The sequence below is a fragment of the Oryzias latipes genome, chromosome 8 (genome assembly GCF_002234675.1).
Source record: "Oryzias latipes chromosome 8, ASM223467v1".
Lineage (NCBI taxonomy): Eukaryota > Metazoa > Chordata > Actinopteri > Beloniformes > Adrianichthyidae > Oryzias > Oryzias latipes.
The window spans coordinates 26,019,346-26,080,411 of record NC_019866.2 but is presented as its reverse complement, the minus strand read 5'-3'; the positions used below and the strand labels follow the sequence as shown (position 1 = coordinate 26,080,411).

General features: G+C 42.6%; 3 protein-coding genes across 5 annotated transcripts in view; 1 reads left to right on the top strand and 2 right to left on the bottom strand.

The window, feature by feature from the left end:
* Positions 1-1,294: 1,294 nt before the first annotated feature.
* On the bottom strand, positions 1,295-28,602 carry fbxl16 (F-box and leucine rich repeat protein 16). 2 transcript variants are annotated; one of them, XM_023957924.1, is made up of 7 exons: positions 28,237-28,602; positions 21,085-21,811; positions 18,466-18,708; positions 18,089-18,354; positions 13,992-14,076; positions 9,944-10,007; positions 1,295-5,457 (listed from the first exon to the last, which is right to left on the bottom strand). In XM_023957924.1, the coding sequence occupies exons 2-7, from the start codon at positions 21,802-21,804 to the stop codon at positions 5,309-5,311; spliced, it is 1,527 nt and encodes a 508-aa protein (XP_023813692.1). In that variant the 5' UTR covers positions 21,805-21,811; positions 28,237-28,602; the 3' UTR covers positions 1,295-5,308. The 2 variants fall into 2 exon arrangements, with proteins under 2 accessions (XP_023813692.1, XP_023813693.1); XM_023957925.1 differs by lacking the exon at positions 28,237-28,602 and adding an exon at positions 27,892-28,131.
* On the bottom strand, positions 10,253-13,984 carry LOC111947796 (zinc finger BED domain-containing protein 4-like). Its single transcript, XM_023957923.1, has 5 exons — positions 13,376-13,984; positions 12,990-13,113; positions 12,624-12,763; positions 11,470-12,535; positions 10,253-11,366 (listed from the first exon to the last, which is right to left on the bottom strand). The coding sequence occupies exons 1-5, from the start codon at positions 13,640-13,642 to the stop codon at positions 11,065-11,067; spliced, it is 1,899 nt and encodes a 632-aa protein (XP_023813691.1). The 5' UTR covers positions 13,643-13,984; the 3' UTR covers positions 10,253-11,064.
* A 21,506-nt stretch (positions 28,603-50,108) lies between the features above and the next one.
* The window catches only part of smg1 (SMG1, nonsense mediated mRNA decay associated PI3K related kinase), an 84,340-nt gene continuing 73,382 nt past the window's right edge, over positions 50,109-61,066 (top strand). Inside the window, exons 1-5 of one of the 2 annotated variants that reach the window (XM_023957921.1) lie at positions 50,109-50,376; positions 53,152-53,300; positions 53,411-53,563; positions 59,618-59,754; positions 60,065-60,123. In XM_023957921.1, coding sequence (XP_023813689.1) covers positions 50,300-50,376; positions 53,152-53,300; positions 53,411-53,563; positions 59,618-59,754; positions 60,065-60,123 — 575 coding nt within the window. In that variant the 5' untranslated portion in view covers positions 50,109-50,299. The remainder of the gene's footprint in view (positions 50,377-53,151; positions 53,301-53,410; positions 53,564-59,617; positions 59,755-60,064; positions 60,124-61,066) is intronic. The other variant, XM_023957922.1, reaches the window with a different exon arrangement.

Here is a 61,066-nt window from a genome sequence, read left to right as displayed (position 1 = left end):
GCTTTCTCCGGGCACTCCGGCTTCCTCCCACAGTCCAAAAACATGATTCATTGGTGATTCTTAAGTGTCCCCAGGTATGGGTGAGTGATTATGACCCTGCGACAGACTGGCAACCCGTTCAGGGAGAACCCCGCCTTCGCCCCACATTAGCGAGGTTAGACAGTCCCGTGACACCATAAGGTCTACAGCGGGTTAAGATGGCCGAACTTCCTCTGCCATAAGGACAATCCTGATCCGATTGTCTGGACACTCGTGCAAGAAAGTATTCACGGTGCAAAGAAAATTAAAGGGCAAGATCATTCAACATTGGAAATGAGCTCCGAGCACACGATCTTAGTCAGAATCCAGGTGCAGAAACTTTTAACAACTCTACTTCCAAACAGCAATATGCTGGAAACTGTGGTTCAAAAGTAATCAATTTTCTTAAAATATTACTGTCAAAATTGTAATGGATTACGTAAATCCTGCATTACTTTAACCCTTGTGCTATCCCAGGCACTTTGACATTGGGAGGTGGGTCATCTAGACCCACTAGACAGTGCTCTGAACCTTTTTTCTTCAATGATTTGTGATCTTCACTGGTGTCCATGGATTACACGAAATCTTTCCACCTTTATCCACCTTTGTCATGGTAGGGAGAACACGTCAATGGAAGGGGGGGTCATCTAAGATAGCACAAGGGATAATGGGACTTTATAATACTAGCAGAAGTCAAAACAACATCTGTGGCAAATGTTCCAATATGGTCTAATCACTAAGATTGTAAAGAAAAAGCACTGGAATTCCACTTGTGTTTTAGTCATTTTTTTCCATATTATTAAGACATTGTCTTTCTGCTTTGGAAGAAAGGAAGAAGGGACTATGAACAAGGAACTTAAGGCCTGTGTGGCTCAGAAAAACTACAATGGAATGCCTAAAACAGAAGGCTGATGACTGCACCCCTCCCACAACAAGAAACATCTGTGGATAAAAGTAGTAAACACAGTTTCAAATGAACAAATGTTGTGTTCTGTGAAGACTGATTGGAAATCTGGCTCTTTAAACACCTCAGGTCTCTTAACGCAGCACCGTAGTACATCGTCAAATGTCCACCAGGGCAGAACCTGAGCATCCGTGTGCAGCAACAGACAAAGCATTCAAGGGAGAAGAGTCCCACGGACTCCAGCGTTTTAACACTCAGTAAACTGTCAGGATTTATGTCACTGCTGTCTGGAAACTGTACTGCACAAGGGTTAAAAGAAATTTGTGCTGGATGTCGAGCTGCTGGTTTGAGTAAAAATGAGAAGGGATAAAAAAGAATCTCCAGTGAGTTTTTATTGTTGAGAATGAGTCTGCATGATGTAAACATGTGTCCTGGAAGCTGATCCAGCGCAAAAACACTAAACCGGGACGAGAACAGAGGCCAGAAAGCCTCTTTAGTTTTTGATCAACTAGCAGGACAGGGAGACGTATCGACCGCTGCTTTCAGTTTAACAGTAAGCTCTTGCATCAGGAAAAACAAACATCTCTGAACCAACAATATAAACCATCAAATAAAAGGAAAATGTTTCAATTTTAATCATTTCTAATTTTAATTCTGAGATTTCTTCTTTTATTTCTAAAATGACAGTTAACCAGATTTTGCCCAAATTTTTCATGTAAACCCAGAAAACACATAAACATAGTAAACTACCCGAATGTGGGAGCAACTCAACAAATTCTGGCAGTGGCATCTGTTTACTCCATTCCATTAACTTTACATACTTTTTGTAAAAATGGTTTTCCTCAGAGGAGTTTTACTGCCTCAAACTTGCTAGACTTGAATAAATTTAGTTTGAGAACGTGCTCTTACTCAGCTGCACTTGACTGTTTTCAGCATATAACTATCACTTCTTTGCAAAATATTTATTTTTGAAGTTTGCACAATAATATCTATACAACATTTGTAAAATAAAATAAATTTCCTGTCTGCCAGAACAAAGAAACTTCTACTGGCCTGCCGATAGTATTCAGCTTTGAGCATACAGATAATAATATAATTTGAATCAACACAAAGTTTGTCGTCAAACACATGGGACTTAGTGTTTTGTTTCACAAAAAAAGATTTTGGAAATATCAGGTATTGTATCAACCAAACAAAATCTGCATTACATCTATCTGCAAACAAATCAAATATTGTGCATCCCTAATTCAATCCACACATGACGTCTTCCCTCAGATCAAATGTTCTGTCATAAATATATGAAATACCACAGAGTTAAGTTTAGTCGTTCATTTGGTTTTGTTTGCCTTATTGGATACATCATTCATCATCGTTTGTTCTGGTAAGTCGTACTTCAGTAGATTCTTCACCAGTTTTACTTGATAGATGATGTGGATGACTACTCTTTACTTATTTGAGTAATATCAGTTAACCCTTGTTCTATCCTAGGCACTTTAACGTTGGGAGGTGGGTCATCTAGACCCACTAGACAGTGCTCTGAACCTTTTTTCTTCAATGATTTGTGATCTTCACTGGTGTCCATGGATTACATGAAATCTTTCCACCTTTATCCACCTTTGTCATGGTAGGGGGAACACCTCACTGGAAGGGGGGGTCATCTAAGATAGCACAAGGGTTGAAATGAATTTTACTCGAGTGGAGTATTTGGATAAAACAGACTGACAGGAGTTTAGCTGCAGCCAACAACCTTCATGTTAACACTTTTGTTTTTAATAAGCTTTCACATAATCCTCAGAGATCATGCCCTTTTCAAATGAGAACATTTTAGCCATCGTGTCCAGACTTCCTTGAGTTTGTAAATATCAAACTCTGTATATTCTGCTGATTTCAGGACAACAAAACCTCACAATGAGTCTTTCCTCACCATGAAGCAGCTGAACAGCAACACAACGCTGACACAGACTGGCACAGAGCAAAGATACTGTTGTGTTTTAAGAAAGATTAAAGAAATATACATAGTCAGTGATATCCAAAGGTTTGTGTTCTTCTTTCTTTACAGCAGCTAAACTGCTACAACAGAAACAAGAAAATCCAACAGTGAGAAAGTTCAATGAACCCCATAATTTAAGATAATCCAGAACTGAAACAAAATAGCTAACAAATGTTTCTTTAATAAATAAATGACTAAATAAATATTTTTCTGTACACCAAAGAGAGCTGAACAAATAGGGGAAAAAAACAGACCACGTAAAAACATGCAAGCTATGCTGGGTAATGTGCCATCAAACAGTTTCTCTAGGGCACAACCCCACCTTCCAGGCTGGAGGTCAATGGGAAATGTAAGCTTTCCCCAAAGCAAACACTTTATGAACACAAAAGCATGAACACAGATGTTTAAGATGTCAGACAGCCAGGGACCCCTGCAGCCCAGCCCATTTGTTCTTTTACTCTTCCATCATTGAGGGGTTGTCATGGCAACATGGAGGCTTTAGTAGGTTTTTTTACAGCTTACTTTTTATGTTTGAAGTACCACCTTGTTTGTATGCTAACTTGTTTACATGTTAGAACATAATTGCTAACATGTCAATATGATAAGATTGCTTTGAAAAAAATGTCATTAAATTCCTGTCGTGCATATTCTGATCAATCAGCAATTTCACATTAGGGTCACATGTCGATTTGTGGGGCCGGTTCAAACCAGAATCTGCTCCATCCCAGTTTGAGGGGCAGATCTGCAGCCCTGATCATTAACTTACTCCCCTGTTCTGACAGCTGAACTCGTTCACAGAACAGTCAAAACAAAAGAATCTATAAAACCCTTTTTTCATGTTTGTAAGGACAGAAATGTTTCTGCTGCTCTGCTGAGAGTTGCTTCAGATTATGAACGGTTGTACCATGGTCAGGGTGAATCCTCGATTCTGAAAGACAGCTGGGTGTGCATTAAAAAGTGATAATGTACACCTAGAAAAAATTTCAGTCACATATTTTAAATGTTCTGTATCACTGGGCTGCCTTCTTCTAAACAAACTTTATCTTCATCATCTGGACAAAAACAGGCAGTAAGAGGAGAACTTTCTCTCTGAACTGATGCTTTATTTAACACATTGTGATCATCAACATAGATATCACTTTCCTTTGCCGCTGCAGTTGAGGTCAGAGGTCAAAGGGTGGGAACAAATAGTTCCCTTTTGGTGAAAAAAAGCGATCAAAACCGAAAAAATAACAACAATAAAGTACTAAAAACTGGTTGAATATTTATTTCTTTTGTAAGTGACCTTGGTATAAGCTGGTAAATGGCCTTGGAAGAGTGCATTATCACCATTAACGCACTTCGCACAAGCAACCACCCTCTGCTTTGCGTCGGATGGTTCAGGCTTCCACGTCGTGCGTTAATTTCTGATAATTCACACTTCGTCGCCCATTAACCCTTACTTATCAACCACTACAGCTACTTGACATGACTCCAAAGTGTATTAGAATTGTATGTGTATTATTGCCCTCCCCCCCAGCATCAAGAAGTGGGGGAAAAAAACTCTTCGCTGCCTAATTACTCGTACTTTAGAGGAATAAACTCCTGATAGTTCTCTGATAATTCCGCTCACATTCCACAGTCTGAACAGGTTTGAAGGCGGTAACTAGATCAAGAGTTGATCATCAATCGAAGAAGAAACTGTCAGTCCTTCTGTGAACGCACCTGTATGTTCTCCTGTGTTTGACCTCATTCTTCTACTCACACCAGCATAATCAATGTAAACAAAACTGACAACTTGCAAAAAGAAGCTAAATCACACAATATCAGTCAAGCGTGCACCCCCACCCCCAAAACAAAGAAAATGTCACTGTAAACAGATGTTTTCAAAACGTTCTTTTTCCTTGTTAGTTGTTCCGAGTCCTGATGACAGAAATCAGAAAAGCTGATGGAGTCCTGAAGAAAAGCTGAGAACTTCTACCTTCATATGACGGAGAAAAGACAGAAACTGTTTTTTTGAGTCATTTGACGCCTGAACTGCTTCTTCATGACCCCCAGTCTCAACCTGACCTCTTCCTGTAACCTCCTGAGTAGCAGTTCTGAAGTGAGTCCTTGTGGTCCAGAGGGCCTTCACTCACAGAAAGGTTGTGTCTGCTCAGGTCTGAACAAGGGTTCTTCTGTCAAACAAGACGTCGCATCACGCTCCTTCTCAGCATCCCTGTCCCTTTTTCCTGCAGGGCCAGCATGCCCGTTATCAGCCCCTCTGCTGCCTTCTGCCTGAGGATGAGTCTGCTTGGTGGGCCAGGAAGGAAGACAACGGCTCCAGGAGGGTGGGGTTACTTTGGTGGGAGCAGGGAGGATTTCAGAAAAGAAAGGGCGAAGAGAAGGAGGAATAACATCAGTGCAGGGGGGTGCTCTTATTCAATGACCATGCAGTGGGGCAGGTGCTGGGAGTAATATTTGAAGAGCTCTGCTGTTGCTCCAGGACAGTTGGTGAGCTCCAGCTCCTCCAGGTCGTGCAGCTGGATGAGCCCTGACAGGCCAGTGGTGGTCAGGAGGGGGCAGCCTGCCAGACCCAGAAAGGAAACAGTTAGACCACAAAAAGGGGGGGGGGGACAAACTCTTTGATTTACCAGCTGAACCATAAAAGTTTTATTTGAAAAAAAATCAAGCGTTGGTTGCACAGAATAAAAACACAATCTTTTCCAAGTGTTTTTTTATATTATATTTGCTATTTTTGATCTAAAGGGTCTATATCATGCAGAATCTATTTTTTAGCTTTTGAGTGTAAAAATGTTCATTTCTCTCTATAATCAACCACAAAGTGGTATTTTGAATCGTTCACGCATTTTGAGTATTACTATAAAAACCTGCTCTCTGAGCACCAGCCCCTCCCAACCCATGAAAATGATGGGTCCTCACATTGTGATGTCACAACAAGAGGAACCGCCCCTTCCAGAAAGAGACTCTGCTATTTCTTTGATATAGCCTTTCCATGGGAGGATGAGGGGTGCGATTCCCCAGGAGTTGGAACACACCCCTGGTCCCCCTTCTTAAAAACAGGAAACAGTGTCCCAATCCAGTGGTACTGTCCCCTACTGCTACACCATACGGTATAGACGTGTCAGCCAAGACAGCCCCACAGCATCCAGAGTCTTCAGGTACTTGGGGAGAGTTTATTCATCCCTGGAACCTTTGTACCATGGAGCTCCTCGAGTACCCCAGTGACTTCATCTAGGGTGAATGACAGCACTACCCTGATGCCCCCCCCTGAGATTTCCTTTATTCAAGAATAGTCAGCAGGGTTGAGGAGATTCTCAAGGTATTCCTTTCAATGCCCAACACTATTCCCAGCAGACAGCTCCCCACCCGCACCAACAGTGGTGCTGACAGAAAAATGCCTCCTGAGGCCCTAGATAGTTTTTGAGAACTTCCCATCTGATAGTTCTTCTTCGTGGCCTCAGGAATCCCACATGCCAGCCGGGCTCAGTTAAATTTCTTTTTCAGATTGATAGCATTTCTTTCTTCCGCCATCCATCGCTGGGTTCAGAGATCGCCTTCAAGACATGGCAACAGAGACCCTATTGTGACAGCTCCGAGTAGTTGCAGAGACAACAGAAGTGGAGAGCATTGTCCAGCCTCCCTTGTTACCGGCTCTGACAGAGAACTCCACCAGAACATGGTGTTTGTTCTGGGCAAACTGTGGCGAGTGCTGATTTCCAACAACAGAGCACGATTTCAGATCAGCGAGGTAATCACGGCCTTTCACAGGTTTTAAGGTTCTTCTTAGTTAATTTACAGTGAAAGATCAAAAAGTCAGTAATTTTTCCTGTAAATAAACACTAATCAAATCTAATAGTATTTTATTTTTATTGTCATTATGTAAATTCATGTCCAAATGTAACACTTTTGTGTGCTACAATCAAAGGCTGTATTCAGACTGTAAAAGTCTGTTGGTCTGGACCGAGTCCGCTTAATTTGGACCATGTGACTGAAGATCCCTTCAGTCATTGGTTAGGAATTATGAAGGCGGGGCAAAGCAAACAGAGGCAGGAATTATGGAAGTCCTGCTCTTTGCAGTCCTTGTCAAGATAGTTCACTGATTCAACCTTTATATTTTGCTGATCAATCTAGACGTCTGTATGAATGACAGATGGACCTGGTGGAGACGTGCTGCACGGTGGTTACCGAAGAGACGGCGGCTAAGAAGCTACGCCCATGAGTGTTTATGACAGATTGTGAGAAGCAATGTGCATCACGTTAAGAGTTGTTTCAGGGAGCCTGTATTGATCTCGTTGTTACTCCACTACTCTGTTTACATCCCATAATGCCCGGCTAGGGTGGCCATTTTGGTTCAGTTTTTCCGCTCTGACGACAGATTGTATTCAGACTAAAGAAACTCAGAGTGAACCGCAGCTCAGTCCAACTGAAAAAGAATAGAGTCCACCTCAAAAGATGGGCTGAAGAGCGGTTTCTGGTCCCGGACAACTCTGGTTCACTTAAAAAGAACCAAATGTGTCCAGTCTGAATACAGCCTAAGTTTCAAAATTCTTTTCTTGAAAATAAACAGTTTTGACATTTGATTCCTTTTCTGTTAATTCATATTTCTTCTTAAAACAACACAACTTGTGAGGGTTCTGCTGCTTCGTTTTTTTTCTTTTTGCTGTTTTGGTCATGTTCTGATATGGCCTGTCTGTCACTCCAGATCAGGTTGTTCATCCACAGCTGGTCTTTATTTAGTTCATTATCCTCAGTGTGTATATGAGTCTGGTGTTCAGTTCCTCATAGTCAGGTCATTTACTCTTTTCTGCTTATCCCATGGTTTTGTCATGTTTCATTTTGTTTATTACATGTTTTATTTTCTGTCACCAAGCCTAGTCTCCTGCACTTTGGCTCCTCCGCCACCAGGGGGGTATTCCAGGAAGCATGTTTAAACTACCCTGACTTTAAGCCTGAACTCTGGCTGAAATCCGCCTGAACTTGTTTACTCTGGGAATGTCGGTTCCAAAAGACCGGATATGAGTTAGCGTAATTACGCTCCACTTGGTAACCCTGGGTTAACGCACGTGCACAGCAGGTACATAAAGACATTCTCAATGGATCGCAGATTTACGGAGTCACCATGGAAACGCATGGTGAAAAAAAGAGAGGCTACACTTCAGTGAGACGGAGTCTGAGATTTTAATCACGGCGTATGAAGATTATACGTCCATCAAAAAGTAATACGGCTGCATCATCAGCAAAAGAAAGAGTTTCTGCTTGGAGAAAAGAACAGACAAAGTAAACGCACAAGTTTCTGATCTTATTTTCATTGTGACGCATATATATATATATATATATATATATATATATATATATATATATATATATATATAACATATCCAACTTAAATTCATTCAATTGGTAACAAGTATTGGAGTTAAAATTTTTCAACCCTGATTTCTTACGTCTATCCAACTCAATATTTCTTTTTACAACTCAAATTTACATATTTAAATAACTAAATGTCATATTACTCCAATTCAATTAAATGTTTTTCCATCTTCATTTATTGTAATTCTTGAACTCTCATATGTCTAAATTTGAGACTGCAGATATACTCATTTGTATAACAATAAAATAAATAAAACAAGACAGCATTGTATCATGTAACTATATACAATTTCTCTGAATATATCATTACTCCATTATCCAGTAGTATAAACTCATCAGCCTCTTCCTCCCTCTCACTCATGGTGCAGAAAGAATAAAATATAACAGTACAAATAATTCGACAAAACACAATAAAACAGCTAAACAACTAAACACATTTGGTCAAAAACCCACACTTAAACCCAAATCCGTCCAGACAGGCAAAGGGGATGGTATCCCACAATCCCTTGCGGTGCTGATCTAACAGCAGCACCAAAGTTACATCTACTTAATTGAATTAATTTGAATGAAAGGAAAATAACTGTCTGAAAACTACATGTTATTTTTAAGATGACTGAACTAAAAAGAATTGATTTATCTTAACTAAAGCAAATAATTAAAATAGATCAAAGTAAAAAGCTTATCTTTCCAACATCCATATGTGGTCTTATCACCCTCTCACGGTGGAAAAAGTATTATCTGAGCTTCTTCATCCACTAAATCATCTTCAAATGGACACGCCATGCTGCTTCACCTCTCTGAAAACAAACTAACCTTCAACATAACCTGCTCCAGACCAGGTTATGTTCAGAGCATGAGTTGCTATGGCAACTTGACATACCCTGAAACATACCTCTGTTTTTGGAACCGAAAGCGGTGGTTGTACACTTCTTTAGCCTCAAACTTACCGCGGGAGCTAGCATAACCTGCTTTCTGGAATACCCCCCAGTTCCTGACACAAACTTTAAGGAATGTCAAGAAAATTGAGCAAAAGTGACAACTGCAGGCACATCAAATTTGGTTTTATGCTTAAAAGTGATCAACTTAGAATGCCACAAACCGCAACAGATTCACTTGGTGAAAGAATTAAATTTTAACAATCATATCTTTTTTCCTGAGAAATACAAGTTAAACAAGAAGATAATGATTCAAATTAATGCTCCTATTTTATGAAATCCTTTTCAAATCTGATGTGTCCTGATTTTATTTAGCAGCCTTAGCCAAAAATACACTTACACAATTCACATATTGTGCATCCTGATTGGCTGGAGACCTTGTCAATCAATGTCCTCTGTGCTGAGTCTGCAGTACAGAATGTATTCATTTTGCCACAGTTACATAAATCTTCAAATGTGATCAGATCTTTGTTTTCATTCCATAAAACTGGACTTATTTTTCTCTGAAGGTTTGAACTTTAAGAGTTTAAACAAGAAAAATGTAAAAATGTTAATGTCTGTCTGAGAAACGTGGATAAAAAGTGCAGTGAGGAGTTTTATCTGTAATTTTACTTTGTAGATTTTTTATTTTTAGAACGTAACTCGCACAATTAACGAGGGAACACTGTACATGACCGGCCCATTTAAACTTGCAGCTCAGCACTGACTCTTTGTTGAAGCCTAACAAATGAACAGATTTCATACCTGCAAGAGACAGTAGGCGAAGGCTTCTCATTCCAAACAAATGCTGCAGTCCAAAATCCTGAACCTGCAAAACAACAATCAGAGTCATTTCTGTGCTCAGTTGTAAGAAAACATAGCTGTGTTTCATGTTCATGCTTTAAGGTTAGGTTTTGTTGTTTGACTTGGTAGTTGTGTTATGTTGTTAGGCTCATAGTTTTGTTTTTTAGTAGTTTTTTTGGGTATCTTAGATGTTTGAGTTATATGGTAGTTTATTTTTGAATTAGTTTTTGCTAGTATGTTTTGTTTTTTTGGTTATGCTTCATTATTGTGTTTTGTATTTGTATTTTCTACAGTTGTGTTTTGTGTTAAAGTCATGTTTCAGGGGTTGTAGTATGTGGTTGGGTTTCTGGACTTTTTTTTGGTATATAGCTGTATTTTTAATTGCTTGTGCTTTGTTGCTGTGTCAAATGGTTTGCTATTGGTTATGTGCCATTGTTCTGTTAAGGATAGGTTAGCCTGAAGTCTGTTGTGCCTGTCAGTCTCCTCCCCCTCCCCCTCCTGCTCTGCTCCTGACTCCACCAGCTCAGACCAATTCACCTCATCACCTGCTGCAGCTCAAAAGGAGACCCAGCTCCAGTATTCAACGCCAGTTCGTTGCCCCTTATGGTGACTATAACTGGTCTCAGTCTAGCTCATGTAAAGCCAAGTCTTGCCTCGACTCTAACTTTGTTCTCCCTGCCTCAGGATTCCTGCCTCCAGGTGTCACCTGTGTGGAAGTCAGATCGAGCCCTTCTGCATTCTGGTGGAAACACCACGCTCTGCCTAGCCGCGCTACTACCTCCAGCCCCGCCTCAAGCCACTAGTGATGGGACGATGATACCTCAAGGAGTGTATTGACACACTAAGCAAACTGTGTCGGCACTGTATTGATACTGTGTTGGTCACCCAATAGTGACCCCTGCAGTAGTTATAAAATCATTGCAGGTAAATACATTCCTAGTTCGTGTAAATGCTAAAACTGAGTTGGTATGTAAAATATAGCAAATTAGAGTGAAAATTTAGTTACAATTTTTTAATTTATGTGCACATTTGTCAACTTAACTGTTAAATCATATGAAATAAAAGACAAAAAAGTGATTAGTTCATGAATTTTTATTGAGAAACAAAAGTTTTTGGAGTGTCTTTGCTCCAAGGCGATTTCTCCTCTTACACACCAGCTCCCCAGCCTTGGAAAATACTCTTTCGCATGGTACAGACGATGATGGTGAGCAGAGAGTTTTAAGTGCAAGTTGATGAAGATGTGGGTATATTTTCTGGTTCCTTTTCCAATATTGCAAAGGATCTTGGTTTCTGGGTGTGTTTGTTTCTGCCAGGTAGCGTTGGACTTCAATAATGGAGTCAGCTGTTGCGTTTCTCGTCTTCTGGGTTTCTGCAACCTCCATATCTAACGTTTTCCAGAGATTGTGACGTAAAAAAATAGTTAATCATTACGTTATTATCACATGATATATCATTTCACAAAGTGCCACAGAAATGTATTTTCATACCTGAACTGGGTTCTGACCCATGTGAAGAGCTAGGCTCTTCTTCTCTTGGGTCAGGCTCTTGGCTCCTCATTTCCTCTGCACATTCTGACTGCCGTCTCTTCACCGCTTCACTTGCCTTTTGCTGGCTAACAAATCCATTTTTTTTAAATCTGGGATCTAACAGAGTTGCCAGAGTCATCACACTGAGAGATTCCATGCCGCAAATAGCATCAGTTAGCCGCGTCCTCAGGTTTTCAGCCAGTTGCTGAGCAGCTGTTTTTGTCACTGTTGTGGCCTGACGTTGAAGCTCAATGTGGAGCATTCTCATCATGGGAATGACCTTCGACCCAGAGACCCTTTTTTCCTCAGACAGTTCTCTTGTAGCTTGGTCAAAAGGAGCAAGAACCCTGAGCATCTCTTCAATGATCTGACATTCTTCTGGAGTCAGTGGAGTGATGTCAGGTTTTAATGAGGCCAGTGACACCCAGACTGCCTCCTTCTGCTCAGTCATTCTCTCAAACATTTGGTAGGTACTGTTCCATCGTGTTGGCACCTCATTGATTAATTTATGGCCCGGTGTTCCCAGCTGTTGCTGTATTTGAGTGAGCTTCTCTTTAGCAGTCACGCTCGATCGAAAGTATGTCACCATGTGCCGTGTTTTGTTGCGTATTTCAGTTATTGCTGGGATTTGATCACATGATCTTCTCACAGTTAAATTCAGGGAATGGGCTATACAAATAGTGTGCCGTATTTGCAGCATTCGAGCACATGCAGCCATGTTTGCTGCTGCATCAGTGACAAGACACCTGACCTTTCCTGCTATGCCCCACTCCTCCATGAGGCTCCTTTTAACCGTGGCGATGTTTTCTGCTGTGTGTTTTTGAGGAAAATGCTGCACTGCCAAGACTGATGAATGGAGTTCATGGCTTTCTTTGTCCACATAGTGGCCAGTAACGGCTAGATATGCCTCCATATTCATAGACGTCCACATATCAGCTGTTAAAGTAACAGCAACGGCACTCTGGAGATCCTTTTTGGTTTTCTCCTTTTCCTCCTCATATCTCTGGCTCACCAAGTCCTTGATGGTCTGAAAATAACCATACAAATAATGTTACACCAATAAAATATAGTTATATATTTATTACAAACATATAATAAAAATTTCTTAAACATACCTTTCTGCTTGGTAGAGCATACAAGGGTAAAATAAGCTTCAGGAGCTCCCTGAATCCCTCATTTTCAACAAAGCTGAGTGGCTGACAGTCTTTGATGATCATATTGACGACTGCCTCATCCACTGCTTGCTTGTTAGGAACTGCAAGCCAAAAGGAACTATTTTGTCAAAAGCTTAATAAAAGGACTGTCATTTTACAAACAATTTCAAATAGACATAAGACGACATGGTGGTGTAGTGGTTAGCACTGTCGCATCACAGCAGCGGTGTAGGTTCAGAGGGTTGGAGGTTCGATACCAGGCCTTGAGCCTGTCTGTTTGCATGCATGTTTTTTTTAGCACAATTTTTAGAGAGAATTTCAACATACCTGGGGTATTCTCACGAGTATCTGCCAATTCTTCATTGCCATGCCGAGCTCTATAATGCCTCAGCATTGATGAAGTGCTCTTATTGATGTAAGATAGCTCTGTGGAGCAGAGCCGACACTTCACCTACAATAACAGAAAAAGTTAATTTATCTGAAAACAATTCAAACCTCTTACCAGAACATTGCATTCACTTGTTAAAAAAATAGACACCCTATCTCATGATTACGAGATCAGATCTCATAATTAAATGATAACATGAATAAAGCAACTGTAAGGCTCTTTAACTGACTATCATATGTATCACAGGTCATTCACTTGATAAACTGATAAAGTGAGTGAATCCAATGCGCCACCTTAAAAAATAGTAAAGGAGAAAAAGATTTACCTTGTTTGGCGTCACGAGATCAAAATTATTCCACACCGGGGAAAACTTCCTAGGACGATCCATGATCAAGCAAAACTCCATCCGACAAACCCACGACATGTTGATACAGTTTGTGTCCTTATAAACACACTTTGGCGCGGCACATCCAAACGATACAGTTCCTGTATCGGTCACGTGATTCTTTCTTAAAGCAATACACGCACCGATACGAGGTTTCACTCTTGAGCTCTCGGCACTGTGCTGATGCACCAGTGTCGCTCGTCCCATCACTACAAGCCACAGCCACAACCATCTCTCCTGGAAGGAAAAATAAATACTCCTACTTACCTCATACCTACCTGTGTCCTCATTCTGGGTTTCAGCATCTGGGTCTGTCCATCCTACAAGTCATGACGACGTCAACCGAAAAGGTTGTCTCACAATGCTCCTGTTTTATGGTTGGGATTTGTAGTAGTGTTTAATAATTTGGGGTTGCCTTTTGCGGTTGTGTTTTATTGTGTTTTCATCATTGAACTTTATGATGCAATGTTGTGAGTTTTGTCAGTTTTCCTGGCTGTGTTTTAACGGTTGCATGGTTGTTTCTTATGGTTGGGTTTTTGGTTTATTTTTTTTGTACCTGACAGCACCAGCGGAGATAAAGGCTCTTCAGAGATGACATGGTGGACAGGTAGCCCAGCCCGGTGTCAGTGATCCGCACACACCTGCAGATTAATAAACACGACATCACAAAAACTGCATCTCTCCATTTCAAAAAAATGCAAACTGAATATACCATGGCCTGAATCAAAAAAATATTTTCTCTTAATTTGAACGACACTGGCCTGTTTTAAAATGATATACATTTCATTTTCATTAATTTCTTTTGTTTTGTTCCTTTCATGAAAACTTGATTGTCCATTATGTTTAAATGTTTGTCTTATATTGAATGTTCATGATTGGAAGGGAGCAGAATTGAAGAATGCAATTCTTTTTGTCTGCTCCCTTTTAAACATTGCATCACATTTACATTTCTCACACCATCACCTGTGCTCAGATTTCACAATATACAGTTCCACTACACAGTAAATACAGTCCATTCATTTAGTACAAACATTCCAAACATTCCATTCAAGAATCAAGTTTGTACAATCTAATTAGTTTAGCTTTATACATCCGTTTCAATTGAATTATATTTTGACAACTTTTTACCTGATTCTCCTGAGAATTCCACATTTTTACCCCTGCTATAGACAAACACTTTTGCTTTAGTGTTGTTCCAACAATCTGTTGTTTGAAATCAAATTTTCTCCTATGATTTTCATCTCCTGAGGTGAAAGTTAAAAGCTTTTGTAGGTCTTCTGGTAAATCTCTGTTTCTGGCTTTAAACATAAATAATAAGGTCTGCAATTCGATTATATCTTGAAGTTTTAATAAACCTGACTTAATGAAAGTTCATTTGTGTGGTCTCTAAATTTAGCTTTGTGAATAATTCCAATAGCTCTCCTTTGTAATAGAATTAAGGGCCTTATATTAGTTTCATATGTATTTCCCCACACTTCAATACAATATGTAAAATAAGGTAAAGGGCAATAAAACGTGCATAAAATCACATGGTAAAACATATTTAGATTTGTTCAGAGCAAAAGGCTCCTGGCTATTTTATTTTTAACATAAAATATATGAGATTTCCATGTTAATTTGTCATCCAACATAATCCCTAAAAATTTAAATTCAGACAGCTGTTTTATGTTTCTGTTGTCAATGGACAAAATCACTTCTGTCTATCTTTATTACCAAACACCATAAACTTTGTTTTTGTCAGATTCAAAAATAGTTTCTTGTAGTTTATTGTAGTGTGAGTTTTATAATTTCCATTTCAATACTTTTAGCTAAGGTTTTCAGATTATTCCCAGAACAGAAAAAGTTAGTATCATCAGCAAATAAAAGAAACTGTAACAACTTAGAAATATCACAAATATCATTTATATCTAAAATAAAAAGTTTAGGTCCTATATTTGAGCCTTGTGGAAGTCCACAAATAATATTCATGAGATCAGAATTATTTCCTCCAAACTGCACATATTGTTGTCTGTTTTGTAAATAACTGGTGATCCAGCTCAGGGCGATTCCTCTAACATATAATCATACAACATATAATAACATATTTCACATAATTTAGAAATCAGGATAGAATGATCTTTGGTGCCAAAAGCCTTCTGTAAATCAATGAAAACTCCTATTGTGTATTTCTTTTTGTCAATTTCTGTTGAAATTTCTTCTACTATTTTCATTATAGCCAAACCTGTAGACCTATTAGAACAAAACCCAAACTGATTCTCACTTAGTAATTCATTATTTTAATAAAGCTGTTTAGTTTGTTAACAAACAACTTTTCCAAAACTTTTGAAAATTGGGAAAGTAATGCTACTGGTCTGTAATTGAATCGGTTAGTTCAAAAGGGGCCCAGGTCCACAATTATTCAAAATAGAGATATTATTGTTCTATGGTTTTCAAAGGAAAAGCTATCTGGTTATGTGCAAAAAAGTCCAAAGTCTGTTGTAATGGATTGACTATGGTTGACATTTAAAATGCATTAAGTGCTAAATTCCTGGACTTGGGCCTCTCTTGCATGGGTTTAGGTTTATCCCATAGATGGCAGCACTAGTTATCCAATATGGCAGCCCCCCTGTTTAATACAAGAAGGGCCCAAGTCCAGAGACTTTAATTTGCTAGTCCTCTGAAATGATAGAAGTGAGGTGCTTTATATTATAGCATTTGTAATATGAACTGGAACTAAATCTGGGTAAAGTATGAATCATTTGGTGTAGCCTCCCTTTAAGCTATGACATTAAATCATTTCCTGGAGAAACAAACCTCTTGGACTTGGACCTTTAAAAAAAAGGAATAACTTTAGCTATTTTCATCCTCTCAGGAGAAATTCCCAATTTAAGTGAAAGATTAAATATATGATGCAGTGGGTTTACAATACAATCTATTGTCATTTTTATTATTTTCATTTCAATCCCATCACTATCCTTTGAGGTCATGTTTTTCAGTTTGCTTTAGTCAAAATTTCATTTTCAGTCACATTAGATAAATACATAGATTGGGAAATCCAATTTCTGTTTTACTACCATCTTTTGATTGAATATTGTATGTCATCTTTTCTGCTTGGTTGGGTTCTATATTTACAAAAAATGAATTGAATTCATTTGCCATGTCCTCTTGCTTTTTAATGACCACATTGTCTTTAAGGAAGAAGTGAGGTAGTTCTATTGATCCTGACTTATTTCCTATGACTTTATTTAGAATATTCCACGTAGCCTTTGTGTTATGTTTATTTTCATACAGAATGCTATGATAATATTTCTTCTCAGCTTGTCTCAATACATTTGTAACTTGTTTTTATAAATCTTATAACTTTTTTCAGCTGCTGTTGTTCTTAAGTTTAAAAAGTCCTTATAGAGTTATTTTTTCTTTTTACATGCATTCTTTAAGCCCTTTGTTATCCCGGGTTTTCTGTTATTTTTAGATTTAGTTCTACTAAGAACTTCTGGACAGTGTCTATTGTAAAGATCTAAATAACGTTTTAGAAAAACCTCATATGCACCATTTACATCATCTGTATACATTCCAGTCCTGATTCATGAGATCGTTTCTGAAAGCGTTCACAGTTTCATCATTCCTTATTCTTTTGTATATTTGGTGGATTTCTGCTTACTTTTTTGGCAATTTAAAGTCAAATATAGCAAATATAGGCAAGTGATCGCTTATGTCATTAATTACTAACCCACAATCTCTTTGACTTTCCAAAATATTGGTAAAAATATTGTCTAATAAAGTTGCACTAGTTGTTGTTATTCTGCTAGGCTTTTTAATCAAAGGATACAGTCCTTTACTATATAATGGATCGAAAAAATCAGATGTTTGTAAATGTGAACCAAGTTTTATGAGATCTATGTTGAAGTCTCCACAAATTATTAATTTTTATTAGTTAATTAATATAGATAATTGATGCCGCTTTAAAAGAAAGATGCTATTGCTGAAAGAAATGAACAGAAATAAAAAATTAGTCCCGTCAACTACCCTGCACCTCTCCCTCCCCCCATGTCTCTTATGCTCATGAACCCACCCCCCTTTATAAACCAGGTCACACTTTAACCGGCCAGGAGTATGCAGAAAAAACTGAGTCAGTGTGTTTGGCTTTGTGGTGATCCCTGAGATAGACGTATAACTGCATGATAAATTCTCCTCAAGAAATAGCCCAGATCTGAAACAACACGATCATCACAGAAGCAGCAGCTGCCATCTCCAAATTTTTGTTTTTAGTAATTGTTTTTTGTTTCTATTAAATATTTCAAACATTTTTACTTTTTAACCACTACAAGGTTCTTGGATCTGGATTTAGGAGCTGTAAATGGTGAATGGCGTAAACTTGTTTGGCGCTTTAGTACCTTCCTCGAAGGCCCAAAGCGCTTTACATTCACAGTTCACACATTCACTCACTGATGGCGGCTCCACTGCTGAACACTGGTGCCAACCAGAGGCAAAGGTGGTGTTCATTGTCCTGCCCAAGACACCTGCAATCAGATGTCGACCGCCCTACCACTGCACCACGACTGCCAACCTGCTACGTAGTCTTTCATTTCAAGACTAAGATGATCTCTTCTTTGTTCGTCACAGTCTGCTCTTTTGTTTGTTGTACTGATCATTCAGATTACACTTAGCACTGACCTGTCCAGCACCAGTTCTTCCAGTTTGTGCAAATCGCAGGCGATATACTCCAGGGCCATGTCAGTGATCCGAGGACACCAGGACAGATCCAGACTGCGCAGCTTTCGCAGGTTCTCAGCAACCAGCTCCACACCATCATCTGTGATCTTGGAGCAGCCGGACAAACTTAGGGCAGTCAGGTTGGGAAGGCTGTGGACCATGTTCACCACCCCGTGGTTGGTGATCTCCCAACATGACTGAAGCCGCAGAGTGTGGGTGGTGTAGCCCTACAAATGCATTTTAGACATTTTGTTATAAAAAGAAAACTGACTGATGTTACTTCACATTACAGGAACCAAGAATGAAACATCCAAGCAGGAGTGAAGCTAAGAGATAACCTGCTTGGCTGTAAAGTAGGCCATGGCAGTGTCAGTGACGTGGTAGGCCTGAAGGCTCAGCTCAGAAAGGTTGGGCAGGAGCTGGGAGATCGCAGCAATAGCATCGTCCGCCACATTGATGCAGTCGCTGACGCTCAGAGAAGTCAGTCTGGCATTGAGGCTGGACCATAGGCCGGCCTCTGTGAAGTCGTTGCAGCCAGAGAGCTCCAAATGCATCATGCCCTGCATCTGCTCCAACATGACCTGAAAACAACAGCTGGCATGGATCAAGACTGAAGCAGAAAATCGAAATTCTAAAATGTCTATACTCATCTTAAGAGACTCACAGCCTAACTCTTTCATCTGAGACCATGTGCTCAAAATTTCTAATCTATGATACAAGTTTTTTCACCCTCACTAAACAGCAGTTTTGGTTTCTGAAAAGATATTTTCTGTGAACAAAAGAGAAGCACAACAATCCGTACCTAAAAACAGAAATGTCCACGCAGCCTACAGCAGATGATGCTTTCACTATGGAAACCATCTCCACGCATCTCCATCTGAGAGCTGTTATCTAATCAAGTGTCTTGTTCCCAGAAACTGGTTTAACAGCAAACACCCCAAACACCAAAAGTAGAAGTGATACAAAAATAAACCGACTCTTGTGAAGTATGTGTTTCAAAGATTACAGCTTAAAGGCTAAGCTTATTGTTAAATGTGCCCCCTAAATGAAGGTTTTTTTTTCCTTTTTAATACTATATTAGTCTAAAAAGTGCAGCACATCTTAGACAGTGCACTAATGGTTTAACAATTGGCCCCACCTACAAAGATGACAGAGGTCTGTAATGTTACTCATGGGTACATGTCCATACCGATTCTCCTTTATCCAGGTGGCATTGCCTTAAAGTTGAGTCATAGCATCTGGACTTCTTGAACTCTCTTCTTGAAACGTTCACTGATCGGCTGAAGTTGTGTTCGGTCATATTATTTAAGATGCTATGACTTCAACGGTGATAGACAGAATTAAAGAAATCCAGGAAATGACTCTGTATGGATTTTAAAGGATTTATTCATATTGTGGTGCAGAAAAAAGACTTTAGCTCCAACAAACAAGGTTTCTGTCTCTCTCTGGCCTTTTACTTCTGCTTTAGAAGCTCTTCTATCCTCTACTAGTTAATGACACCAGTTTGAACCAGTTATCTGTATGACAGACACCCTTCCACTCCCCTACACAATCATACTACAAGCTCTCCACCACGAACAAAGAGCTGTCTAAGGACACCAGGGGAAAGACTGTGCACGTGACTAACTGGTAAATAACCGAAATGGCTACTTTGTAGATTTTACCGGTTAGTTTTTAGGACATAATTCCTGCGGGAGGAAGAGGGACCACTATTTGTCATCGAATCCTGCATTCTGCAAATGTTACCCTGATTAAGCCAGCACATGTCCGGACCCGTCTAAAGTTTGCCAGAGACCATCTGGATGATCCAGAGGAGGACTGGGATAAGGTCAGGTGGTCAGATGAGAAAAAACCTCCTTCCATCAGCAAGCAGGACTTTCTGGGCAACATAGGAGGGGCTACATAAAATCATTGAATATTCTAGTCAGTCTCTGAACCTTAATCCAACAGAGAATCTGAGGACAGACCTTAAATTCTGTGTTGCCGAGCAACATCACAACTCAGGAGAAGATCTGCAAGTACGAATGGACCAAAATAGTAGATGCAGTGTTCAAACCTGCTGAATCCCTTCAGGAAATCTTTGACTTCTGTCAATCCCAACCAGGGTTAACCCATGTGCTATCCTAGGCACTTTAACGTTGGGAGTTGGGTCATCTAGACCCACTAGACAGTGCTCTGAACCTTTTTTCTTCAATGATTTGTGATCTTCACTGGTGTCCATGGATTACATGAAATCTTTCCACCTTTATCCACCTTTGTCATGGTAGGGAGAACACCTCAATGGAAGGGGGGGGTCATCTAAGATAGCACAAGGGTTACACTAGTTCACATTAAGCTGAACCTCTGATTTTGACCAAATGCTTATTTTTTGGACTGTTATAGACATAAATTCTTTAAAAATTGTACAATGTGATTTCCCGTATTCTTGTCTCAGTTGAAGTGTTCTTATAATGGACATTACAGGCCTTTCTCATCTTTCAAGACCAGACACGGTGACAGAGAAACACTTTTTCTGCCCAACTGTAAATATGGACTAAAGGAACAATTAAAAAATCTACGTTCTCTCCCTCCTTTGTTTCTTCTTGAATTTGTATTGAATGTCTCATGACTCCAGCTGCATAGTGGTGTTGTGGTGAGCAATCTCGCCTGCTATGAATCCTGACTGGCTCCTTTCTGAGTCTTCATGTTCTCCTTGTACAAGGGTGGGTTTTCTCCGGGCACTCCGACTTTCTAAGTCTTAACTCTAGAAACAGGCTTCATAGGTTAAGTGGTGATTCTAAATTTCCCCTAGGTGTGAATGTGACTGTGTGTGTTTGTGCGGCCTTGCGAAAGACTGGCATCCTGTTCAAGGTGTATCCCACCTTCGCCCAACAGGTTGTTGGCTAGATAGGCTCCAGCAACCCCATATTGGGTTCAGCAGGTTGAATGATGGATTAACGAATAGTCTCATGACTCACCTCCAAACCAGCGTCTGTGATGGTTGAGCGTTTAAGGCTGACTGAGCGAACACCCTTTTTGGACAGAGGGTAGTTGTCTATGAATTCACAAATGTCGAGGTCCGACACTCCCACCAAGCAGAATGCCTGGAAGCCACGCAGAGCAAAGGCCTGCAGGCTTACGAACTCTTTCTCCCCACTGGGCAGAAGGTTGTACAGCTCCTTGGCATGCAAGATAGGTGTCACTCCTTCCCAGAACTTGGGTTGATACAGAACTTTGCACCATGTCTTGCACACCTGCGCCAGCATACATTTTTCAGCTGTGGTGAAATAGCAGAAGAGCCGGCTGAGAAGCTTCTCGTCCAGGACAAGTTGTCGCTCAAACAGTACAGGCTTAGAAAGGGTGAGAGGGGGGAAATGGCGCAGTGATGGCTTCAGGCCAATCAGAGGTTTTCCAGGGTCCAAGTCTGAGGTCAGTAATGGAGAAGCAGTGTGAGGCATGCCAGTGCCATCCAGGAGGAGGTGATGGTGGTGGTGGTGGTGGTAGGAGAGAGAAGATGAGGAAGGAGGAAGGATGGAGGGAACGGAGGATGACTGGCAGAGGCGGTTCTTGGCAGCTGGGGTCCCCTTGGTGATGCTGGCGCTGCCCAGGCCATTGGGCTGATTGGCGGCCAACTTCACAATTCCGTTTCGAGTCATGCAGGGGGACTTCAGTTCAGACGAGGAGGACATGTTAAACATCAGTAACCTGGAGAACCAGAAACAGAATTTCCTGTTTAATGTTGAAACCAAATGTGCCAAAAAAAGTTCTGCTAAAAGATTTTATCCATCTTTCCTAAACTCTGTAACAGTAATAACAGTTGATCTTGGAGCTGGAATAAACTTTTTACATTTTCACCAAAAAATTCACATTTTTATAATTAATATGTTTCTTTAACCTTTGATAAAATACACAAAACATTTTGCAATATCATCTTCTTATGAGATATAGATAGTATCAATTCTGATCCATTGGGTGGTTTGTTAAGATCTTACTCACAATAGTGTCGGTTTATAAGTGTTCAGGAAAAAATCATCTTATTACCCACTGTCTCACATTTGATCCACACATTTTTCATGGTGTAACTGCTTTATAAAGAAGTAACTATAGAAAAAATGTTGCATTTTTCAACACAACAAAAAGTCAATAAAAAACGAGCAACAGATTATCAAAACACCATCAAGTTTTGAAAATTAGCTACACTTTTCCCATCAAAAGTGTTTGTGAGATTTCATGGAAGCAGCCATTTTGAAAAAGCAGGAAAGTCCTTCTACTGCCCCTAGTGGAATGATTCTGAATAACAGGGAAGAAATCATGGACCAGGTGTTCAAGGGGTTTTAAGGGAAGTTTTGTTCATGCTGAGACACAAGTCTTAGAAATGAGAGTTTTAAAATATGTTATGAATGAATATGTAGAGTTAAATATGGAACAAAGCTAAACATGTTAGAATACAATCAGAATAGTGAAACTGAACTGTAGGAAACAAAGAAATGTCATTCACATGGTAACCTTTTTATGCTACACCACATAAAAACCGCTCTGCATAAAGAGTTTTAAAGCTTTAACTATATCATTATAAAAAATGGATGAAAGTACTGTACACTAAAATTAAAAATGACTAAAATGGTTCAAAACTAATTTTAAAAGTGAATAAAAAATTTAAACTTAATAAAAAAACTTGAAGTCAAAAACATAAACCACACAATAAAAACATGTGAAATAACAGCAACATCTCATTAGTGACTATATAAACTATTAAAGCTATAAAAATGAATCTTTAGTTGAGTTTTAAAAATGGACATTGAAGATGCTTGTCTAATACTGAGGGGCAAAGAATTCCAAAGCTTCAGAGCACAGATAGAAAAGGCTCAATCACCCCTACACTTCCTTTTTGACCACGGTACCTCCGGGAGAAAGTGATCAGCTGACCCGTGGCGCCGGGCCGGAGTGTAGGGAGAAAAAAGCTCAGCGAGGTAAGGCGGGACCAGACCACTTAAAGATTTAAAACCAAATTAAAGAATCTTAAAGTGAACTCTAAAATGAACAGGCAGCCAGTGAAGGGAAGCCAGAACTGGTGTGATGTGGTCCCTCTTTAGTGCTCCGACCAGGATCCGGGCAGCAGCGTTCTGCACCCGCTGTAGATGTCAGAGGGACGAATGGCTGACCCCGAAGTAAAGGGAGTTTCAGTAATCCAGCCGGGATGTGATGATGGCATGGATCACTGTCTCAAAGGCCGTTTGTCAAGCGCCTTAGCTGGAAGATCCTAAAACCATCTTCCATTTTTAAACCAAAGTTGAAAACAGGCCATTTAGTATGTGGAACCAAGGGACCCAAATCCACTTCAGAGGAGTGACTGGCTTGGAGCCAACACCATCACTTCAGTTTTGTGCTCCTTTCTGCAGCCTGAAACGAGGAAATTAGACAATCAGAGAGTAGCTTGTGTGGACGTCCTACTGTGCGTGCTGCATAAAGACCACCGTATGACAGCATCACCCGTACATCCTGAGCCTGTGTCACTTCCATTATCCTTACAAATACTTCACGATACACTCACCACTCACACAACAATGGTACGTTCCAATTTCATGATTTCCCTTGAGGTGTCCAGAAGACCCTCTAGGGAACTGTAAGACACACCTGTGCTCCCTTGAAGACGCAGCTTCTCCTCTCTATGACCATCCAAGGACGCGGACAACGAAAAACCCACAACACCCCCACAGGTCGAAAAAAAAAAAAACGCGTACAGGTAGATGTGACTAAAGCCTTATTAGCAAGATAAATGGTGGTTTTATAAACTTCTATAAACTAAAAAACACTTATTTCCTTTGCTGTTGTTTGCTAATAATAAAAACCGCTCAATCTTTTTTCTTACTGCCGTCCTGGCAGTTTCCAAGTGACTCTGGGGGGATTTATTTCTGCTTCTGGGTGGGTTTATAAAACTTTCAGTTAACTAATTGCACCAAAATGCTTGCAGAAAAAGAAAACATTTTCTTTGCATTTCTTTATTTAAATTGTGATGGATCAGGAGTCGTTAAAACCCACCGTTTCAAAAAGCTCTCAGTTGTGATGCAGCAACTGGGATGGGCGGGGCCAAAGTCTCCTTGCTCCGCCCCTTTCTGCTAATCCACCTGCAGACCAATAGATCCATGAACGTCTTTGTTTTCCTGGTCTGAGCTGGAATCTGGATCAGAACTCGACGGATGGATGGATCTGATGTTGCTGCTGTTTTTGTTGAACCGCTAATGTTAGGTTGGGGAGGGGCTGTAAGCTAGCGGGAGAGAGTATAAACAAAGGGATGATGGGATATCAGCGTGGGGTTACTTCCAGCCCACTACTCAGAGGGGAATTTCTAAGGAACTCCTGCCGCTCTGCAGAAACTATGTCCTAAAAACGACACAGATTATTAGATTTTGGCTAAAAACTGAGTCATCAAAGATCGGGAACACTTTGGAAATAGATCAGAATTGAAGTGGGACTTTAAATTTGATCTACTGGTCTGTCTTGAAATAAGACAAAGAATCTATTCTGATGGATTTGGTATTTTCAGAGTTGTTGTTTACCTTTTGGCACATCCCTTCAGCGGTTGGCCAATCAGCTTTCACTGATCCGCACAGGTGGTGTGGCAGAGATTTTTTACACGTCTTCCTCCCTGTATTTCATCCAGGCTGGGGACCGGCACAGGGAGACCCAGACTTGAGCCTCCTGCTACATAGCTGGGCAGTACCATGAATCTTCTTGCCAGAGGACCCACACTAAACAATGGTTTCCCATGTTCCAAACCAACTGAGCCATCCAGCCCCAGGTTCATGTTTTATTCTCTAACTTGGTACAGTTATTTATCAAAAGCTACTTTTCTCAAAGATTTGGCTTTTTCTCATGAATCAAGTTTGGTCTTTCAATATTTTTTTCTTTTTAAACAAGAAAGAAATTGTTTTATTTTTAAATAGATTTTCTTTCACACCTTCATCTGATTTCCCTCCTGCTCTTCTTTCAACTCTCTCATATTGACAGGAAATGGCAGCCTTAACATCCTTACTGACAAAGCTTTCACAGTATCTTATCGGAAGTTTGAAAGTATGAGAACCCATTCAGAAAGAGCTAACAAAAATAGAGAACCATGCATAACTACAGGAAACAAAGTCCCACACCTGCAACATGTAAACAATAAACCAACATTATAAATCAGAATTTTTCAAACACAAGGAAACACGCAAAACCCAGAAAGAATCTCTACATGTGTGTGCTTAAAGTTTCAAAGCAGAAATAAAAATACATATTTGTAAAGTTTGATAGGTGGTTTGTTCATATGTCAACCGAAAACACACCTATGCTTTTGCTAATTTATAAATGTACCACATCCAAAACAAACAAGAACCAGGAAACGGCGTATACTTCTGTAGGCCTTTTCTTTATTAAAGTTCAAGGCTCTTTACGGTCCCGGTCCCATTCACACACTGATGGTGGCTCTGCTGCCAAACACTGGCGCCAACCTAAAACCACCAGGAGAAACGTGGGGTTGGGCACTTCCACATACAGGCATGACGGTGGGAATCAAACCTGTGACCTCCCAACCAGAGATTGACTGGAGTACCTCTGAACCACAGCCAGGAAGCTTAAGACAGACAGCATCTAAGTGCATAGCTTCGGCAGAAACCTGATTTTGGCTGTGTGGGGTATTTCCTCTCTGGTGCCCTGTCAGATCTGTCAAATCAGAGCAGGATCAAAGAAACGGTGGACCGGGTTTCTGTTTGCTGCCTCAGCGTTTTCACACCAAGCCTGACAGCAATGAATGCATGCAAACAAACTACAGACCAAGACCTGATCCATCCTGGGTCACAGCTGTTAGCCTGTCCTGAGAGCAGGAGCGCTACTGTTTGCGCTCTGGATGTCTCAGCACACTGATCGGAACCCCTTCAAAATCTAAATCTACAAAATGACTGAGATCAAAGTCTTCGTTTTTTAAAGCATCATAACACTTGTGCTGTCTTATGGGGTCCAGATGACCCCACTCCCAATGTTAAAGTGCCTTGGATAGCACAAGGGTTAACTATCAAGGAGGTGTGTCCAGTTCTCACCACAAGTCGTCTGTTCATGCCCCAAAAGGTTCAAACCATGAAAAACACAGACAGTTTCTGAAACTCAACTCAGAAACGCACAACTTTCTGTCTGAAAAAAATTAAGGACTTTATAACATCTGATCCAAGCCTACATGAGCCCAAAATAAACCAAAAGGCCACATGACCACAAGGTTGGTCCATCTCACATGTCTGTGGTCATCACCGAAGTGCAGGTCCTGCTGTGAGCAGAGTGACCCCCCCCCCCCCCCCACACACACACACACACGCACACAAGTGCTTATGCTGGAGTACGTGTAGATGCACTAACGAATGAAAAAGCCAGATTTGTGCTTGAAAAAAGCGTTTGATGGTCAGAGGAGATGTATGCTGCATTACCCACTTTTTGGAGTCCACCAGAACCGGGGACACCTGAAGCCCGCTCACCGCAGCGCTGCTTTTCAAACCAACACAATTCTTTGAAGTGGACAGCGCTGACAATCTCAACAAAATTTATGAAAATGAACGGAATCCCAGTTTTATTTAAAACAAATTCCTGTTTTGCCTTAGATGGGTCAGAAACAAAAATATATGCAGAACTGCAAGGTCATCATTAATTAATTAACAGTCACAAACAACAACTTGTTGGTTCCATTTCCGGACTCAATGGTTCATATGTCTGCATCCTCAAGCAAGGCACTAAACCATAGCTGAGCCCCGAGGCAAAATGGTCTCTATCTAGATTGTCAAACTTTGTGCACCACAGCCACAGGGGTAGAGCGGTTCCGTTCTGACTGGAAGGCTGTAGGCTCAGTTCCCTCTCTCCCTCCCCATGGGTCAAAGTGTCCACGGACAAGGCACAGAATGCCCTACTTGCTCCTGGGTAGCACCTTGCATGGCGGCTTTGCACCCGTCACTGTGAGTGTGTCTTGAATGGGACTGAAGGTAAAGTGCTCTGGACAGAAAGGTATGCACCATTTATCATTTTATAACTTTTAACTTTAAATTTTGTGCTTTTTGATTTGATCTTGTCTGAAATGTGAGCATTAGTTCAAATGTTCTAAATCTTTTTTTAACGCCATGTGTTCCTGCTTTCCTTCTTCTCTAGGTTTTGCATTTGAGGCTTTTAAGAAATTTGGAAAATGTAGAATAATAAAATATAACATGACTGCACTCAGACACAGGTTCTACACAATTGTCAGTGGTGTTTTTGTAACCTCTGCTTTGTTGGCCATGTTTGGATTCATGCTTCTGGTCTCATCTATTTACACTTCTGTCCTGCAGAAGGCTGGGTTAGACAGAGGAAGCTGATTGGCTGTGCTGACCCCTGAAGGGGAAAAGAAGACTTCTGCACATTCAGGTGAAAGAATTCAGACAAAAATAAAGCTTTTTTGTAAGCATTGTCTGCCAAAGTCCAGACCAGGTCTCTGGCTCAGGAGCCACATTTGACCCGTTTTACCCTGTAGCTCTGGCTGAAAAAAAGAAAAGGTTCATTAAAACAAACTAGGCTTACTTATTCCGATTCAATTCTACCCGGAGGCTTTGAACCATTTCATGTTTTGGAGCTCAAATAAACCGGTTTTGACAGAAATGGCTGTACGTCAGAATGCAGCATTTTCAAAAACAGCAGCATCACAGAATCACATCCACAGTTTACACACGTTTGGCTGCACAGCCTCAACATTTCAGAATTTTAGACGAATGAACCGGAGCGCGTGCCTCCAGGTGTCACACCTGTGTGCTGTCCCGCTCCTGCTGAGCTGCTCAGGAAACCCCGTTGTAACACGCAGCCAAGAACCCTGAAACGGCACCGACGGGAACCCGCATCTTCACTTACAGGAAATCACGCAGAGGCATTGCGTCACCCACCGACACTGACGTCATGTGTTTGTTAATAATACGCCACTCGATGCAGATGATCAGCGGCGTGCCCGCGGGCGCGGCCGCGCACACAAAGAGCCGCGCATCCATCCCTCATCATCGGGAGCGGGCTCCCCCATCAGCCCCCGTCCGCTCACGCACATACATTCACCCGAACGCATCCCTGTCCGTGCAACCCCCCCCCCCCCCCCCCCGCACCTCTCAGATGAAGACGGCGGGGTTCAGTCCATGGTTCGGTCCGTCCTCTCGGTAATAATGAGGAATAACAGCCCTGCGTCCTATAGGTGAGCAGGAGGTGGCGCGCCCATCGAGTCCATAGACGCAGGAAAAAGGCCGATAACGAACCGGTCCAGAACCAGACCCGGGATGAACAGGTCCGGTTCACGGTCTGCTTTGGAATCCGTCTGCGGGAGAGCAGGAGAACCGATCCGCGGGGTTTGCCACCGTCTCGTCCTCCATAACAGAGCGGCCTCTCTCTGTCCCGTTATTCTCCTCCACACACACACGCACGCACGCACGCACGCAGAGCGGAGCAGCGCCGTCTCATTTAAAGAGATAGGCTGGCAGCTGCCGGTGCCGCGCACGGAGCCTCTTCTTATGCAACCAGAGCTGCTGCTGAGGCGCGGGACGCCGCACAGGTGCATGTGCGCGCGACACTCCAAAAAGGACTGGTTTCTGTGGGGTTTGTCTATTGTGGGTCAGAACATTTGTCTCCCTAAAGCTCAGAGAAAGGTGTGGATGGGAACTACAGGAATGTCCCTGACGTCACAGGTACAGGTGGGAACGTCACGTGCTCCTCTGATGACCTGCTGTCAAACCGCAGCATGACGTCATCATGTGCTGCTACTACACCTCCAAACATGGGATAGGAACACAGGTGGTCCTGGCTATTAAGGTGGCCTCAGTTTGGCACCCCTCCCCCTACCCTTCCAAGCCCCGCCCCCGAAGCCTCCTCACATACAAACACAAGAACACATAGTTTTTGTCATGTGACTGTATTATGTTGGACAGAAGGGGGTCATGAATACATGAATCTTCTGACACAGAGGTGTATATTTGTATAAATCTCTTCTGGACTTCAAGCTAAACTTTATTTATATGTTCAATCTATGTACATCAGTGACGTGCAGTCAGGAGAGGCAGGTGAGGCACAGCTTCACCTGCCATTAGGGGAAGAAAAGAGAAAAAATAAATTCAATTATTATATTTAATCAGTAATTTGTGCTTTGCAGTCATTTTCCATTTAAATGTACCATTTTTGGGTGTTTTTTCTTTTCAAAATCGCTGAATTTCCGCATTTGCCGTTCAGATACTAAGAAGTGACGTGCGATGAGGCACCAGCCCGCTGAGCCTCACCTTGGATTGCGCAATACCTATGCAGTCAGACGGCACTGCTGTCTCTCTGTATGTCGGTTCAATCACTTGTACTATATCAGCTGAGTTTACATAATTTAGCAGATGTATATGATGTACAGTGTTTGTTTTATAAATAACTGTATGTGGGGGACGTGTTTCCTGTGCTGAGCGCTAAACGCCGGCAAAAAAGCCGCTGGGTGAGGCCAGCAGTTCTCGTGCCTCATGTTAGGGGGCGCCGGTGAGCCCTGAGATTATGACGCTAAAAAATAATAGAATAAGTGATAGCAAGCGGCAAGTCATTTTCTTCAGAAGGAGCGGCGTATGGACTTTATTTACAAGTAAAGGTAAGACGATAATAACGTTTGTGCTTTTTTCTATGCTGCAGTTTGTGTATGAAAAAAAAACACATGTTGAAATGATATTTTAAACAAAACACGTTAACTGTTGTCAATTAAATGGTGAATAAGTTACTCAGTATGGTTCATGTTTGTAAATCTGACTGATGACGTCAGTGCCTCACCAGCCATTAACCTCACAGCACGTCACTGATGTACATGTAAATATATATATATGGAGAGAGGGGGGGGCGTACGGGTATAAGGGGGGAGAAGAAAAAGCAATAGAGGTTGAAGAGGGTAGAGGACGATTAAAGGGCCTATATCTCACAAAATCAACTTTTGGAGCTTTTAAGTGTTTTAATAATATAAATGAACATAATAATGTTCAAGTGGTATTTTCACCCATTCATGCAGCCGCTTCCAGAAAGAGTCTGAGCTTTCAGCTCCGCCCCCAGGCTAACACACACCCACTTTCTCCATGGAGCTAGCAGTGATCATCTAAATCAGGGGTCGGGAACCTTTTTGGCCAAGAGAGCCATAAACGCCACATATTTTGAAATGTAATTTCGAAAGAGCCATACAATAATGTAGTGTCCCTTTCCCACACTGAGGCACGGAGACTTAACCTCTTTTAAGGTTCTTTATTCTGGTTACTGCAGGCTGTAAAAAACGCCGTACAATTAATTCAGCAACTCCTGAATCTCTCCCGCCGAGACGAGAGAGAGCGCTTCTCCCAACTTTATATTCCCCCCTCCTGCTCCAGGCCTCCCATTTCTCTTATTCGGCCCATAGCTGAACCCCATTGGTCCAAACTACCTAACAACAGCCTGAGCGACAGAACTGAGAGCCAATCAGATCTCTGCTTGATGCGTTTAATGAACTCCAGAACTTTTAACACCCACCCAGTCCAACTCAGACCGCGACAATATGTTTAAAACTAAATATACAAGTGAATGTGTGCATTTGATTTAATTTCAACATTTTTAAAGTACAATAAGTCTGTGGATTCTTTTTAATAACATCATTATGCTGTTGCTAATAAATGATGAGTATTTCTCGTGGTAGTTTTGCTGATTGTCTAGTCTGGTTGATACGTGGTGAGTTTCTGCTTCGTTCAGGCGTTGAGACTTTAAACGTGATCATAGTCTGAATGTTCTGTAGATGTGAGACAGACTGATCACATAAAGACGGGGAGCCAAACATATACTCACACGCTGCAGTGAGTGACGGGCAGCGGGTTTTACGTTTTTACAATCCCTGCGCGATTCACCTGCTGCCTGTCGCCATACCCCCCCAACCCTCTGCTTTCATCCTCTAACATCCCGTCCCCGCATCTGCCCGCTCTTTCTCAGAGACGGGAGCGCACAGTTTTAGGCACGGCAATTCCCAGGTTTCCGGCTGGTACAAACTCTGTGAAATAATAGATAATAGTAAACTGATAATGCTGGCACAGATTTTGTTCTCCAAGCACCGCTACTACTGCGCGCCTCTGGCATCGCATCGCGCCCGAGAAGGACTGGTCTAATGAGAGAAAAAAAAAAGTATAATTAAAGATTTGTCTGCGAGCCACATGTGACCATCAAAAGAGCCATATATGGCTCGCGAGCCATAGGTTCCCGACCCCTGGTCTAAATGCTTTCATTTTCTTTTCTTTTTCTTTTTACTTTTTTAGTCTTGAAACTGTGTTTAATGATTGTTTTGTAAATGTACATCAAATTAATTATTATTATTATTATTATTATTTTATATGCACAACATGCACATCCATCTTTGTAAAAGTTCTGATGTTGTTTATTTTCACAACACAAACACGCTGACGAGGCTGATTCTAAGATGATGTCATGAAATGGGCGTCACCCAAAATGAGTGAAAGGCGGAGCCTCAGAGATGGATTTGTCTTACTTCTGGGTAGGAAAATGAACTGTGAAACTAACTACTATTTCATTTAAAAATGGTTCTTCAGAGTTCCAACCATATAAGTAAAATCTGCTGAATTCACAATTAAGACTTGGAATGTAAGTTCGTTCACACTTCACATGCATCCATTCAAAATTTTACTTACCAAACGGCAGAATTGGTCGCTTTGGCGCCTAGCGAGTGTTACTGTCAGACACGGCCTGCATTCTTATATCTTTGGAAGGTTTTTCTTCCTTTTCTCTTCTTTTCTTTCTAAACTGGACCCTGATGTTTCCTTTGATCATTTGTCCATTTTCCATAACCTTGAATGAACTTTTCCGTCTTTCAAAAACCAAAGTCAAGAAGAGTGAAATGATGGAAACAAATTCACGTTGCTACAGGTTTATTTCTGTAGTTTTTTAAATAATCCAGTAAACCCAATGAAGTATGTTCATTTTATTAATGGAAAACTATTTATTTATTTGTTTGCTTGCTTGTTTGTTTAGTTCGAGTGTTGTGCGGTCTGTAATCACAATAAGTATTTCCAGCAGTAGCATAAAAATAAATGATTGAAAAATCATACATGTGATTTCCAGGTTTTTTAGATGTCTCTCACAGTGGACATGCAGCTAAGATGAAAATGTCAGACCCCTCCAAGATTTTTAACTGGGAGAATTAGCAACATCCCAGGGGTTCGCATGCTTATTCACCTCACTGTATTCTTGCTTTGCTTCCTGGATTTAAAATGTTCTTGATAATCCTAAAAAGAATTTCATGATATTTCCGTAGTTCAAGTTATAAACTGACCAATCAGACTCCTCATTAAAAGTCGGGTGGTCTCACGTCAAAAATTTGAAATGCTTGATTGACAGATTCAACCGACCCCGCCTGTAAGGGGTGGGGGGGGGTTCCAACAGCTTCACCTCTGATTGTTGACAGTGGTTATCGTAGTACTGATGACTCAGACCCACTCGGACCAATCACTGCTAACCAACAAAGTTTGGTTCAACGCAGGAATTGGCGACTGAACTGCCTTCCTTTGGTTGGAGCTGGAAGTAAACCCTTTTCCATGGTGATACCACAACGGGAGCGGCAGTGCTGAGAGGGATGAAGGATGAGGCGTCTCCCCACCCAGACAGCCTGTGGTTTGTCTGCAGCAGACGTATTGAAGTAACTGTTACTGAACATACCGCATGTATTTCCTTACAACACTAATGTAGGAAAGTGAGGGATCAATTTGGGTATTGTAGTTTGGAAAACATGCTGGTCATGGGTCAGGTCGAGTTCAGCTTTTTGTTAGCTGAAACTCTTAACCCTTGTGCTATCTTAGATGACCCCCCCCCCCCTTCCATTGACGTGTTCTCCCTACCATGACAAAGGTGGATAAAGGTGGAAAGATTTCATGTAATCCATGGACACCAGTGAAGATCACAAATCATTGAAGAAAAAAGGTTCAGAGCTCTGTCTAGACCAGGGGTCGGGAACCTTTTTGGCCAAGAGAGCCATAAACGCCACATATTTTGAAATGTAATTTCGAAAGAGCCATACAATAATGTAGTGTCCCTTTCCCACACTGAGGCACGGAGACTTAACCTCTTTTAAGGTTCTTTATTCTGGTTACTGCAGGCTGTAAAAAACGCCGTACAATTAATTCAGCAACTCCTGAATCTCTCCCGCCGAGACGAGAGAGAGCGCTTCTCCCAACTTTATATTCCCCCCTCCCGCTCCAGGCCTCCCATTTCTCTTATTCGGCCCATAGCTGAACCCCATTGGTCCAAACTGCCTAACAACAGCCTGAGTGACAGAACTGAGAGCCAATCAGATCTCTGCTTGATGCGTTCCAGAACTCCAGAACTTTTAACGCGGCCCAACAGCCACCCAGTCCAACTCAGACCGTGACAATATGTTTAAAACTAAATATACAAGTGAATGTGTGCATTTGATTTAATTTCAACATTTTTAGAGTACAATAAGTCTGTGGATTCTTTTTAATAACATTGTTATGCTGTTGCTAATAAATGATGAGTATTTCTCGTGGTAGTTTTGCTGATTGTCTAGTCTGGTTGATACGTGGTGAGTTTCTGCTTCGTTCAGGCGTTGAGACTTTAAACGTGATCGTAGTCTGAATGTTCTGTAGATGTGAGACAGACTGATCACATGCAGACGGGGAGACAAACACACACTCACACGCTGCAGTGAGTGACGGGCAGCGGGTTTTACGATTTTACAATCCCTGCGCGATTCACCTGCTGCCTGTCGCCATACCCCCCCACCCTCTGCTTTCTCCCTCACACATCCCGTCCCCGCTACTGCGCGCTCTTTCTCAGAGACGGGAGCGCACAGTTTTAGGCACGGCAATTCCCAGGTTTCCGGCTGGTACAAACTCTGTGAAATAATAGATAATAGTAAACTGATAATGCTGGCACAGATTTTGTTCTCCAAGCACCGCTACTACTGCGCGCCTCTGGCATCGCATCGCGCCCGAGAAGGACTGGTCAAATGAGAGGAAAAAAAAAGTATAATTAAAGATTTGTCTGCGAGCCACATGTGACCATCAAAAGAGCCATATATGGCTCGCGAGCCATAGGTTCCCGACCCCTGGTCTAGTGGGTCTATTCAATTCAATTCAATTCAATTCAATTCAATTCAATTCAATTTTATTTGTATAGCCCAAAATCACAACAACAGTCGTCTCGATGGCCTTCGAAGTAAAACATGAACTCAAAAGGATCATGAATACAAAGAGTTCAATAGGAAAATACTAAAATGAACTAACAAACTGACTAAGCTATACTGGCATCCCTGCCCTTAGACCCCCCTTCGCGGTAAGGAAAAACTCCCAAAAAAACGTATTCCCGGAAAAAACGATAAACCTCAGGGGTGCCCACATGAAGGAGGGATCTTCCCCCAGGACGGACAGGCGATTTACCAGAACTCTTAGAGAAGAATTAACTTATCTAAATCTACAACTACATGTATAAAGTCCAGCAGACGAGCTTCATCCAGCCGTGGTTGGGGGGACAGTCAGGGGCGCGAGTCAAGCCGGAGACAGGAACCACAGCCAGGTGTAGGAGCAGGAGCAGAGACGAGGTACTCGGTCAGGTACAGAGCAGAGACGAGCCAGAGATGAGCCAGAGACAGGATCCACAGCCAGGTGTAGGAGCGGGAGCAAAGGAGGTCTAGATCAGTGGTCCCCAACCTTTTTCATCCCACGGACCGGCATGACGTCACACAAACTTTCACGAACCGGTCTTAATACTTGGATGATGGAGGATCAATTACGTGACAAGACGAACCCTGTGCTTTTATTTTGACACGCTTAACAGTTGACATTGCACAGGTCTCATCATGCTCTCCCTTTCCCACACTCTCATGGTGTGGGAAAGTTGGAAGTTGAAGGCTCCTCTTCTTTCTCCTGGCTGGGCCTTTTTTGTTTATATACTGATGATTAAAAACTACACAGTAAGATTACACAAAAATACTTTTGTATTAATAGATATGGTGTTTTATTACAAAGACAGAAAGCAGCGACTATCATTGCCACGCAAAAAAAAGAGCTTCCTTAATGAGCGCTTATTTATCGGGGGAGAACCACAAAGCTGATAGCAGGAGGACACACGCGGGGCGGCTTCAATAAACACTCTGGTTGTCCGGAGTGGTCTTCTCCCGGGGACTTGCGATCAGAAAGCGACTTTCTGATGACAGACAGAATTTGCACTTAGTGAATTTAAACACGCATGTGCAGTGACGTATGTATCAGAGGATGTCCGATTGGTCGCTCTGTATGTCAATCAAGTCCCGTACTTCTCAGTGAGGATTTTGATTGGCTGGTGGATTGTTTAGAAGAACTTTTTTGTTTGTTATTTATCTTTGCTGGCCTGCAATCTACCCTCTTGTCCTTGAAGATCGACCGGTCGATCGCGATCGACGTAATGAGCAGCCCTGAATAGACTGATCTACCAGAGAACAAAGCAATTTTTCAAAATAAAACATATTTCAGATTCCGAAATAAATGAAACGGAAGTAATGCAAGTTATTTATTCTTTCTTTGCGGCCCGGTACCAAATGACCCACGGACCAGTACTGGTCCGCGGGCCGGGGGTTGGGGACCACTGGTTTAGATGACCCAACTCCCAATGTTAAAGTGCCTAGGATAGCCCAAGGGTTACAGATCCTACGGACACCACACCGGACAAAGGCAGTGCTCATGTAAGCAGTCCTGAATCTAGATTTATTTGATATTGATATTTATTGATAAATGATGCAGCATCTAAATTCCTTAGAGAGAAGGGCTTGTTATTGGACCTTTAGAGTCTGTCGCTGAACTGTGACCCACTCACACACAATGCCGGCGTGATGTCAGCAACGTTCCTGTTTGCTGGTCTCTTCTCCTCTGACTGTTCCTCTTTCTGTCAGTCCAAAGAAGCGGAGAGATCCAGAGTTTCTATTTTTAGAAGCCAACCCGCATGTTGGCCCTCCCAACCTCTTTGGCACAAAGAGATGCTCCCACATAGAGGCAGACAAAGCATCTGTGGACGACATGCTTTCAAGCACAACACAGGTTGTTGTTGTGAGCTGGTTGTGTGGGCAGCAGAGCGAGCGGAGCTTGTTTCACACTCGGACATCACGAATGCAGAAGACGCAAACAGACCTGCGCAGTAACCATTCAGCCCTAATTCCTGCTTACTGGGTGCATAGTGAAGCGTTGGTAATGCAGAAGCATCATAGGTGCGTGCAGCAGTCACAGGGGGAGGGACTCTGCAGCTTCTGCAACACAGACGTGAGTGTGCAGCCATTACAGCTTGATCGTTTAACCCTTGTGCTATCTTAGATGACCCCCCCCTTCCATTGACATGTTCTCCCTACCATGACAAAGGTGGATAAAGGTGGAAAGATTTCATGTAATCCATGGACACCAGTGAAGATCACAAATCATTGAAGAAAAAGGTTCAGAGCACTGTCTAGTGGGTCTAGATGACCCAACTCCCAATGTTAAAGTGCCTAGGATAGCACAAGGGTTACGGGCTCACCTGTGATGAGATGGACGGAGCCCAGAGCCAACATTCTGTGTAAATGAAGCTGATGATAAGCATGATGAAACAAGGAATTGTAATTTAAACACAAAAGTAAAACAAACTGTTCATTAAAAATTCTCTTTGACCAAGAAGAACTAAAGAAAAAGGTCAGACATGTCATTGATAAACCTAAAATGCAAACAGGATTTGTCAGGAACAGAGGCAGTAATGTGGTCTTGGGTCACATTTCACAGGCATTCTGCCTCAGTCATTCCGACTCTCCTGAATGAGTTTGCGTTAGGCATGACCTGTCAGACCAGCAGATGTGATGCTGCTTCATTCCTGCAAAACTCTAAAGAAAAAATAGAACATGTGCACATTTCTGATGACAAGAATGAATCTGTGAATGCACAATCAGACACCAGAGCTGGAGAATGAGCTGCTGCTGCAGCAAAGATGACTCAGCCCTCACGTTGCCATGGAAACTGGCTTGTTGCAATTGGTTCCTTGGGTTGCGGAGCGGCACCGAATTGCAGGGGTGTGTTTGCATGTGAACGGATGTGCACGAGCTGTACACTCAACACTAATGTAACCTTTCATTTCCTGGAGTGGATGCTAAAATAAAAGCTGCAACAAAACATAAGAAACCTTTCTATAATCCTGTTATCAGAATCAAACCAGGCACATGCGAGGGTGGGGTACTCCTTGCCCATGAAGAACCCCTTTCTTTCCCACTGGGCACGGACACATCTATTAGATATCTAAATCATGGCTATTTCAATGTTTACAGCTGTACATATTAGTGGTGTCATGCAGTTTATTTTTGTGACCTGTGATTGATATAATGAATCTATTTTTAATTGACACCTTATAAAGGAACCTTATTTATTTCTTAAATTTCATAGTACAACGAACAATGACAATAAAGCAAATCTAGTCTAATCTAATCTGTAATTGCTGTGAAGTGCCTCATTTGGAGGTATTTTCATTAGGGCTGGGCTGATAAAATCAATCAATTCATCTGAATGGATCCAAGCTTAACCCTTGTGCTATTCTATGGGGTCCAGAGGACCCCCCCCCCCCTTCCATTGTCGTGTCCTCCCTACCATGACAAAGGTGGATAAAGGTGGAAAGATTTCATGTCATCCATGGACACCAGTGAAGATCACAAATCATTGAAGAAAAAAGGTTCAGAGCACTGTCTAGTGGGTCTAGATGACCCAACTCCCAATCTGAAAAACATTGCCAAAATCAAAAACATAGTGTCAAAGCCAGACCTGGAGATACTTATTCATGCATTTGTCTCCAGTAGGTTAGACTACTGTAACGGCCTGCTCACCGGCCTCTCCAAACGAGCTGTAAAACAGCTTCAGTACATCCAGAATGCTGCTGCTCGAGTCCTGACCAGAACCAGGAAGTATGATCACATTAGTCCTGTGCTCAGGTCTCTGCACTGGCTCCCTGTACCTCAAAGAATAGACTTCAAAGCAGCTCTGCTTGTGTACAAGTCTCTCCATGGCCGAGCACCAAAGTACATCTCTGACATGTTAGTGCCATATGAACCATCTCGTACTCTGAGGACCTCAGGGGCCGGCCTCCTGTTGATTCCCAGAGTCAGAACTAAACAAGGGGAATCAGCGTTTCAATATTCTGCAGCTAAAATCTGGAACAGCCTCCCTGAAGTCGTAAGACAGGCCTCTTCTGTGTTCATGTTCAAATCTAGACTTAAAACATTTCTGTTTAGTCGTGTATATGACTTAAAGGTTTCTTTTAAAGTAAATTTTACGTTGATTATTTCTATGATGTATTGTGATTTTAATGCATTTTTCTGTTTTGTGAAGCACCTTGAATTACTTTGTGTACGAATTGTGCTATACAAATAAACTTGCCTTGCCTTGCCTTGCCTTCGACGACCCAAACATACATTACTGACTAAATGAGCAGCTTTATAGACTCACAGGCAGGAATTTTCCAAACTCTTTTACAGAAACATTTTTGAAAGTAACCATTTGTGGTCTAAAGCTCCATTTTTTGCACCAATCTTCTGGAATAAAGTGTAATGCTATAAGGAGAGGTCCATCTACTGGCCAGACGGAAACAGCCTCCAGGAGAGACAGACCATAATAATCTGGTTGTTCAGTTAGAGCTTCTCTGTTGGAGAAAGCATGTAATGCTGCGTGCTGTTAACCATCTCACTGGTTTATTATTTTACTACTAATATTTACAGTAGCTGAACTGTATCATATTAATAGGAATATTTTTAAAACATAAATAGATTATTGATGTATTTCTACACAAATATGTCTAAATGTGTAAACCGTGTAAATTCAAAATTGAATTGAATCGAGTGGATTGAGAGAATCTTGAATCAAATCGATCTAAGCTCGTGGCCTTTGGAGAACACAATAGTAGTTAGATATTAAAAATGAGATTCGGTCACAAAATACAGAAAACACCAAATGAACATTTCAGGATTTATTGAAATGATGAGAACGTTGTCATATGATCAGTGATCATTTCTTTTCTCTTTGAAGCATCAACATTCGTATCGAAAATCCTCTTTGCTTTCATGCGGATAATTTTCCCGGAGACACGCCCCACCTTTTCGTCTTTGCTCAATAATCCAGGTTAACACCAGTTCTTCTATTTCGTTGCTCGCTGTCTTTGCATCTCCACCAGGAAATCGTTTGCTCCTTTTTCTGCAGCCGTCTTCTCAATATCATTCATCTGCTTGCGCCATTCTCAGAAACATTTAGGATCCACCCCAAAATGTTGTGCAGATTCCTCACCAGAATCTGCTTTGGCGTACGCCACTGCACAAAGTTTAAATTGAATGAGCGTTTCTTGGCCATCACTGACTCACAATGTTGCATTTGAAGTGACTCCACCTCAAAGCGAGCAAAAAAGAGGTTGAGTTCCTCTTCCAGCCTGGCATCACCGTCTGAAGCTCTCCGGTTGGTTCTGGAATTCTTCGCTCTTCGCATGCGTCTTGCTCTTCATCTATGAGGATTGCAGAAAGTCTTCTTCTTGTTCTTCTTAGCATCAACCACAATTTGTCAAGATGCAGGTCTCGTAGTCGCTGTGGTGCTATTAATGGCATGATGACTTTTGTGCAGCATCAATGCCATCTCCCTATTTGGACCCATTGAACCAGGATCGCAAAATTGAGGTCCCGTCATCGCCGGGCCTCCGGCCCATGTCAAAAGGGGTTAGGGTTCATAACATATCCCTAACCCTTGTATTCTATTCTACTCTATTCTAATCTTTCTATTTTATTCTATCTTCTATATATTTTCTTACATATCCCCCCCACTTACCACACCCCTCTCCTCGACAGCCTCATTACTCTCACATGTGACGTTTGTGCTAAGATTCAAACCCAGATTCATATCTTGTTAAAATTCCCTGTGGATTAAGTGTTCTGACCCATGTTTACAAGTCTCAATTAGCCCCTTTGGATTACCCCTTGTGCTATCTTAGATGACCCCCCTCTTCCATAGACGTGTTCTCCCTACCATGACAAAGGTGGATAAAGGTGGAAAGATTTCATGTAATCCATGGACACCAGTGAAGATCACAAATCATTGAAGAAAAAAGGTTCAGAGCACTGTCTAGTGGGTCTAGATGACCCAACTCCCAATGTTAAAGTGCCTAGGATAGCACAAGGGTTAACCTTTTCATGATCCACCTCTCAGAAATAAGCAGAAATACAGTGATTTAGAGAAAAGGCAGCCATGCCTGCATTACAAAATAAAATGAGAACCCTTGAAACCACTACAGACCAGTAGCCCTGACCTCCCACTTGATGAAGACCATGGAGAGACTCATCCTCAGCCACCTTCGCTCAGTGGTCAGCACCACCCTGAACATCGGGGTGGATGACGCTGTCATCTACCTGCTGCACTGGGCGCTGACTCACCTGGAGGATGCCGGAACCGCTGTGAGGGTCATGTTCTTTCACTTCTCCAGCGCTTTCATCACCATCCGGCCAGCTCTGCTGAGAGAGAAGCTGGAAAGGGCTGGAGTGGATGGACGACTGGCTGCATGGACTACCGACTACCCTACCGACTACCTCACCAACAGGCCGAGGTATTTGAGGCTACACAACTGAGTGTCGGAGGTGGTGGTTTCCAGCCCTGGGGCTTCTCAGGGGACGGTGCTCTCACCGTTCCTCTTCACCCTTTATACATCTGACTTTACATACGACACCAGCAGTTGCCACCTCCAGAAGTTCTCTGACGACTCGGCCATTGTGGGCTGTGTGTCGGGGGGGAATGAGCTAGAGTACAGGTCAGTCATCAAGGACTTTGTGGACTGGTGTGAGCGTGATCACCTGTGCTTGAAAACCAGTAAGACAAAGGAGATGGTGATTGACTTCCGGAGGAGAACATCACAATACCCACCGGTGAGCATCCAGGGCTCGGACATTGAGGTAGTGGACAGTTTTAAATACCTGGGTGTTCACCTCAACAAGAAACTGGACTGGACTCACAACACCAATGCCCTGTGTAAGAAGGGGCAAAGCCGCCTCCACCTCCTGAGGAGACTGAGTTCCTTTGGAGTGTGCAGGCCTCTCTTAAGGACTTTTCATGACTCTGTGGTAGCCTCTGCTATCCACCACGCCATGGCCTGACTGTAAGATTGAACAATGCCACAGTTTAAATATACATGTACAAACCGGTTATCATGCATCCATAGCCTATCCGAATATTCTGTCTTTTACTTTATTTAATTTTATTTTACGTATAACATATGTTATGTCGTAATAGTGAATATAGGTGTAGATTTTTCTTGTTGTTAAATGTTATTACTTTTGCATTTTTGCACACGTTTAAACACCCTTTCATTCTTTTTGCACATTGCTGTTGTTCTTTTTTCTCTATTTTGCACTGAACTGCTGTAACAATTGAATTTCCCACACGTAGGATCAATAAAGAATATCTCTCCACTTCCGGTAATCACAGAGAACATCTCCAGTTTTTTTTCACTAAATCCACCCAGACCCCCATAGTTTTGGGGTTAGGGTTAGTGCCAGGCTGGGTTCTTGGCTTAAACGCTACACCCCCAAGTTGACTGGTCCACCCAACGCATCTCTAACTGGAGTACGTTTAGCATGGCTAAATGCCTTCACTCTGCCATTCCGTCCACCATCACCTCGACCACCAACATAGTGGAAAACGTGGATCTTTCCAAAATATCCTCTTGCTACCATGATTTAAAAACTGTTTTTTGTGAGGCCAAAGCCAGTGCTTTACCTCCTCACAGGCCCTATGATTGTTCCATCGACGTCCGCCTTACCTATGGGTAAATTATTTAATCTTTCCGGTCCCAAAAAGGTAGCCATGGAAAAGTACATACAGGAGGTCCTCTCCCCAGGTCTTATCCACCCTTCTTCCTCCCCAGTCGGTGCAGTGTTTTTCTTCGTATAGAAGAAAGACAAGTCTTTACAACCCTACATTGATTACCGTGAACCTAATCAAATCACTGTTAAAGACAAATATTCTCTCCCACTCATCAGTTCTGTTTTTGACTCCGTTCAGGAAGCTCACATTTTCTCTAAGCTAGATCTTCGCAATGCTTACCACCTGGTCCGGATTCGTGAAGGTGACGAGTGGAAAACGGCCTTCAACTCTCCCTGAGGTCATTACGAGTACTTTGTAATGCCCTTCAGACTTACTAACGCACCCGCGGTGTTTCAAAGGTTCGTAAATGACGTTCTTCATGATTTTCTCAATCGCTTTGTCTTTGAATACCTCAGCGATATTCTCATCTATTCCAAAGACCTTGCTCAACATGAACACCACGTCCGCCTCGTCCACAAAAGACTCCTCGATATTGTTGTGGGAGGCAGCGCCGGGCGAGTTACGCCACTTTGTGAATGGATTGTAGAAGCTATGGATAACGTGTCTGCTTGCACTGCTTTTAAAATGCTGAAAAGTTGGCATCATTCATGAGGAACCACATGGCAACAAGACAGACTCTGAAAATGACGGAAGGGAAGCTGGTGTGTTTGATAGAAATTTAGCCCAGCTGTTCATTTTAGATACAGAAGATGAGGACTTTGATGGATTTTTGGATGCTAATTGAAAAAGAAAAAGAAATCACAACCAACTCAGTTTTGCTCCCTCTGCCTTTTTTCAAACATCTAGCATGCATGTTTTACCGGTATATGTTAACGCGCCTGCGCCCTAACATGCTGACATAACTGAGACTGTGCCCTATGGTCGTAAAAATATGGTATGTCTTCCATCATGAGAGAAATGCTACAAGAACACGTTTTCACTGGAGTGGGCTGTAATGGTAAATGAGGTATACTTATATTCCACTTTTCTACCTTGGTTTAAGGCCTAAAGCACTATAAAGTCACACTCTCATTCACACACACAATCACACACTGATGCAGGTCCACTGCTGAACACTGGCACCAATATGTCTATGAAGACTCTCATTCATCCAGGTTGGTTCGTCATCTGGACTTGGTTATTAAAGTTAGAAGACGTTTCGCCTCTTATCCAAGAGGCTTTGTCAATTCTGAATTAGCTGGTCTAAGAGCTGGTATATGTATGTGTCCATGGGGGAGGAGTCAGACCTGAAACTGGAGGTATTGTCCACTTAGCCTACATGGTTTCGGGTCGTTAATAGTCCTTTGTCCTCAGCTGGGGGTTGGAGAGCCAGTGACTCGCTCTCCACATTGGTCATCTCTTTCAGCGATTAACGACTCAGGTGAAACTGGTTTGGTTTGTTTAGGTTTCAAGACACTGCCGTAGATGGATGGAAGAATAAACCTGAGACCACCATTCTTATTAAGAGAAGGTTTATCCTTCTTGACAAAGATGGCTTCTTTCACTCCTCGCCCAAACCATCCTTTCTCTCTGGCTAGAATTCTCTCGAGAGAAGAGCCCTGGACTCTTTCCCAGGTACTTCTCCAAGCCACTGGTTCAGATATGTGGACGACACTTGGGTCAAGATCAAAAGCCAAGAAGTGGAGACTTTCACAGATCATATCAACGCAGTCGACAAGAACATAAAGTTCACCAGGGAAGACACAAAGGACAACACCCTAGCCTTTCTAGACTGTGCTGTGATCATTGGAGAGGACAGACAGCTCCAGGTTGAAGTGTACAGGAAGCCTACTCACACAGATCAGTATCTGTTATTTGACTCAAACCACCCTTTACAGCACAAACTAGGCGTCATCAGGACACTACAACACAGAGCCCAGGAGGTGCCCACAAGCTCTGACAGAAAGAAGAAGGAAGAGCAACATATCCACCAAGCCCTCCGAACCTGTGGATATCCCAAGTGGGCATTCACCAGATCCCAACATACAGGAAAACAAGACAAGAAGGAACAAGAGCCGAAACGGAACAGTATTTCAATTCCGTATATCTCAGGTCTGTCTGAAAAACTTAAAATGATTTTCAAACAACATAACATCCCAGTTCATCTCAAACCAGTCAATACCCTCAGACAAAAACTGGTTCATCCAAAGGACAAAATTCCCAGCTACAAACAGAGTGATGTTGTGTACTCTATCCACTGCAAAGAGAACTGCAAGGAACAGTATATAGGAGAAACCAAACAACCTCTACACAAGCGTCTCTACCAACATTGCAGAGCCAACCCAAGTGGACCTGAGTCTGCAGTGCATCTCCACCTGAAGGCCACAAACCACTCATTCGAGGACAGTGAAGTCCGAATTCTAGCCAGAGAGAAAGGATGGTTTGAGCGAGGAGTGAAAGAAGCCATCTTTGTCAAGAAGGATAAACCTTCTCTTAATAAGAATGGTGGTCTCAGGTTTATTCTTCCATCCATCTACGGCAGTGTCTTGAAACCTAAACAAACCAAACCAGTTTCACCTGAGTCGTTAACCGCTGAAAGAGAGGACCAATGTGGAGAGCGAGTCACTGGCTCCCCAACCCCCAGCTGAGGACAAAGGACTATTAACGACCCGAAACCATGTAGGCTAAGTGGACAATACCTCCAGTTTCAGGTCTGACTCCTCCCCCATGGACGCATATATATACCAGCTCTTAGACCAGCTAATTCAGAATTGACAAAGCCTCTTGGATAAGAGGCGAAACGTCTTCTAACTTTAATAACCAAGTCCAGATGACATCCCCTAAACCTACTACACTGGTACCAATGTAGAACCATCAGGAGCAATGTGGGGTTGAGTGCCTTGCCCAAAGATACTTTCACACATAGCTAGAGGTCGTTTGCTCTACCTCTGCATTACAGAGCTTCTGGTGCACAAAGAGTTTCCAGCTCCCCCCATCCTTATGCACAGAGAGCTTTTGGTATACGAAGATCCCCTGCTGCAACCACAACCTGTGGTGAACAAACAGTTTCTTTTGCATGTATACCCTCTGGTGAACAAAGCTGTAGTGCACAGAGCTTTTCACGCTCTCAGAGCTTCTGCCTTAACATCACAGCTGACACAGACCAGTCGGGTTGACTCCATCAGAGTAAATGGGGGTTTGAATTAGCATGGAGGACTATGGAGAAGAGGAGGTGGGGCTTTGGAGCATAAGGTTGCAGTATTATGTATTATGAGGGTTTAGGGAAGGTTTGTTTGTAATTAACAATAAACCGTCTTTAATTAGTATGACTCTCAGTCAGGGACAAGAAAGAAAGACAAGTAAGTCTAAAGTACTTCTCAAAAATGAAATGTTGTTTTTGTAGGTCAGATCCATTGTTTTTCACTGAAACACTGGCCTTATTGTTTTTCAGATCTTTCACAGTCAGAAACAGCCCAACTCTGACTCTGACTGTGGAACAGGCCGAATCTTCATCTAACTCGCTCAGAATCAGAATCTTTTAATTATAATTATGCAGTGCACAACGAAATGATTTACTCGTAATTATTTTGAAGTTTAAATGACTAATCTTTATGGTGTGACGTTCACATTATGTTTTCTGCAGTGTTTGTCAAAGTAATTACTTACTATAAACTGCTTTTTGGAGCCCTGGCTCAGCTCCTGGCTTGGACCTTCATGTGTCTAGTTTGGAAGTAAGTCTGAGCCTAAGTCTGAGAAGAAGAAGAAGTCGAAAGAAGAAGCTCAATATGGATGAGTCTAGTGCTTTGAATTCGTCTTTGGCAAAATTTTCATTGTTATTTCAGCTACTTTGTCCATGAAGGGCAGAGGCAGGTTGACCCAGCGCGTTAAATAATCCTGGATCCTTTACGGTGATAGAGTGTAGTTTTGTCACAGGCTGGTCGGCAAGGACCCAGAAGCAGGGAAAGAGTCTAATGGTTTAATAATAAAAACAGAAACCTGACTGAAAAACCTACACTGAATACAGAAAACAGTCAACTTACATAGGGAGCAAGCTAAATTAGCTAAGTGCAGACAACTGTGCACTTCTCTGCAGAGGTCAGGTGAGGGTGTGGATGAGCTGGGAGGAGCCAGAGTCAGCCTGCACAGAAAGAAAAGGTGAAACACCAACAGAAACCAGACAAACACCTGCAGGACATAGTGTCTGATTTAACTGATATAGAAAATGTTTGCTCTGCATTACTTTTCAGTGATAATGGAAGAGTTTTGTTCTAATTAACCCTTGTTCTATCCTAGGCACTTTAACGTTTAGACTTGGGTCATCTAGACCCACTAGACCAGAGGTGGGCACTGAGGGCCGCATTCCTGCATGTTTTCCAGCATACCCTGCTCTGGCATGTTCTAATTGGCTGGACACACCTGAACCAGGTAATCAGCCATGAGTAGGGCAAGACTATCTGGAAATCATGCAGACACACCGGCCCTCGAGGCCTGGAATTGCCCACCCCTGCACTAGACAGTGCTCTGAACCTTTTTTCTTCAATGATTTGTGATCTTCACTGGTGTCCATGACATGAAATCTTTCCACCTTTATCCACCTTTGTCATGGTAGGGAGAACATGGAGGAGAATTCTCTCCAGTACTAGCTTTACTTTTCCTCCCCTTTCATACTCTCATCTGATCCAACAAAAAATTCATAAAAAATATGTTCTCCTTTCACCTATCCCTTCACTGCACTGCAAGGAATCAACTTTCACCAAGTCGCACAGGTGATTTGGGCTGACTGTGCTAGAGCCAAACCTACTCATCTGCAACCCACTGGCTCTTTGAAGGCTCTTTTGAAGGCTTTTGAAGTCTTGCTGTCATGGGAGGGGGTTTTAATATCTGGCGGACTAGGAGGGCTATGGTCCTTGAGGAGCGGTCCTGGGTGCCTTCTCAGATCATCCTGGACCCCACTTTAATTCTCTGTTTCATTGCAATCAAACTGGGCAGCCCGGTGGACCGTCAGGGTCAGGTAGCGGTCTTTAGTTGGGGGCACCATCATTATCTGTGGGGAGTTTGCTTGGCATGCTCTCCAGTCTCCTACTCTCACCTGGTGCCTAACCACTGCCATTCATCTCACCTGTGATCCTCAGTATTTAGGTTTTTTTAGGTAGGAGTTTTTCCTTACCGCGAAGGGGGTTAAGGGCAGCGATGCCAGTTTAGTTTGGTCTGTTTAGTCAAAGTTTTAGTATTATCCTATTGAATTCTATGCATTTATGATCCTTTTTGATTGTATGTTTACCTTACAATTACTGGCACGAATGCCATTGAGACGACTGTTGTGAATTTGGGCTATACAAATAAAACTGAATTGAATTTAAATGAATCACAGGTGACAAGGAATAGGGAACATCTCTTATTACACAGGGATTGTTTTTCCTAGTTAATGAATGTATTGTGAACAGCTTGTGTTACTTGAGTCACATTTTCCTAATTTTACATTTATCTGATTCTCCCAGAGACTAGCTTTTTTTTTTACAGTACGATTCAAAATATTTTGTGAGGCTTATATGTGTGTAAAAAACATACTTTTTAATGTCCAAACACAATATTCTTGAGGGGAAAACTCTACAATACCAAAGAGTGTTAGGGCCAGCTGACAAACAAATTTTTTTTTAAATACAACATTAAAAAAAGTTATAAATTAACGAGACAAAACACCAAAGGTGTCTGTTTATCTGAGCCATGCTTGAAGATGAAAGATGCAGAGCATTTTGTGAAGTTTTATTTCTGGATAGGTTTCAAAAACAAAGAAATTCTGAATCTTTTGGCAACTGAAAATGAAATTCCTATTAGTGTGGCCGTCTCTCCGGGGTTTGGTGTTGGTAAAGTGAAGTTTCACATGTAAAATGAGGAGCTCAGAGACACGTTTGGGTAAGAGGACCGCTACTTTATTCTGTTATCATCATTCAGATGATAGATGGGGTTCAGATTTGTCTAATTACGTCATTAACCTGTCATATGCAGAACACCAAAGCTGAAGGTAAACAGTGTTCAATACGCCCCCTCCTCCAGAGGAAACGTCCCGTTTCAACATAAAACAACAAAGATGAATGAAAACAGTCTGTTATTTTAGCAGAAGAACGCTGAGAATGCCAGAAAGTGCTCCTCCTCCTCAGACGGAAGCGTCACACAGTAGAGATCTGGGGCCTCATTTATAAAACTTTGCGTAGGATTTGCGTCAGAAGTGGCGTACGATGAAACATGCGTACGCACAGAAATATTGGGATTTATAAAACTGTGCGCACGCACATCCTACGCATCTTTCCCTTAATAAATCACAACCAATTCTAAATGCTGCGCAGCTTTTGCGGCCTCATGACACGCCCATAGTTGCCCATAAATAGTCTGTGAAACGCCCACAAATTAATATTCATGTCTTGCGAAACCATGGCAAACACGGAGAGAAAATCAAAAAAACGTAACTTCACTCAATGTGAAGTAGAAGTTATCGTTGGCGAGGTGGAAAAGAGGAGAAAAGTGTTGTTTGGAGGGCACAGTGTGGGCATTACTAATGCCAAAAAGGCACGTGAGCGGCAAACGGTGGCAGACGCCGTAAATGCTGTAGCCTCACAACCTCCGACCGTGGCCGAAATGAAAAAGAAATGGTCGGACATCAAAGTCGAGGCGAAAAAACGTCTAGTGCTGCATCGCCAGAGTGTCTCTGCCACCGGGGGGGCACCGGAGCGCCAGATGCACCGGGTGACACGCGTGGTTCCTCCGAGTGCTCCTCTGTAACGCCGGGCCCAAAAGCCCGCAGAGGTCCAACAGGACGGCTGGAAGAAGTCTGAACCGGCTCATAAGCCACTCGTCCTCGTTTGCCAGCAAGTCTTCTTGCTGTCTAAAGATGCGTTCACTCCGAATTCTTCCATTTGCCACATCTTCTAAGAGCGCAAGATCAGCCATTGTGTGTCATTACGCATTGTGATGGGGCATTTTATTTCCCTCCATTTAATTACATCTGACAAGCTACAGATGTCGGTAATAATCGACGTGGAAATGGGAAATTGATCAGCGCAAATGTAATTACTTGTTGCTTTCTGAATGGTTGAGACATACGCCATACATTGTTTCATCAAAAATAAAACAAACTAAAGGCATATGCATGAATACCATAATTCTGTAGCTTATGAAGAAATGTTTTAATGTGAAAACAACTTTCCCTAGTGGACAATAAATGCATCTCTCTCTATCTATCCATCTGTCTGTCTGATTGCACCTATATCTGCTCCGCCAGACGGACACATTGACGGGAATGTCAGTTTTGTACATTATTTCGTTCTGTTAAATATATTATTTATGAGGATGAATTGCACAACATGCCAATATTGCAGAACATTTTTCACTTTTCTTTTTGCAAATAAGTGTTCATTTGAATTTCTGTTGTAATTTTCGTTTGATTTTTTTTATTTGTCTCACTGCTGATGGATCAAACGGGTGTTGGTGTAGCTGTTAATTGTCAGACTTGCTTTATGAAGTCTTCATGTTATTTCTGAGAGGCAGTATTGTCATTTTCACTTTCACGTGTTTCTTCCATCTGCCGACGGTGTCGCCGTTTCTCATTTCACCCGTTTTTGTGCGTACGCCTGGGTCAGAGCTTGCGTGAAGGACCGCACATTTTCCCGTCAAGTTTGCTTTTTATAAATCTCAACTATTGCGTAGAGAGTGGCGTACGCCTTCTTTTGTGCGTACGCAACCTTTATAAATGAGGCCCCTGGTCTTTGGAGGAAGAAAGGACTGAAGTGGACATCTGCAGGGACACCAACGTCTTCATCAACAGCTGCAGAGATCCTGCAAGCCGCCAATCAATGACTAAACCATTAATGAAGTGTAAATTAAACAAATGAGCCTTCAGACATTTGGAACATTCTCAATAGACATTCAGCTCACCTGTTCTTCTGTTTAGTCGCTCTGCTGCTGCACGGCGTTCACTGGCTGCTCTGAATGCTCACCTCCACTTTAATCTCGTAAATTTGCAACAAAATAACTCGTAAATCTACTACTTTAAATCTCGTAATTTTACTTTTTTGTACACTAAAACTCCGTCGTATAAGGTGAAAGTGTGAATGAAAACTCTCCTTTGGTCTTTAATGCAGAGGGGATTTCCTGCCGCTAGGGGGCAGCAGAGCGCAGTCGACGGTTTGAGCGTCACGAGGACACAGCGCTCGAAGAAGAGAATGCCGCGAGAGAAGAAGAGATGCGTCGTGAACTAGCTTCAAGCACGCTGGCTTAGTCAACGTTTTCGCGGTCGTCGGTAACGCGGAGCAGAAAACAGTAATTGTCGGGACAGACACGCTCGGCGCTGCCGGCAGGTCATGCAGCGCACCGGAGGGTAATGAGCCGTAAAGCCCCGGGGTCTCGGCTCAGCGGCGCCCACAAACTGCGGCCACACTGGAACGACTGGCAGCCCAGGTTGGTCTCAGCTCTTCCGCCGGACTCTCAAACGGTCGCGACCGGCGGGCCTTCACAGAACCGCACTAGAGAAGCTCCGTATCCAACCCCCCCCCCCCCTCCCCCCTGCCTGGACCGCTCTATGTCCCGCCGCGTTGAAACGGGCCGAAATGCTTGCAGCTGGACGCTGAGCAGAGCCCGGTGCTGCCGCCCGAGCCGAGGGGCTTTGCAGCGACGATTCCCAGGCAGGAACGGCGGACATCGGCCGTCCTCCCGCTGCAGTGTTAGGACGGGTCCCAAAGCAGCAGCGGGATCGGTGTTCGGACCTACAGGAGGCGGGCTAGCGCGTTAGCTCGGCGGCTAACGCCCCGATCAGTGCTGCTCAGCCCGCTTCCGGGGGCGTTCTGAGGGAGGGGGGTCATATTCCCGGCCAGACCCGCGGAGAGGGGCCCCTGAAGCGCGGAGGTCGTTTACCGACGGTGTCACCGGGTCAGAGGAGGTTTCCGCTGACAAACAGGCCCCGAACCCGCCCGAACGTGTCGATCAGCAGCAGAGGAGGCGGCGAGGCTTCCTGCTCTGCCTCCCGGAACCAGACAGCTGGGGCCAAAGCGAAACCGAGCCCAGACTCCGAACTAAACCTTCACGTTACTTCCCCAACGTGGTGTTAGCCGAAGCAGACACGTTAGCAGCGGCGGTTGCTGGTCTGCGAGGGCAAAGGGTGTTGTAATTCACAAAGGACATCAACAATGACCAATATTTGATTCTAGAGGAAATATAACGTATTGATCCTTTAGAATCCATAATAAAAAGTGTTGCATTTATTCTGCAAACAGCTCTGAGCCACTTCCTGTTTGCAGTGGTGATGGACAGACTGACAGATGGGGTTAGACAGGAACGACCATGATGTTTGCAGACGATACTGTGATTTGTAGAGAGAGCAGAGAACAGGTGGAGGAGAAGCTAGAGAGGTGGAGGTTTGTCCTGGAAGGGAGAGGAATGGAGGTTAGCGGCAGCAAGACGGAGAACATGTGTGTGAATGAGAGGAACCCAAGAGGAAGAGCGAGGTTACAGGAAAAAGAGATGAAGAAGGAGGATCTGAAGGGTCTAGGGTCAGCAGTCCAGAGGAACGGGGGGAGTGGAAAAGAAGTGAAGAAGAGTGCAGGCAGGTTGGAATGGGTGGAGAAAAGTGTCAGAAAAGAGTTTGAGCTGGAATGAAAGGAAAGGGGTGGAGAGAGCAGCCATGTTGTTTCCTAGACACTGAGGAAGACAGGACGCAGAGACGAAGATGCTGAGGTTCAGGATGGATCAGGAATGAGGACAGCAGAGGGACAGACATGTTAGAGGAGATAAAGCCAGACTGAGATGGTTGAGACATGTCCAGAGGACAGACGGTGAATCCATTGAGTCTAGAACTGCCAGAGGTCTAGAGGAAGACCAGAGAGGAGGATTCTGGATGAAGGAAGACATGAAGGTAGCTGCTGGTAGAGGACGCAGGAGACAGACGGAGGAAGCTGATTGGCTGTGGGGTGAAGGGAAACGCCCAGAGGAAAAGACAAAGAAATGTTGAAATTCTTTCTGAATAATCTCTAGCTGAATGTTTTGTGTCAAGAGTGAATCCTCTTCCAAAAGTATGATTTGTGGCCAACTTTATCTAAATTTGAGTCAGCCTTGTTCATATGTGGTCATTATTGCTTCTAGTTTAGCCAGACTTTTAGCAGTTTCCTTTTAAGATGCAGATTTAGATTGAGCCGTGGAGTCATGGCAGATGTTCGGCGCTCTTTGGAGAAACTTTTGGTCTACATTCAGAGAGCATCAGCAGAGTCATGGAGGTGAAATGTTTGGAAGAAGAGCATGTGCTGCAGGCGTCAGGAGGCGGCGTGTTCCTGCGTTCTCCAAACCACTGAAACGCTGCTTTGGCGGCACAGTTTCATGCTTTCGTTGGCAAACATGGGTTTGTCCGAGTTCAGGCCAGGTTGGCTTCACGTGATTGACAGCAGTTCTGACAGAGAGGATTGTCCGTTGACGTGGATTTGGTTCTGGACACATGCAGACTAAAAGCTGGTTCCCTCAGCAGCAGACACGCTCGTGTCAGAGTTTGTGGAGTTTGCTTTCACATTTTCTTTAGGTTGAAAGTTGAACTCCACAGCTGTGAGGGTCAGCAGGAAAACTCCAACATGTACATTTCTTTTTCCTTCACCACAGTTTTTTAGGCAAAAGCATGTCTTTTAGAAGTTTTAGGACTCGGTGCTGTGAGTGCGCATACACCTGCCTGTCCAAGCTCCGCCCCTTTTGCTTTGGTTCTCTGCTGGAACAGGTGAGGCCAGTTTGAGCTACAGGCCTCTGGAGTTACTGCGGTTTCAACGGATTCCTCCATGCAGCAGCAGATTTTTTCCAGGTTTTGGATCGACTGAAGGACTCGTAAATAAACTCGTGGATAATCTGCTGTAGCGTGTTTGAAATGTGGTTTGGTCCCAAAACAGCTGAGCTCCAATGAAGGATCAGCTTAGAATATGAATGAAAGCAAATCGATCTCTTGTGTTGACAACAAATCTGTCCTTAAAAGCAGGAAAAACATTTCTTTGATATTAAAATGTTGTAATTGTTGCTCATTCTCTACATAAAGTACATGTTTATGGTGAAGCTAAAGAAGAAGCAGCTTTACGCTGATGATTAGTTAAATACTTGCTACTTTTTTGGTTAGAGTTTTTCCAACGTCAGAAATTACGTTTTAACTATTCTGCATTATTCATAGTATGAGCTCTGTAGTTCTTAGAAAAGTGTGTGTTTTTGTCTCAGACTTGACAGTGTGCCATCAAGCCAGGACCACGTGAAGTCCAGAGAACCTGGTTCTGGGTCCTTCTTCAAAGTTTTAGCCTCCAAGTGCCCTGACCAGCCGGCGGCGCTCAGTGATGCCTACACCCCTGCAGCTGGACATCAGGAGGAGGGTGAGGCTCTGCACAGCCACAGTTCACTGTAGCACAGTTCATGCCACACAGGTGTTGGTTTCTCATGCGCTTGACAGAATGATTCTAACCGGAACTTTTGCTGCACCCAGGGGGATATGAAGCTGCTCAGAGTGTCTGTGATGCTTCATTTGGTTGGAAGTCGCTGGGGCAAGAGTTGAGGCCCAACAATGTGACTGTGGATGTGACTACTTTTCAGCATGGAAGCCGTGCTTTAGCTTCAAAGGATATGAGGAAATCACAGGGTAAGCGGTCCCGTCTCTAAAGCCTTCCCCCTTCAGAAGAAGCAGCATTGTGTTTTTAACGTGTGAGAACCAGGACTCTCCAACCTGGGCTCATGTAAAGACTTGTGTGAACCTAAAGGAGAAGAAGGACCTCCTAGTGTGAAGCCATGGTCCTTAGTTACAGGGCTCAGCATAAATCAGGACACCCCCCTTTCATTGATCAGTAGCTCAGTGAACAAAGGAAAAGTTTCCAAACTTTCCACCAGGTTGAGTTTTATTAAGTACTTCTTGAACTCCATAACATGAAATGAAGGTTAATGATCTGACTTTGATCACATCATCTTCAGTTTGACTTCAGTTGGTTGAAGTCAATATGAACACTGCAACAGAAACTACTACATCTAGTATTTTGGAGGAGCCCTGTGGTTTCTAAGGACAGCACCAAGTCTTGTAGGCATGAATGAACAGGTTGGCGTCATATTGGAACATCTGTCTTTGTCCATTCTTCAAGAAGAACCTCTTTCAGAGCCTGGATGGAGACTGATGCTCATCTTCTTGTAGCCTTCACCTTTTTTGTGCCAAGAAATGATTTCCTTTCTCAGATTTGGTGATATTTCTTTTCCATGGGGAGCCATTGCTGACAGCATGAAATGGGCTGTTGGATAAGAAAGTCCTTTTCTAGTCACCTGTGCTGCACACCTCTTACATGAATCATTAGACTCACCTGAGGTTGAATGTCTGTTCATTGGGATTTTGTAGTCTAAGTTTGTCTTTTCTCCCAAGACGATGACTGGGGTGTTCTCATTTATGCAGCTGGGCTTGAATTAACTTGTTAGGAAAAAAGCTTTTTTGTGTGCAAACGAACACAGCTTGTTTGCAGTCAGTGAACCACCTGTGCAGGTGTGTTTAGTAGTTTAACAGAAAACGTTGATTCTGAAAGGACACTAAAGGTTTTCTGACACATGGAGTGGGGTGTACTTGAAAAATTGCAACCTTAAATGTGCTAAAACAGTCTTATGGCAGCTTGAAGTATTTAACCAATCAAATAAATCCCTTTTATGCATTTGACCAATCGGATGGATCCTTTTATGTTAGATGTTCGCCTCCTGCATAGAGGAGGGTCATTTGGAGCATAATTTAAGTTATGTTGACTCTTATTTAAATGAAACTGTTGCAGTGAAATGGAAATTATGTTCTTGGTGGTTTTGCTATTTGTTCATGGATCGCAAGTTATATCATTATTGCAATATTGATCACTAATGTCGCATATCACAAGTCTTCCTCATCATGCAGCTCTAGTCTCAACCATTAATTCCAATTAAAAACTTCATCAAAGATCTTAAATGTTGGGATATCTTCAATCATCAATGGCGTTTTCTGGTTGATCAGGTCTAAATGTTTCACACAAGCTTCTGCTGGATTTTGATGTCTGCTTCCTCCATCCTTAAGGGCTAATCTTTATGTACACTCACACCGGTGGAAGTTTTGCTACACATGTGATGATCAATTTTAGGCCAGAGAGTTGGATCCAATGGGATCATTCAAAATGAGCCAATATCATACCATGAATCAGATCATTAGAGGTTTGTATCGGCAAGAGTCTGGTGGTACGACACGTATTCGTTACGCGTCCTACGATACATACCACGATATTGTACCAGAACACATTTCCTTTTTGATTTAAAGAGCATGACTCAGAAAAAACTCCACCTGAACATTAATACGTCTTTGATTGTAATAAGAAGGTAACATTCAGTATATTTAATGATCACTATGTCAAGCACTGCAACTGTGTCTCATAGAGAAGCTGCTGTTACCAAAGCAAATTCATTGTGCTTTTAATTTGGTAACTTCAAATATTCAAAGGGAACAGTCAACATTGTCTGATTTCCACAACAAAATATATTTCAGTCTAAGAAAAACAATAGAATGAATGTGTCTGAACCCATAATGTTCTAAATGTCTGATTGAGGAAATCAAGCTCTGATATTTTCCAACATTAATTTAGATCCTCCAGGAGACTGAACAGTGATTCAACAGTAAAGGGAGAAAAATAAAAACACTAATTCTATCCAGAAACATTAAAGTGATGATGATGAGGCAGCCTGACAGGATGAAGAGCTTTAATGTGGCTCAGATGCTTTGTTTCCATGACCGTCTGCTCTGCAGCTGCTGCTCCACTTTCTCACACGTGGAAGTAAACACGGACTTCACCGCTCATCGCCACGACGATGGCCTTTTTCCAGAGCGTTGGACACATCACTCTGATCCATCAGAACTAGAATCTATAGCTGAGAGGTTCTGCAGAAGTGGCCCGCTTTGTCTACAGCCTTTTGTCTCAGATCATTAGCGGCTGTGCAGCTGCAGAGCTTCACTCATTCTTATCTGAGCCGCTAAAAAGCACTGCAATATGATACTGACAGCAACATGGAACAGAGTTTCTGTTCGGTACCTACCCCAAGTAAAAGCTAGATCTTATGTTTTGTGGTGTAGAGCTGCTCAAAGAGGCTCCGTGTGCTCTGCTACCAACTAGTGGTTGGAGGGTGAAGTGGACAACAAGAGTCGGACACTGAAGGACGCTCAGAAATAATAAAATAAATATCACCCTGACAGCATTTTGAATAGATACAGTATCGCCAAATGAACTATCGCGATATATTGCTGAATCGATTTGTTCCTACACCCCTACAGATCATTGACCACAAATTATGTTTGAATCGAAATGTTAAAATATATCCTTAACCCCTAGCAGGGCTCGACATAGCCATTTGTCCGCTGGCCCGGTCCTGTTTTTCGAGCAGTGCGGACCACAAGACTTTACTTTTCACTTGTCCGCTCGGGCCACTAAAATATCTAACGGTTTATACATTCTTCACCTTTTTCAATAAAGTAAATTTTGCGAAAACGTGTAGATTTACCTCGTCTTCATAATTTAGTTTTTCTGCTAGTCCTGTGTTCAGACTTCAAGGGTTTCTATGGGAAACCTTTGATCACTTCTCCTTCTCTTCCGCCTGCGCGCGCGCGGCTTTCACTGCCGAGCACCACGCGGCACGCGCTCACTACTTTTTTTTTTTCAAACTTTATTGAATGTAACAATTCAATACAAAACAATGTTAAACAGCAACAACGAAGGCACAAGCCAGTGGGTTATTATTACATTTGATTATAAATCCGACACTGAAGAGAGACTGAAGCATGTCAGAGATGTGGAAGACATGGCAGGAATAGATAGGAATATGTTGGATGGAGTAATGGGTATAATTAGTAGTATGGACAGCAAGATATTTAATGAATGCATTGAAGATGAAACTGTATCCACTAAGCTTTAAGCTGAATGTCAAAGAATCAAAGGCAACTCCAAATACCTGAATCTCAGACTCAAATGCAGTAGAATGTTAAACTACTTAATTTTGTTTTTCTTTACAACACTGTAAGCAGTAAGTATTTCTAGTTAGCTGAATGATCTCAGTTAGACCTGCACAATATGAGGAAAACTCGCGATATGCCATATCAGAGATTAAAATTGCGATAACGATATAATTTGCGGTATATAAACAAACAGCAAAATAACCAAATAACCATTCCCAGTTTAAAAATTATACTCCAAATGACCCACGTTGACATAGGTTACAAACATCTAACATAACATGGCTCCATCCGATTGGTCAACAATGTGAAGGCGTCCATCCGATTGGTCAAATGCATTAAGGGATTTATTTGATTCGTTAAATGGTTCAAGCTGCCATTAGATTGTTTTAACACATTTAATGTTTATGATTTATTGTGATATTTGCCGTTAGAAGCAGCATGAAAACTTCTGAACTAGTGTTACCTACTACACTGCAGTGCTCTCTTCAAAACATCTGAAACAGACTAGAGCAGATTTAAGTTTGATATGGTCTATTTTCAGTCATTGAAAAGTGTAGTAATAAGTGATGTCACCAGAATGCACCAAATTGCACCATATTAAAAGTTTCCGGGGGGGGCATGCCCCCGGACCCCCCTAAAGTTGCCAGCACCTGCGGAGCGGCGGGTCCCGCTATGCGCGGTGTCGGGCCAGTAACTTTCAGGCAGGGCCAGTAAGTTTCAAAAACTACTGGCCCTGTGGGCCAGTGCAAATTTCTGGGCTATGTCAACCCCTGCCTAGTATAAAGAAAAGAACGCTGTCCCTGCTGTGAAACACGGAGGAGGCTGTATTATGATCTGGGCTGTGTACAATGAAATCTCAAGACTATGAAGGGATTTTGTAGAGCAGGGGTGTCATACTCATTTTGGTTTGGGGGCCGCATTCAAGGCGTCTGATCCCAAGTGGGCCGGACCAGTAACGTAAAAGCAAAAAACATCTGACACTGAATCAATCCTTATAATAAACTCAAGAGGGGCTATGGAAAAAAATTCAACACCTGCCTAAAATGTAAATGTGCAAATCAATGAATAATTCAACTAAATTAAACTTGCAAACATTTGTGAACATAACAAGAATTTGGAGTTAACCTCCTTTCTCTCCTCAAACTTCTGCAGGCCGTCAATATCAGGATTCAGATCCTGTGCAGAAACATATTTACTGCCATTCAAGTGTGCAAAACACAATGAAATGTCCAAGAATCTTTTCCTGGTTTCTGCCTGAATTTTGTGGCAACACCTGCCTTCTTCCTGACCTTTGATGGGCGCCATCAGTGACCAGACTGACATTACGTGACTAGTTCACTCCAGCATAGTCCAGCACTGTAACAAGAGAGCTGACTGTCATCAGCTGTTGTTGGGTCCATCAACTCAAGAAACTCTTCTGCACCTCTAAGAAATATGCACAGTTGTGCAATATCTGTATCTGTGCTTTCATTAATAGTGACCGAAAATACAATAAATGACAGGATTCCTTCATTTGGCGCCCAAGTCTCCTCAGAGATGTTGGATCTGTAATCATAATCCTTGACAGACTGCTTTTTGGGGAACAAGACTTCTGCAGCCTTCGTCATTTTTCTATAGGTTCAGCATCTGAAAATGGTTTGGATGTTTGCTCCAACTTGTCTGCAATCAGGTGTCTGTCACTGCTCCATCACTGACGTCACGCTGCAGTAAATGCAGACGGTTGATTTTCAGTCCAGATTTTAGTTGGTAAATCCTCTCTTTTCTTAACTGCAAATGGTGAAACTTTCCTCATTGTCTCATAGTGCTGCTGAATGTTATATTCTTTGAGCACCTGTTGATGACATAACAAGCACGCAGGTTTTGCATTCAACTCTGAAACAAATAAAAATGTGTCCATTTTACCTGGAAAGCTCAGCACTTCACTTCATCCCTTTTTTTCTTTTTGACAACATCTTGGTCATTAGGGTGTCACTACTGATCATTCTTATAACAATGTAACAGCAGTGGGGCTTGCGGGGAACCAAACTACATTTTATTCAGACACAGAGCCGTTAGGTTTCACTTTTGGCAGGTGCAAAGATATGCTGTTTCACCTCTTAAGCTTTTCCTTTGCTCCCCCTAGTGGCGGAATTGCGCATTTCGGTTATTTCTTTAAAAAATCATAACTCGCCACAGGAATGGACTAGAAACGTGCTTGTTTTTTAAACATTCTTATAATTTTTACTCTTCATGAATGGGCCCGATTGAAACATCTGGCGGGCCATTTTTTTGATACCCCTGCTGTAGAGAAATGCACTGGTCCGTCAGAAAACGTGGTCTCAGTCACAGGTGTCACGGGTATGGCAGCAGGAAAGCATTGGACTCTTCTAAAGTTACCGTCATCCGCCCTGACCTAAACCATACTGGGCATCTGTGGAAGATGCTGAGACCTGCCGTCTGGAATCAAACCTGAGACCGCTGGAGCAGGTTGCTCATGAGGAGAGGGCCAGAATACCTGTGGATCGGTGCAGGAGTCTGATTGGCAGTTACAGGAAGCCTTTATTGCAGTGATGACCTCAACAGGTTGTACAATAGAACATTGAGTTAGTGTAGTTGTCTGCATCTGTTCAAAAGAGTCAAACCTGACGTCCCTATCTGACGGCATCAGGATCGTACAACGTGCATTGTGCTGACGGTAAACCAGCTGCTCTGCTGTTTTTGCTGCAGACAGGGGGATGGCTCACTCGGAGGAGTCTCGGCTGGCCAACCTGCTGCGTCGGGTCTCCAGGGAGGACGACCGAGAGCGAAGGCTGGCCACCCTCAAACAACTGAAGGAGTTCATCAGCCACGGAGAGAGCAAAGTGGTCAGTCAGATGTTCCCAGTTTGTCTGGGTGCTCTGAGCTTTTATTTCTACAACACTAGAGTTCTTGTAAAATCATCCAACCATCATGCTGAGACAAGAACTGGGGGAGGGGCGGTTTTTACTGTACAAATTCAGAGGTCTGGTGGTCCTGGTAATAATGAAAAACCTGGGTTTTCTCAGCCTAAACAGTAGAGGATGTAAGCCTACACCCCTAGGGTCAAGAACCCAGAAGTTTACCACCAGTACAGAAATGTTCAGGTCTGCAGAGAAGCAAAGACATGAAGTGTGGTTCTGTTTCTCTGTTGAACAGGCGCTGGTCAAACAGCTGGAAACCATCCTCAGCACCTTGAACGACATTTTAAATGAGAGGTAAGATAAAAGCTTTCTCCCCCTGACCTGGGAGGGTGAGCTTAAATAGGAAGTCCTGGACCCGGAGAACGCCACAGTTCTGTCCAGGTCCGTCTTAACAATGAGCCCCTATGAACGCAGCATGGAGACGGAAAGTCTACTTACATCCATGTTTTTGCTTAATGGAGCAGTGGAACCGGGCCTGTGGGATGCATGTGCAAAGCATTCTGGGTGCAGGAATGTGTTTCCCAATAGGAATCACCTTTCCCGGTGTTGAGGCTGACCCCCTTCCTCTGTCTCTTCTGGTGTCCCCCAAGGTTCTGTCCTTGGTCCTCTTCTTTTAATTACTTATCTTCTTCCCCTTGGCAATATCTTCCGCAAAAATTTAATGTTAATTTTCACTGTTTTGCGGATGACACCCAGCTCTATGTATCAAGCAAACCCGACTCCTCTCTTCCACCCTCCTCCCTCCACTCCTGTCTATCTGAAATCAAAAACTGGTTCACCTCAAACCTTCTCAAACTCAACAGTGATAAAACCGAGTTACTTCTCGTCGGTTCCAAATCCACCCTCTATAAAGCCACAAATCTAACTCTTTCCATTGATTCGTCTTCTGTCTCCCCCTCCCCTCAGGTGAAGAGTCTGGGTGTCATCCTAGATAGCTCACTATCTTTTCAGTCCCACATCAATAACATTACCCGGTCAGCCCAATTCCATCTACGTAACATTAATCGTCTACACCCCTCCCTCACTGTCCCCTCTGCTTCTATCCTGGTCCACAGTCTGGTCACTTCCCGTTTAGATTATTGTAATTCTCTCCTCTTTGGCCTCCCCCAAAAAACCCTCAATAAGCTCCAATTGGTCCAGAACTCAGCTGCCCGCATCATCTCCAGAACCCCCTCCTTCAGTCACATCACCCCGGTTCTCCACCAGCTGCACCATAACCTCCAGAATCCAATTCAAA

Bases quoted from the DNA above. Each gene is read 5' to 3' on its own strand.
- LOC111947796 (XM_023957923.1), bottom strand. From the start codon at position 13,642: ATGGGACGAGCGACACTGGTGCATCAGCACAGTGCCGAGAGCTCAAGA. The intron at 12,764-12,989 runs GTATGTTGAAAT...TTTGGCTTGCAG, and splicing joins TACTCGTGAGAATACCCCAG to TTCCTAACAAGCAAGCAGTG. The intron at 12,536-12,623 runs GTATGTTTAAGA...GGTTATTTTCAG, and splicing joins ATGCTCTACCAAGCAGAAAG to ACCATCAAGGACTTGGTGAG.
- fbxl16 (XM_023957924.1), bottom strand. From the start codon at position 21,804: ATGTTTAACATGTCCTCCTCGTCTGAACTGAAGTCCCCCTGCATGACT. The intron at 18,355-18,465 runs GTTATCTCTTAG...ATGCATTTGTAG, and splicing joins CCTACTTTACAGCCAAGCAG to GGCTACACCACCCACACTCT. The intron at 10,008-13,991 runs GTACAAAAAAAA...GTTGTTTTGCAG, and splicing joins ATCTCCGCTGGTGCTGTCAG to GTTCAGGATTTTGGACTGCA.